This window comes from Pseudorca crassidens, chromosome 3 (assembly GCF_039906515.1).
Source record: "Pseudorca crassidens isolate mPseCra1 chromosome 3, mPseCra1.hap1, whole genome shotgun sequence".
NCBI classification, from domain to species: Eukaryota; Metazoa; Chordata; class Mammalia; order Artiodactyla; family Delphinidae; genus Pseudorca; species Pseudorca crassidens.
The window spans coordinates 33,726,182-33,798,270 of NC_090298.1; the positions used below are offsets into that span (position 1 = coordinate 33,726,182).

Below are 72,089 nucleotides of genomic sequence, written 5' to 3' on the forward strand. Positions count from 1 at the left end.
ACACAATCTGCATGTCTTGCATCTTGAAGGTTTCAAGTACTTTTGAAACAAAATAGTCTTGCTTCAAAATACAAAAGACATTAAAGCTATATGTACTTAATAAATGTGTATTAATAGAATATATATAATTATAACTGGACTTAAAGCTCATTGAAATAAAGGACTATCTCTCTTGTTCATTTCTCTGCCCCAGACACTGGTACAATTTCTGACATGTAGTATGTGCTCAATATATTTTTCAAAGTAAATAATCATTCAATAAATAAATGAACACCACACCTACTTGCCCACAACTTCCAAACAATGGAAGAACAGAGATTAGAATCTAGTGAGGACCATTTTTTGAATAGTATCAATAAGTGTCTCTAGGTCCCACAGAATCACTGAGTAGACAATTAAACTAGAAATGAAACAGGTTTAGAATCAGGTCTCCTAACTTAAAAAGAGTTTTTAGAGAAAGGCAGAAGTACAACAAAAATACTGCAGAGACTCTATCTAATAGGGAAAAAAAAGGTGCTTAATTATTCTTAGCCTAAATGGATGGATGGATGGATGGATGGATAGATAGATAGATCTATGTATATCTTTATTCCTGAAAGTAGCTTCCACTAGACAAAGTTTGATGTTTACTGTTTGGTGCTCTCAGATAAAGAGTCTCAGATAAAGAGACAGGATTCCTTGCCTCTTTCTGAGAAGGTAAGATGCTTAAACACACCCGTGAAACCCCTCATAACCCAGGGCACCACCCATCCTCCAGCAGAGGAGTTAGATTCCCTTTGCCATCTTGGAGCTGAGTTTGTATAGTCCTTGCTCTCGTCTCACCTGGCAACAGTCATTAGATTTCTAAATTCATCTTAATTCTCTAAACAGGAAGAACAAAGGGCAGAAGGCCCAAAGAATGTTATGTGTGACTCATTTTTCGACTTTGTGTGAAGAGTTTGGCAGCACTTCATCAGGACAAAGGCATGATTTTGCTATTAAGGAGGAACATGTACATTTGTTTTTCTCCCTTACAGTTATGCACCCAAATGAGAGACTTACTGCTGTGAACAATGCTGCCACCTTCCTCACAGTGCTGGTTGCCATTAATTAAAATCATAGAAAGGGGCTAATTCACTGAAGTGAATCACTCACGTAATGGCCAAATTTCTAGAAGCTTGTGCCCTGGGGGCAATGAACTGGATTCTTTCTGCTTCTGGTTTGGACAGATGTGAAGCCAGCTCAGTTGGTAAGGGTTGCAGAAATTCTTTATTGTCTTTAAATTAAAAAGCAATATACCTATTGAATACCTGAACCATGGTTCTGAAGCCAAATAAGAAACAATAATGTAATAATAGCTCAGTGTTATGGAATTAATGTTTGTATTACTCCCCTCCCCCCCCCAAAAAATTCATATGTTGAAGTCCTAACCCCTTTGGGAGGTAATTAGGTTTGGTGAGGTCATGAAAATGGGGCACTCATGATGGAACTAGTGCCCTTATCAGAAGAGGAAGAGACACTAGAGCTCTCTTTCCCTCAGTGTGAGGACACAGACTAGGGCATGTGAGCACACAGAGAAACAGTGGCCATCTGCAAGCCAGGAGGAGGACTCTCACCGAGAGCTGAATCTTCCAGCACCTTGATCTTGGACTTCCCAGCACCCGCAATTGTGAGAAATAAACATTTATTGTTTAAGCCACCCAGTCTTTCGTATTTTCTTATAGCAGACCAAGCAGACTAAGACATGCAGGTAAGACAATTACGATTTGACTAATTACAAAACTGACATAAACAGCGTTCTAAATTTCTACCTAAAAATTTACTTGAAAACTCCAGTCAAGATGCTGCATTAACCAGAGTTTGATATACCCTTCTGCTTCAAAAAAATAATTGAAAAATCTGAAAGGAGAAAATCCAAAATATATAACCGGGCTTCAAAACGAAATAAATATTGTTATGGACTAGAATAGGAACAGAAATGCAAAGCAAAGAATATGGCGAAAGCCCAGAATCCACAGGGTTTGTAGTCTAGAAACAGGCAGGGCAGTTAAGATTCCAGTGAGTGAGAGGAAGAAGAATTTAAAATCCCACAGCAGATGTGGGCTAGGATTCAGGCTCACTGCCTGAAGCCAGGTGCTGCCATGGAAGTATTGCCCTCTGCCCACCCTCCCCTCTTCAGTGCTCATAGAAGGAAGCTGAGAAAACTGCTTTCATCCAGGGCCCAAGACTTTATAAACCGTAGGCTCCACGAGGCTGCTTGACAAAGCATAACCCAAAGCTCAGGAACCGGCTCCCAGCCTGGATCTACACTGTACCAAACATCACAGCAAAGCAGGAGCCCCAACCTATCAAAACACCTGATTCTAGACTGGAGGCTCAGAGGGCCAGATGGAGAGGGCAGAGAAAACCACTGTTCAAGAAGGAGGTGAGCACAAAAGAGAAAAGAGAGAAGATAAAATCATCCCACTCAAAAAACTGTCCTGCATGCCACAGGACGTAACTTACTGCTAAGAGAGGCAGTCAACAAAATCTACAATGGGAAAAACAACCCCATTTAGGTAATGAATAATCAGAGAATGTTCCACCTAAGAATTATAAAAAGTATTTTAAATGTTCATAGCAATAAAGGAAGGGAGAACATTTGTTTAAAGAGAATTATAAATTATCATAGAAAAACAGGAAAATAAAATAAAAATTGATATACATTAAAAATAGGATATTTTTTAAATAATGAAAAATAACAAAAACCTAAATGAACTCAGGATTTGATAAAGAAGGAATTAATAAGTAAAAATGTTGTTCTAAGGAATTTCTCATACGCAGCACAGAGGGACAAGGATAAAAATTTTGAAAGAGCAGCTAGGACACAAAGAGGATAGACTAAGAGACCCCAGCATATGCCTAAAAGGGCAGTGAGAACAATAACCAAGAGATACGGCATCTAAAATCCAGATGACATGTAGGCAGTCATTAAGGTCTGATGGGATGAGGACAGGTGGATTTAAGAGGGAGGTGCCAGGCTTGACTTCACTGTTGGTTCACAGCAGAGATTGCAATGCCATCAGGCAGGCAGCAGCCCCTGGGCAGCTCAAGGGATTGGCGGTAGTTTTAACAAGCACCAGTTTCCTAAAGATTTCTAGAAACCAAGAACAGCCCAACCTCCTTAGGGAGTTGTCAAGGGTCCCCTCAGGCCGAAGCAGGCAAAGGTTACGGCCACATCCAGTTGGTAAATAAAAGGAGATTACTGAGAGATTGCCCCCTCGCTTCTCAGTAGTTTCAGGGCAGACGAAGCATGTCTAGGAATCTGCAGCAAACAGCTGGTACAGGTGCAGGAATTCTTAATACACAGCGTTGATTGGAAAGCTAGAAACAAAGCAGGGACTGACAAAAAAACTTTTATTTCTAAAAACATAAAAAATAGAAGAAATGTAAATAGAAGAAAATCAAAAGAACGGTGAAGGAAAAGTAATGAATGCCACTCCTCCACTCAGACCACTTCACAACTTTCCATGTCACTCAGAATGAAATATCAAAGTCCTTAAAATGACGTTCAAAGCTCTACAAACTCCCCACCCAATCTCACCTGCCACCTTCCCGACCTCACCTCCTCCTGATTTTCCTTTTTCTTTTATTTTCTGATTTTCATTTTGCTGTTTTCTAGCCACATTATCGTCGCTGCTCTTCTTTGGACTTCCCAGCATGTTTCCAGCATCAGAACTTCTGCACTTGCTGTCCCCTCCGTTGGGAGATCTCCTCCTCCAGAATGCCACTTGGCCTTCCCCCTCACCTCCTTCGATTCTTCGCTCACGTGTCGCCTTCCTCAGGAGGATCTTCCCTGACCACCTGTTTCAGCTTGCCTCCACCCCTGCCCTCCCTGTCCTTCTTCCCTGCCTTAGAGTGCCCCTCAGTACCCAGCACTACCTCATATCCTACATGCTTTATGCATTTACTGTGTCTGTCTTCCCCTGCTAGGCTGTAACTTTTTGAGGACAGTGGTGTTTATGTCTTGTAATTCAGTGCTGGCCTGACACACTGTAGGCACTCAGTAATGATTTGTTGATAGAATCAATAAATGATCCTGGGCATATGGGAAGCACTCAATAAAGGCCAAGTGGTGTATTTAAGCACAGCCGTTCAACTACCAATAACTCACTACTTAGTCTGCTAATCACTGCTCCAGGAGGGTCAGTCACATCATCAACATAATAATGATAACTGTTTATGATGTGCCAAGTTCCCTTTTGACATTTTATATTTCTTATATCACTTTAACATTAATTCAAAAGGGGGTAAATTATTATTCCCATCTTATTGTGAGTATGAGACTGAGGGACAACAAAGTTAACTGATTTCCACATTAAAATAACTGGAGGGTGATAGAGCTGATTTGGGAACTGAGTCTGTCTTCCTCTTAAAATCATTCTGTCCTCTCCACTGACAGATTGCTGCTCTGACCCAGGACTCTCCGTGATCACCGTCCCTCCTCCATCTTTTACAGGCATCTGTAAAAAGATGCCTCTCGTTATTATAGTCATCTCCCATAGTGACTCTAGTGGACACTGGTGTCCATTCCTCCTTGCTAAGCTTGATTTACCTGGATTCTCTCTCTTCTAAAAATAACTTCATGCATCTCCAACTCCAATGGTAAATCTTAATCAATCTAAGCCAATCAGAAATCTAAGGTGACATCACCAAAACTGGCAGAGTAGGGAAATTCAGGACTCTGTCTCTTCAAAAGCAACTAATAAACGGGCAAAAACTGGCAGAATCTAAGCCAGTCATGGCAATCCATTCTCCTTGTCAGTGATTGGCTTATGGATAGATGTTTAGTACAATTTAATACAATTCCAACCAATAAGACATGAGGAGAGTGAGCTGGGGCACTTCTGGGAATAAACTCCTTACTCTTAAGTGGAGACAAGGCCGGAGGAAATGGATTCTTCTCCCTCCATACATGTTCATATTTAAGTGGGATGCCTGAACTACTGCCACTATCTGTCACTCAACCAGAAGATAAAGCTAACATGGGAAAGAGAATGGAGCCAATAGAACCTCAGGGAAGTAAAGTTAGAGAACTTGTGTACCTAATGCTTACCTTACCCATGGAAGGGTAAGTTATGTGAAACTTTTTAAAAGGGCTTGTATGGTAGAAGCCAGGTTGAGGTAGTGTTTCATTACTTTAAGTGAAAGCATCCTGATACCACAGCACCCTCTTTCCACTTAAGAAGTAGCTCAACATCCAAAAATAACTAAAATGGACTTGCCTTCAGTTCTACTACTTGAACATGGACAATCATCTGGGTCTCGTTATTTCTAAGATTGACTTGGTTGCAGGGCTCCCACTAAAAGTAACTCAGAACTCTTTGGTTTCTTACTGAACAGTTAAAGGAGCAGCGGGAGAGCTGAGGTCAAAGATCAGGCTCTAGTTTGATAATGGAGGGCTACATAGTGAGGAACACACTGAGGTGCAAAGAACTTAAGCAATTTGGTCAAGCTCACCAGGTTAGTTGACAGGCAAGCTGAGACTACAAGCCAAGTTTCTCGACTTCTGTTAGAGGACATTATCCACACCCAGGTTAACCTAGCTATATTCATACTTGCAGGTACATTATGTAGCTGATCTAAGGCAAAAAAAAAAGGGGGGGCGCCTAAGATTTAATGTATTTCAATTATACCTAGGAAACGCATACTTGAAATTTTGCTCACTCTGATTATTCTTCATAGTGAGGAAAGAAGCTATCATTTGAAAATATGATTCCGACAGAACTGCTGAAAGTTAGCTAAGCAAACAATTGGGGATAAATGTGCTACAGGCATGCAAATAAAGCTTCCTGTTTCTCTAGCCCCATAATAACTAAAAACAGCTCCCCTGATGGCCCGCCCTCATCACTGAACACATTCGAAGTGTCTTAGATGCCTGTCATCGACCAGGTGGAGACGTGGTCCATTCCCCTTCCTCTGCCATTTGAACACATACCCTAGTAAGTTTCAATCAACTCTACTTCAGGTTCACAGTGGCAGAATTCAACTGTACTGAATTTCGGAAAGGGTTGAAATCAAGGACTTCTCACCTCTAGTCTATGTAAGTCCTCCCAAAGCACTGTACACAAGCATGGAGATCCACTACTCAGCCCTTCTAGGGATTCCCACATGGACGCTCCCTAGGTTAGTAGCGTCTATACATCCCCATCTTTCATTTTGCTACCCCCTTCCCACAATGCCTCACTCCTTTTAGCATCTTCTCCTAGCCCAAAGTCCCCCTCACTTCCCTCCCTTCAAACAGAGCTGTGTTCATCAATCTACTGGTTAGCAAGCTCCAAGTTTTCCTGTTTCTTACAAATTTTCCTAGCTTCCTGTGCTAATTATATGAAACTTCAGGTAACTATTCTTCTACAGCTATTCTTTCTCTCATTCTGGTGTGGGATAGAGGATGGGGAAGCTTCCCATTCTAAGAGTAGACAGGAGAAGACAGAGCATTGAGAGTCATTTTGTTTCTGATACTCTTGTCTTTGGTTGCCTGAAAATAATACTAATAACAGCAGCAACAACAATAGCAATCAAAGACATCTTACACTAAGAAAGTTAATTTCCTTCTGACAGTGCTTTCCGGTACATCCTTCTCACCCCACCCCAACTCTAACAGCATAGGTTTTAGGTCTTATTTTGCTAAAGAGAATGCTGTCTCCTTTCAAATCAAATTACAATATCTCCTCCTATTAATTTAACCCTAAATTGTTTTCCCCAATTCCTGGATATCTGCCACACTCCTTTTCCTCCATCCCCACAACTGAATAAGCAAGAGATAGAAAAGTCTAAATACATGAAAAAGTGTGTATACGAACAGTAGCAGTAGCAATTTTTTAATAGTAGAATTGTGGGTGACTTAGTGTTTATTCATTGGATTTTTTCTTTATTTTTTACTTAACAACATTTCTATATAATTTTGGCAATATCAGGAGAAACACTATGCTTTTAAATGAGTGGTCTTCAACCTCAAATGACACATAAGAAAAATGTAAGAACTTCTACTTATAGATCGTGGACACACACGATGTCTCATCTCCCTCAGCTCTGATCATCTTGGGTTTCTGAAAATTACAGAGAGTCATCTGTTCCTTTTCAATTCATAACTACATTCAAAATCAAGAAAAGAAACCTCAGCGGACCAGAAATCATGGAGAATCTCTGGGAGAGGGATAAGAAAAAAGAAACCATCATCAAGGCTAAGAAGTAAAGTCAGGCTAGTAGAAAAAAATAATAAATATCATGGGAAAATGGTGTTGAAATTAAAATTCAAACCTTTAAGTAAAATGAATAGTAGAAAAGACACAGCTAAAGTTAAACCAGTAAGACAGAAGACTGAGTTGTTGAATTTCCGTAACATATCATAAAGGGATAAAAATTGGAAGGTATGAAAAAACAGTCAAGAAATATGAAAGATAAATTCAGAACTTTTAACATCCACCTTCTAGGAATACCGAGGAGAAACTAAAGAGATCTGTAGACAGGGAACATTCAAAGGAAAAAAAACATGGTTCTGGTTATTCCTAAACTTTTTTTTTTTTTTTTACTAATGAGGGGACCATTTTTAGAATTCTTATTTCATTTGTAATTCACTCACCTAATATTTATTCAGATTCAACCATGTGCCAGGCACTGTGCAAAGTAATGGGAATCTAGTAATAGTAATAAATCCTCTCCCTAGAAAATGTATATATGCACAGATCACAATTTTCCACATTATTTTAGAGGTTAAGAGTTCGCTGACCCATAATCTTTCATATTTTTATTGCAGTTCACCTGTTTTGACTGGAATGACTTGGCAAAAACCACATCCCCTACTGAATTGCTGAATTGTTTAACAAAGAGTATCTTAGCAACTGATTGTTTGAAGGCATGAAATCATACAGAGACTCAGTCTATAATAAAACTGGAATTGGTAAACTCACAGTCTGAGGGTTATTTCACACTAGTTATGGAATGATCATCTTTCATGAGGTAAACTGGAGTAATTTTCAAATTTCAAATGAAGTAAACTGAAGTCTTTGAAGAATTATGAACTACATTGAGTAATAAAAATCACTAGTTTCCTACTCAGGGTTAGTAGATTGGCTCACAGATCATCTCAGCCACAGAGAAAATCAGCAACCAAAAAAAGAGGACCATCTCCTTAGACGATATTTAGTGAAGAGAAATTTGTTGTCCACTAGGGAAATTAAAAACAAGGAGTTTGTCTGAGATAATCAGATGTAAATAAAGAGTTGTCTTTTGTATTAATTTCTAGAAAATTAAATGTATTTAGAATATCACAAACTCATTTTGGGATATTTGTTGAATTTTAAGTCAGATACTGATTGACACAGAGAAGGGCTAAAGAAAAACAGGAAAGAACCATTGGAAAACAGAAGAAAATAGAAAGGACTTTGATAGGAACTGAAGATGGAAGACGAGCTTTATAAATACGTACACAAACTTGAGGACAAAAAGACAGGTCAGTCAAAAGACTGGATTTGCAACTGACAGAAGGAAATCACATGTTACACAATGGAACATAGCGTATGATATAAAAAAGAAAAGCTGACTCACTTATTAAGTAAGATATGTGAAGAATTTAAATAGCTGAGATGAAGCTGATGTCTGGCTACGTGTCTATCTTGCCCTGACTTCTATACCCAGTAGTCATGAACATTTTACCAGAGGTATTATTTTCACAATGTCCGCTGATTGAATATGACATACCAGGTGAAAGGCATGGTGTTTTATCATCAGTTCCATAGTGCGTCATGAAAGCAAAGATTACAATCTCTTAATTTTAGATATCAGGACAGGTGCTCTGAAGCAACACAAAGACAGAAGTGCCAATAGAATGCCATCAGATCTATATTTTTAGTTAACAACTCATACCTCTGCAAACTCTAGCAATTATTTTTATTCATTTAGCTTTCTCTTTTCTCAGCCCTCCCTGAGTGTTTGTGGTTCTTTCTGAGCTGTCGATAAATTTTCACAACTTGTCATATGTGGTCTGACCAAAAAACTGCAGAGAGGTGCTAAACTGAATTAAATCTGTGTGAAAAGAGCTTACAAAGTTGGCCACCAAAGGTATTTTATGTATTTAAAATAGCATGTTCAGGTCTTCAGAGTTTGTCAGAGTTTCAACTGGGCTTTTTTTTTTTTCTTTTTTTGCGGACAATGACTAACTATACCTTTGTGCTCATTCTTTGCTTGGTTTCTCTGTTATATGCAACATTTGATAGCCATCTACCCTCTCTTGCATTGCCACCAAATTGTTCCTTCAGCATAAGCAGATGACTGAGTGATTTTAATGAAACATAAGAAACGTCATCATCTAGAAATTAACTATCATGTTGTAGAAGTTGTCAATTTTTTTAATCTGATAATGTTCAACATTATATTTTGCTCTGAAATAAATGTTAATTGCTAAAAGTTGGATTTTTAAGGACAACAAAGTGAATCTGATTTATCAGGAACAAATTTAGGATGAAAAAAGTCCTTATCAGGAAAAGGATAATGATCATGAGACCCAATAACAACCTGGTAAACTCTGAATGCTATTATAGACCTCTTGTTCTTATGATCTACTAGTTTTGCAACAAAAGAATGTTGGGGGCCTTTTCTAAGTAACAATAATACTAATTACAACTAACCAATCAAGTCCCTTACAAACCATGGGAAGGCCAGAACAAGTCCAGAATAAGCAGGAAGACGATAGGGTGGCCAAGACGGCAAGGAGGAACAGTAGGAGGTAAAACAAAATGACCCCCTGCAGCTGTCTGGGCACATCTCTTGTAGGAGTGTCGCACTGGGTTCTGAGCTAATGGTTTTGGATAGGCCTGCCACGGGTGAAGGCAGGTCTTCAGAAAGAAAACCTGCAATAATAAAGCCACGCTATAGGCAGGAGACACACTGTGGTCAGTGAGCCCTGCACTTGCTATCAGAAGACCTGGGTTCAAGTCTCAGGTTTATAGGTTCTTGTTTGCCTCACCTTGGATACAGTACAACCTGGGTCACAATTTCTCATCTGTGTAGAATGTATCCTCATACGATCATCATGTGAATTAGCTGATCTATGTAGTTAAATTATCAAGTTTCTCTTATATGAAAATTTCTTATTTTTAATAATAAAACAGAAATTACTACTAACACTAGTAGTAATACCTACTAGAACGCAGCTACTGTAATAGCTGTAGTTAAAAGTTAAAAGCAAGAAACAAAGAGGTTGACATAATGTAGAAGCAGTATAATATAGAAGAGGCATATAGTAAAACTGTTAAGAGTTTAGACTTTGAACCCAGCCTACCTGGATTCAAATACTGGCTCTGGGACTGTGGGACTATGGCAAAGTAACTTACACTCTTCGTGCTTCAGTTGCCACGTCTATAAAATGTAGACAATGGTACCAACATCATGGGTTTGTTGTGAGGCTTAGGTGAGTATCTAGGTATTAGTGTTTAGCACAGTGTCAGGCACATAGGAGATATTAAACAAGTGTTTGCTAGTATTATAATGCTGAGCAAAGGCACTATGCCACTTAAATCCTTCCTCATTGGGAACTGAGCTGATCAAAAACTCTAGGATTAGGCTGTGTGACGCCAGACATAGAATTACAGGCACCTTGAGCAGGCCTCTTAAGCAGGTCACTACATAAGCTATCAAAAAGCCACCCTCGTTGACCACAGTTCAGATTTTAATTCGTAAGTGAGAAGAAGACGGGAAAAGTTCACTTTTCCACCATATCACTACTTTTTGGCTGTCCGTTTGCATGTTAAGAAAGCCAGTTAACTTGTTGAGGACACTAGTTGGGCCTTGGTCGTTATCTCTATTGACCAAGTAAGAAAAAGTATGGAGCTTCATTTAATCACCTCCACTACTCTTATTTTCCTTAACTTCATGATTGTTAAGAGGCAAGGTATGTATTTTCCTTTATACAATATATACCAGTTGCATAAGACCCTTGGCTTTTTTTTTTTAATAGATCTTTATTGGAATATAATTGCTTCAAAATACCATGTTAGTTTCTGTTGCACAACAAAGCGAATCAGCCATATGCATACACATGTCCCCATGTCCCCTCCCTCTTCAGCCTCCCTCACATCCTCCCTATCCCTCCCCTGAGGTCATCGTAAAGCACCGAGATGATCTCCTTGTGCTATGCTGTTGCTTCGCACCAGCCAGCTATTTTACGTTCGGTACTGTATATATGTCCATGCTACTCTCACTCTGCCCCAGCTTCGCGCTCCCACCCCATGTCATCAAGTCTATTCTCTATGTCTGCCTCTTTATTCCTGCCCTGCAACTAGATTCATCAGTACCATTTTTTTTTTAAGATTCCATATATATGCATTACCATACAATATTTCTTTTTCTTTTTTTTTTAAACATCTTTACTGGAGTATAATTGCTTTACAATGGTGTGTTGGTTTCTGCTTCATAGCAAAGTGAATCAGCTATACATATACATATATCCCCATATCTCCTCCCTCTTGCGTCTCCCTCCCACCCTCCCTATCCCACCCCTCTAAGTGGTCACAAAGCACCGAGCAGATCTCCCTGTGCTATGCAGCTGCTTCCCACTAGCTATCTGTTTTACATCTGGTAGTGTATGTATGTCCATACCACTCTTTCACTTCGTTCCAACTTACCCTTCCCCCTCCCCATGTCCTCAAGTCCATTCTCTAAGACTGCATCTTTATTCCTGTCCTGCCCCTAGGTTCTTCAGAATCAATTTTTTTTTTGATTCTATATATATGTGTTAGCATATGGTAGTTGTTTTTCTCTTTCTGACTTACTTCACTCTGTATGGCAGACTCTAGGTGCATCCACCTCACTACAAACAACTCAATTTCATTTCCTTTTATGGCTGAGTAATATTCCATTGTATATATGTGCCACATCTTCTTTATCCATTCCTCTGTTGATGGACACTTAGGTTGCTTCCATGTCCTGGCTATTGTAAATAGTGTTGCAATGAACACTGTGGCACATGACTCTTTTTGATAATGATTTTCTCAGGGTATATGCCCAGTAGTGGGACTGCTGGTTCGTATGGTAGTTCTATTTTTAGTTTTTTAAGGAACTTCCATACTGTTCTCCATAGTGGCTGCATCAATTTACATTCCCACAAACAGTGCAAGAGGGTTTCCTTTTCTCCACACCCTCTCCAGCATTTATTGTTTGTAGATGTTTTGATGATGGCCATTCTGACCACTGTGAGATGATATCTCATTGTAGTTTTGATTTGCATTTCTCTAATGATTAATGATGTTGAGCATTCTTTCATGTGTTCATTGGCAATCTGTATATCTTCTTTGGAGAAATGTCTATTTGGATCTTCTGCCCATTTTTGGATTGGGTTGTTTGTTTTTGTAATATTGAGCTGCATGAGTTGCTTGTATGTTTTGGAGATTAATCGTTTGTCAGTTGCTTCATTTGCAAATACTTTCTCCCATTCTGAGGGTTGTCTTTTCGTCTTGTTTATGGTTTCCTTTGCTATGCAAAAGCTTTTAAGTTCCACTAGGGCCCATTTGTTTATTCTTGTTTTTATTTCCATTTCCCTAGGAGGTGGGTCAAAAAGGATCTTGCTGTGATTTATGTCATAGAGTGTTCTGCCTATGTTTTCCTCAGAGTTTGATAGTGTATGGCCTTACATTTAGGTCTTTAATCCATTTTGAGTTTATTTTTGTGTACGGTGTTAGGGAGTGTTCTAATTTCATTCTTTTACATGTAGCTGTCCAGTTTTCCCAGCACCACTTATTGAAGAGGCTATCTTTTCCCTATTGTATATTCTTGCCTCTTTTATCAAAAATAGGGTGACCATAAGGGCATGGGTTTTTCTCTGGGCTTTCTAACCTGTCGCATTGATCTATCTCTGTTTTTGTGCCAGTACCATACTATTGTGGTTACTGTAGCTTTGTAGTATAGTCTGAAGTCAGGGAGCCTGATTCCTCCAGCTCCGTTTTTCTTTCTCAAGATTGCTTTGGCTATTTGGGGTCTTTTGTGTTTCCATACAAATTGTGAAATTTTTTGTTCTAGTTCTGTGGAAAATGCCATTGGTACTTTGATAGGGATTCCACTGAATCTGTAGATTGCTTTGGGTAGCATAGTCATTTTCAATGTTGATTCTTCCGATCCAAGAACATGGTATATCTCTCCATCTGTTTGTATCATCTTTGAATGCTTTCATCAGTGTCTTATACTTTTCTGCATACAGGTCTCTTGTCTCCTTAGGTAGGTTTACTCCTAGGCATTTTATTCCTTTTGTTGCAGTGGTAAAGGGGAGTGTTTCCTTAATTTCTCTTTCAGATTCTTCATTATTAGTATATAGGAATGCAAGAGATTTCTGTGCATTAATTTTGTGTCCTGGTACTCTACCAAATTCATTGATTAGCTCTAGCAGTTTTCTGGTAGCATCTTTAGGATTCTCTATGTATAGTATCATGTCATCTGCAAACAGTGACAGCTTTACTTTTTCTTTTCCAATTTGGATTCCTTTTATTTCTTTTTCATCTCTGATTGCTGTGGCTAAAATTTCCGAAACTGTGTTGAATAACAGTGGTTAGAGTGGGTAACCTTGTCTTGTTCCTGATCTCAGTGGAAATGGTTTCAGTTTTTCACCATTGAGAACAATGTTGGCTGTGGGTTTGTCATGTATGGCCTTTACTATGTTGAGGTAAGTTCCCTCTATGCCTACTTTCTGCAGGGTTTTTATCATAAATGGGTGTTGAATTTTGTCAAAAGCTTTTTTTGCGTCTACTGAGATGATCATATGGTTTTTATTCCCAAAATTGTTAGTGTGGTGTATCACATTGATTGATTTGCATATATTGAAGAATCCTTGCATCCCTGGGATAAATCCCATTGATCATGGTGTATGATCTTTTTAATGTGATGTTGGATTCTGTTTGCTGGTATTTTCTTCAGGATTTTTGCATGTATTTTCATCTGTGATATTGGACTATAATTTTCTTTTTTTGTGATATCTTTTGCTGGTTTTGGTATCAGGGTTATGGTGGCTTCATAGAATGAATTCGGGAATGTTTCTCCCTCTGCAATTCTTTAGAAGAGTTTGAGAAGGATCGGTGTTAGCTCTTCTCTAAATGTTTGATAGAATTCTCCTGTGAACCCATCTGGTCCTGGACTTTTGTTTGTTGGAAGATTTTTAATTAAGGTTTCAATTTCATTACTCGTGATAAGTCTGTTTATATTTTCTAATTCTTCCTGGCTCAGTCTTGGAAAATTGTACCTTTCCAAGAATTTGTCCATTTCTTCGTGATTGTCCATTTTATTGGCATATAGTTGTTTGTAGTAGTCTCTTATAATCCTTTGTATTTCTGCAGTGTCAGTTGTGATTTCTCCTTTTTCATTTCTAATTTTACTGATTTGCGTCCTTTCCCTTTTTTTCTTAATGAGCTTGGCTAAGGGTTTATCAATTTTATCTTCTCAAAGAACCAGCTTTTAGTTTTATTGATCTTTCCTATTGTTTTTTTTTTCATTTCTATTTCATTTACTTCTGCTCTGAGCTTTATGGTATCTTTCCTACTGACTTTGGGTTTCCTTTCTCTTTCTCTTTCTTTGGGTTCTTCTTTCTCTAGTTATTTTAAGTGTAGGGTTAGATTTTTTGTTTGAGACTTTTCTTGTTTCTTGATGTAACACTGAATTGTGATAAACTTCCCTCTTAGAACTGCTTTCGCTGCATCCCATAGGTTTTGGGTCATCATGTTTTCATTGTCATTTGTTTCTATGTTTTTTATATTTCTTCTTTGATTTCTTCAGTGATCTGTTGGTTATTTGATAGTGCACTCTTTAGCCTCCATGTATTTGTGGTTTTTACAGTTTTTTTTCCTATAATTGATTTCCAATCTCATAGCATTGTGGTCAGAAAAGACGCTTGATACGATTTACAATTTCTTAAAATTTTCCAAGGCGTGATTTGTGACCCAAGATGTGATCTATCCTGGAGAATGTTCCATATGCACTTGAGAAGAAAGTGTATTCTGCCGCTTTGAGGTGGAATGTTCTATAAATATCAATTAGATTTATCTGGTCTACTGTGTCATTTAAAGCTTGTGTTTCCTTATTTATTTTCTGTTTGGATGATCTGTCCGTTGGTATAAGTGGGGTGTTAAGAGACTCCTACTATGATTGTGTTATTGTCAATTTCTCCTTTCATGGTTGTTAGCATTTGCCTTATGTATTTGGGTACTCTTATGTTGGGTACATAAACTTTTATAATTGTTATATCTTCACTTTGGATTGATCCTTTGACCATTATGTAGTGTCCCTCCTTATCTCTTGCAACAGTCTTGAAAGCTTATTTTATCTGATATGAGTATTGCTACTCAGGCTTCTTTTGATTTCCATTTGCACGGAATATCTTTTTCCATCCTTTCACTTTCAGTCTGTATGTGTCCCTAGGTCTGAAGTGGGTCTTTTGTAGACAGAACATATATGGATCTTGTTTTTGTATCCATTCAACCAGGCTGTGTCTTTTGGTTGGGGCATTTAATCCATTTACATTCAAGGTTATTATGAATATGTATGCTCCTATTACTATTTTCTTAATTGTTTTGGATTTGTTTTTGTGGATCTTTTTCTTCTCTGATGTTTTCCACTTAGAGAAGTTTCTTTCGCATTTGTTGTAAAGCTGGTTTGGTGGTGCTAAATTCTCTTAGCTTTTACTTGTCTGAAAAGCTTTTGACTTCTCCATCGAATCTGAATGAGATCCTTGCTGGGTAGAGTAATCTTGGTTGTAGGTTTTTCTCTTTCATCACTTTAAGTATATACTGCCACTCCCTTCAGCTTGCAGAGTCTCTGCTGAAAGATCAGCTGTTAACTTTATGGGGATTCCCTTGTATGTTATCCGTTGCTTTTCCCTTGCTGCTTTTAATATTTTTTCTTTGAATTTAATTTTTGTTAGTTTGTTATGTGTCTTGGTGTGTTTTTCCTAGGGTTTATCCTGTACGGGACTCTCTGTGCTTCCTGGACTTGGGTGACCATTTCCTTTCCCATGTTAGGGAAGTTTTCCACTATAATCTCTTCAAATATTTTCTCAGACCCTTTCTTTTTCTCTTCTTCTTCTGGGACCCCTGTAACTCGAATGTTGGTGCATTTAGTGTTGTCCTAGTGGTCTCTGAGATTGTCTTCAATTATTTTCATTCTTTTTTCTTTATTCTGCTCCTCAGCAGTTATTTCCACCATTTCCTCTTCCAGCTCACGCATTGGTTCTTCTGCCTCAGTTTTTCTGTTATTGATTCCTTCTAGTGTATTTTTCATTTCAGTTATTGTGTTGTTCACCTCTGTGTGTTTGTTCTTTAGCTCTTCTAGATCTTTGTTAAACATTTCTTGTATTTTCTCAATTCATGCTTCCATTATATTTCTGAGATTCTGGATCATCTCTACTATCATTACTCTGAATTCTTTTTCAGGGAGATTGCCTATTTCCTCTTCATTTATTTGGTCTTGTAGGTTTTTACCTTGCTTCTTTATCTATGACATATTTTTTTGCCATCTCATTTTCTTTTTTTTTTTTATGAGTAGAATTGTGTTCCTGTTTTCCTGGTGGTTTGGCCTGAGGCTTCCAACACTGGAGTTTGTAAGCTATTGGGTAGAGCTGGGTCATGGTGCTGAGATAAGGAGAACTCTGTGAGACCTCACTCCAATGAATATTCCCTGGGGTCTGAGGTTCTCTGTTAGTCTAGTGGTTCAGACTCAGAGCTCCCACCATGGGAGTTTCCGCCCAACCCCAGACTCACGAACCAAGACCCACAAGCTGTGTGGGGTGGCAAAAAAATAAAGAGAATAACAAAGTAAAAGATAAAATTAGACTAGGAAACTAACAGATACGTTTGAAAGAATGTAAAAATAAAAATACAGATGAATCAACAACTGGAAGGTACATCAGAACCACAATAGTAAAAAAAGAGGAGGAGGAAAAGAAAAATAAAAGGGGGTGGGGTGGGGGAAGGCCTTGGCTGTGGAGAGTGGGTCCTAAGCAAGGGCAAGGTTTGGGTGGTGGGTGGGGCCAATGCTCATGACCCACAGGGCTTGAAAAGGACCTGAGGGCTGTGGCGGGTGGGGCTCGGGCTCAAGGAACACAAGGGGCCCAGGCATGCCTCCCACTCCTGGTCTCAGAGGGCAGGGGACCTCACCTGGGAACCCAGCAGGCTTCCTGGGCTCGAGTGGATGGGGAAAACACCCTCCTCTCCTCTCCTCTCTCCCTCCTCCTGGATGGCCCCTCCCACCTGCCACGCAAGATCTCCTGGCCTCCCACCTACGCCCCTAGGACCCACGTGGCCTGGATGGGGCTTTGGAGGGCGGGAACCGACTTGGGAGCTCAGCAGGCTCCCTGGTCCAGTGGGCCAGGTGATCACCCTCCGCTCCTCTCCTGCTCTTCCCAGAGAGTCCCTCCCACCTGCCTCTCCTGATCTTCCCAGCCTCAGGGGCGCCAATCTTGTATGGCCTCCACTTTTCCTCCCCCCTCAGTCCCCCGACGTCCTACCAGTTCATTCTGGGGTCCCTCCCGTCTCTTTGGGCATCAGAGTCCCCCAACAGAGGCCAGCAGATGCCCTCGTTGTGAGGAGATGTTAACTCCGCATGTTCCCACACCGCCATCTTGACTCCTCCCTCCAGCTTTCTTTTTTTTAAGATCTACTCTCTTAACAACTTTTGAATATGCAGTGCAGTATTATTAAAAATAGACCTTGGTTTTCTTGTTTTGTTTTTACTGATTTCCATTTAGATAATAGATTTCTATAGTCTATTTTATAGTCATTTGTCCTTTATAACATCTAGAATCATGCAAATCACCACAAAATAAACAAGAAAAATTGGACCAATGGATAAATAAGATGGATGGATGAATGGCTTGAAAGATATAAACAGAGATATTTTCTTTCTGCCTTTCTTTTTTTTGGTGATTTTTAGCAAGAAAAGAAAGGCTTAGAAATTGCCTAACTAGAGTTATATCAACCCCCTCAGTTTTTAAAAAAATTATTAATAGTGGAAAATTTAGAAAGAATCAGAAGTAGGATAGCTGATATGCAGATTAATTCATTTGTTAAATATCTGCTTAGAAAAAGTTAGAATTTATCAAAATATAAAATAAACTCATCCTTATTTTGTCCCTTTTAGAACAGGTAAATAATAGTACATAGTGAGTAACAGTAGTAAAAAAAATAGAGAGAGAGATGGAGTCAATAAAATATAAAAGCTTTGTCACATATAACAATTGAAATTACATATGCAGCAGCAGCTTTGCCTTTAAATGTGAGTGTAACTCTAAAATAATAAAAATTTTTTTGTGTGGTTTATAAAGTAGACTTATGGTTGAATGAGAGAAATATAATGTTCAATCCATTTTGAGGAAAATAAAATGTAAGGTACCTTATATAAAAATCTTTCCAAGGAAGCTGTTCAACATCTAATGATAACAGCCACTAGTGATAGAATATGACATTTTTCATATAATTCACAGGAAAGTAACAAGATCTTCAGTCAGAATTTTCTCATTTCTAACACAACCCAGAAACAATGTATATCAAAAATCACAAGTGAAGACAAAATGGGTTCAGTTTTGGAATATGAATGGTATTGGTCATATGAAATAAATTTCACAAAATAAAATATCCAATAGAACTATTCTTTTTGGTTGGCATTCTTAACAATAAATCTCTAGGTCTCAGTTTCTTTTTAAAAAATAAGCTGGTTACTCATACAAAATAAGACAACATAAAGGAAGGCACACTGTAAAAGAGCTATAAAGCAAAGCACAATGAAAGTTCTAAATGTAAAACACTACACAGCCATTGCACATATTAAATGTTCAATAAATACCTGAGTTAACGATGGAGGCATTGCAGGTAGTGAAGGGTGAGGCACTTGGCCTGAACTGCCACACAAGGACTGTTTTTTTCACTATGACAATGGTTTGGCTGACAATATATTTTTTGTGTGAATGTTTTCAATGTAAACAGTATTATCTATTATGACAATCTATCTTATTCACCATTATTTAGTATTATTTCCAGTATTCAAATTCATTTTCAATAGATATTCATCATAATCAAACCTATTCAATGAAAAAAAGCACAAGCTCCAGTACAGATCCAAGATAAGAGTCTACACCAGTATTGAGAAAGAGACATCATAAAAAACAGTACATAATATGTGAAAGTGATTACACTGAAGATATCAGTAGTCATAGAATGAAGAATTCTGGGCATCTACTTCATTCATCTTTCTACCACCTACAGCAGATACTGTGAGAGATAGGTATTGCAGAATAACTGTCTCAAAAACCTTTTAACCCTTTTAGATGTACCTTCCTATCATGCAAAAATGGGAAACTAAAATGACACTTCTCAGACTCCCCTGCAGCTAAATTTCCAAATGCAATTTAGACCCACATGTAATTTAGACTTGGATAGCAGAATGAGATAGAGACCACTCTTCCACTGCTTCAAGTATTTTGGCTGGCAAGCCTGGTGGTAGAGGTATTTGGATTTCTACTACAACAGTAACAGAAGTTGTAGTGATTGATTGGTCCCTCGTTTCATAGCTGTTAAGAAAGTGAATCCACTCTGTTGGCATGGATGACAGAGGGTGTGATTTTAGAACCAACAATTGTGGTGGTGGCTTTCTGATCCTTGGACTGCTTCTGAGGCTGTGTGTACTGGCGACAACAGTTAGGCTGATTCCCAACCTGAAGGAGAAGTCCCCCACGTGCCGGTCATGGCACGGGATGCAACCCCCTTGACAAGCCAGCTCTATGCTCTTTGTCACAGACTCATTCCTGGAAGCTTGGCCCAAAGCCTGTATTCCAGCTCTTCTAATAAAATGGAAAGCATCCAGTTTCCTGTGTTAAATCTTGTTCTGTTTAAACTAACTCAGATGGTTTCTGGTTTTTGCAACTGAAACTTGACTAATACATCAGTCATGGTCCATGTATATGCAGACAGAATTGCTGTGACTTTATGAAGAATTACAGGCACATTGCCTGAACATACCAAACTTATATTTGTGGTTTGGTGGAAATGCGTTCTCTGCCAAGCCTGATCTACCTTCCTCAAGCCGATTTTGCACTTCCTGGTCTTTCCTCCCACAACACACACGTTCCTACCTTCACTATCATAATTATTATAATGTATTCTGTTTCCGTCTGCATGTCTGCTTCCCAAATAGACTTTTAAAAGGCATGGCGTCTTTAAATCTCTATATTCCCTATGGCTGGCTTATTTAGAGTACGTCCTCAATAGCACTGGTGGAAAAAAGAGAGGAAAAGAAGGATCGTAAATCAAAAAACTGGATTGAATTCATTATTTTAAAAATCCTCTCAGGATGAAAGCAACCTAAGTGATCATTAACTGATGAATGGATAAAGATGTGTGTGTGTGTGTATATATGTGTGTGTGTATATATATATATATAAATACATATATACAGACACACATTCACATATATATATATATAAAATGGCCTATTAGCCATAAAAAGAATGAAATCTTGCCATTTGTGACAACATGGATGGATATAGAGGGTATTAAGCTAACTGAAATAAGTCAGACTGAGAAAGACAAATGCATATGATTTTACTTACATGTGAAATCTAAAAAGGAAAACGAACAAGCAAAACAAAACAGAAACAGACTCATAGTTACAGAGAACAAACCAGTGGTCATCCATGGGGAGGGAAGTGGGGGGATAAGTGAAATAGGTGAGGGACATTAAGAGGTATAAACTTCCAGCTATAAAATAAATAAGTCACAAAGATGTAACGTACAGCATAGGGAATATAGTCAACGATACTGCAATAACTCTGTATGGTGACAGATGGCAACTAGACTTATGGTGATCATTTTGTAATGTATAAAAATATAGAATCACTATGTTGTACACCTGAAACTAATAGAATACTGTATGTCAATTATAATTTAATAAAAAAGTAAAAATAAATAAAAAATTATCTCAGGGACAACCAGAAACTAACAAATCATAACCATCACATTTTAGTCTATCCACTGTCCAAAAAACTGTGGCAAAGTTTCACCTTTTATTTTTTCTTCAATTTGTTTTCATAGACAAGGGAGCCCAAAGAGACATCTCTCTGGACTACTGGAAAACAGAATTCCAGTATTTCTTTTTTTAAAAAAAAAAATTTATTCATTTATTTTTGGCTGCATTGGGTCTTCGTTGCTGTGCATGGGCTTTCTCTAGTTGAGGCAAGCGGGGGTTACTCTTCGTTGTGGTGCTCAGGCTTCTCATTGCAGTGGCTTCTCTTGTTGTGGAGCATGGGCTCTAGGCATGCAGGCTTCAGTAGTTGTGGCACGTGGGCTCAGTAGTTGTGGCTTACAGACTCTAGAGCGCAGGCTCAGTAGTTGTGGTGCACGGACTTAGTTACTCCGCAGCATGCGGAATCTTCCCAGACCAGGGCTCGAAGCCGGGCCCCCTGCATTGGCAGGTGGATCCTTAACCACTGTGCCACCAGGGAAGACCTAGAATTGCAGTATTTCTTCTGATCATTTCTCAATGTTACCTCTTAGGAATCTTACTTCTATTTCCAATATATCACACCGCAAAAATGTCTTCTGTATTGGATGTAAAATTGACTTCTACATCTAATAATGACTTACTAAAGCTTACATTTTATTTAAGTCCATAAATTTTATAGATACAAACAGAGCAGAATTTGAGTAAGTTTGGGTGGATAATTTATTACACAATAGGCTTGAAAAAATCGTAAATATAAGCTATTTTTTAAACCTAATGGAAATTTTAGGAAAAAATATACTACCAAAATAAAAACTCACTGGATGATCTTAATAGAGAATGACAATGATAGAGGAACAAAATTAGTAAACTGAAAGATGGATCCACTAAAATTATCTTATGTGAAGAACAGAGAATTAAAAAGATTTTTCTTTTAGGGAACAGACTCTCAAGGACCTATGGCACAATATAAACAGAAAAAGCTAACAGTCATGTCATCAGAGTCCCAGAAAGAAAAGGAGAGTTTGGTGCAGAAAAATATTTGAAGAGATTAATGAATGAAACTTTCCCAAATTGGGCAAAAGACATAAACATACAAATTCAAGGTAATCTGTAAGTTAAATAAATGGGAATAATTAATTAAATTATTGCACATTGATTTGATGAAATGGAATATAACCATCATAAAATAGTGTGCAATTATGCATGTAAATATGGAATAGATTTTTTAATGTAAACATGAAATTTGTTTTATTAGAATAGTGAGATTATAGGTATTATTTGGGAGGCAATCTTTCTTCAATTTTGTGACATTATTTTTACAATAAAAAAAAAGAAGGAATATGCCAGTACATTGGCATTTATTTATTGAGGTATCACATCAAAGTATTCTGTTTCCCACACTACAGAGAAAAAATAAAACATCAGTTAATTACTGGAGGAACATAGCTTCTACACTCAACTGTACACCCGTATGGATGATATCATTGGCCCAATGACGCCCAAATTGCAGTGAAGACAGAAGTTTATAACACCCAGACATTATAGGGTTATGACAAAATACCCTTTAGAGTTCCCAAAATAGTTTCAGGAGTATTGACAGCTTTACTGGAAAATATGTTTCCTTATGATGGGTAGTCATGAAGCTAACCAACTCCAGATTACTACTGTTTGTTATTAAACACCTGCTTTCTCTTAATCTATGGCTTTCTCTCTACTTTCACGGAAAAGGGAAAATAATATGCTTAGACTTTGCCTAAAAGTGTTGATTATCGTATTAACAACTAGGAACATTTCAATACATAAAATTATTCAAGTTTCATATCACATCCTTTTTCATTAACCATATTCCCAATAGGCTTATGTAATTAAAAGCAGTGTCAAGCCAAGCCCTAATGTCTACAAACTCATGGAACAACTGTCCAAATTTCTTCCTCTTAAAGTTTTATTTTCTGATTTGGAAAATAGGACTTACCGAGCCAAACTTTCATTAAATACTAAATTCTTCTCAGCCAACTCCCAGGGTGGGAGGTAATTTTATTGCAGTATATCAATAGCAATACACATGGAATTTGCAGAAATTTGTGGGCAAGCCGCAAAACTACCTCATAGTTCACTGTACCAATTTTTTATCTCACCAGCTAAATTTACATATCCCTCCCCATCCAGGCTAGAGTTCCCCTCCAGAGGCTGACAGGAAAAAAAGGAAGAAATATTGTATAGCACACCTAAACCTAAAAACTCGCAGCATGTTAAAACATCTTATATTTCACAGCAATTTACTTTGTGTTCCCTCAAAATCCTAATTATCAAGAGTGCAGTATCAATTTGTAAAAGATTCAGAACTAACTTCTTTTGAGAATTAATGAGTTCATGTTGCAAAGACTGCTGTCCTTGCAAGTAACGTAAATCCTTAAGCCTTAGATTTATCATCAGTAAGTGTAGCTGTGAGTAAGAATTAAGAAAAATGGAAACAATGAATACAGTGACTTCTGGAAATGTGACTATGAGGTGAGGCAATGGCTAAGAGAAATATGATGTGAAAGAGTTCTTTTTTTAGGGTGTTTGTGTTTGTAAACTGGGAAAGTCTTGGGAATGTTTAAAAAGCTGATAAGGAAAGATCCAAAAGAAAGTGAGTGGAGGACACAAGTAGAAGAAGGAATAACAAAAATGACAAGAATTTTTCCTCTCTAAAATCCAAATTCTTCTTGACACCTGCATTCAGATGTCTCAAAAACATTTCAAATGTAATATATTAAAAACTGAGTTTTTCTCTCTCCCCTGCAGTGGTTTCCTTCTCAAAAGACAGCACCATCCAGCCATTCAGACAATCCAGTAACAGAGGAGTCAGGCTTGACACCTCTCTCTCAGCCACCCCTACACTCAATCCATCATAAGAATCTCTCGAATTATTTCATTTCTGTCCACAACCCCATGAGACTCTAGTCAAGACAATCACTCGTTCATCTAGACTACACAGCAGCTTCCTGTTATCTAGCCCTTTATGAGCTGTTCTCCCACTCTGTAGCCACAAAATCCAATTTTGTCACCTCACAGCTTAAAACCCTTCAGTGACTTTTCATTGTTTGCAGATTAAAAGCCAAATCATTAGTACTGCCTACAAAGCCCTTTTTCTGTTTCAAGCCTCAGTTGACAGCAAGCTGCTCCTCACTCTTTCTGCTGTAGCCTCATATTATCCGACTGGCCTTTGTACCCGCTGTTCCTTCTACTGGGACCTCTCTTCATTCCTTACTCCCTATTCATCCTTTAAACTGAAGCTCATAACCATTTCCTCAAGGAAGCCTTAGCAAACCTGACAAGTCAATCCAGCTCCAGAACCATATTTTTCTCCCTTGTGGAAACTCCTTTAGAAGTGATTCTACGTGTATTCTTGTGTGTATCTCAGTGTGTGCCTATCTGTCTCTCAAGCTCTAGGAGAGCACAGATCCAGCCTGATTTTGTTCACTGCCATGTGGAAAATGTCCAGTGACACTTAGGAAGTACTCAATAACCACCTGCTAAATAAATAAATATATTTTTATAATAACCCTATGAAATGTGTTCAGTTGGTATTTTGCTGTTACTGCTGTGTTTTTGTTTCTTCCTGATGATAAATCTAAGGCTTAAGGATTTAAGTTACTTGCACAAGGACAGCAGGCCTCACTGGTGGACCAGTATTTGGATCCATCTCTCCTTAGTTCTTGAACTAATGCCTTTTCCACTCTGCCACAATGCCTCGTAAATTCAGTAAACTTCCAACCGAATGTACAGCTCAGTGACTATTTAGACTAATTCAAAGTTTGGGTGTCCCTCCCTCATGGTTCCACCTGCATTTTGTTTTATATCCCCACCTTCAACTCATGATCTACCCCTGAGAACTGTGGTTTTTCTGTCAGAGCTTTCCAATAGCACTTACAGTGAAACATTTCACTAGAGCTTGATAATTTGTGTTCCCTCAAAATCCTAATTATCAAGAGTGAAGTATCAATTTGTAAAAGATTCAGAACTAACTTCTTTTGAGAATTAATGAGGCTAAATTAGAGATTATCTTTAATAAAACTGCTAATTCACATTAACTGTGTCACACTCAGTCCGTTAAATTCTACATGTACCATAGATAAATTAGTCTTAGCCAGAAATTTCTGAGAAAGCAATTTAGAATATGCTTAAATTGAAATAAATAAACTCTGTCATTTGTCCACTTTAACACAAAGCACTCAGAGTACACTGAAATGCCAAGTATTCCGGGGCCATAAGATTTGGCATATTCATTACTACCATTTTCCAAAGATGTGAAGTGCTATAAAATACATTGAATATTGAAGCTATAATAAACACCCTTCCTCCCAACATCAGCTCCACCAAACTGCCACATCATGTCTCATTATAAACTGACTATGGCATCCAAGGACCTCTACTTCATTAGGGTCTCCTCTGCTTTTATTTTCTGCACCAGACATTAGACACTTAAGCAATTTCTACCGTGTCTTATTCATGACTGTATGTCATTCTGTTGAAATTTCCAACATTGTCTTGGACTCAGAATCAAGGAAAAATGGAAACCTCATTACTGAGTTCAATTGTGAGCACTGAGTTCAATTGTGAGCACTGAGTTCAATTGTGAGCACCGTGTAGGAACTCTAAATATATCATTTCATTTAATCCTCACAAAAGCCCAAGAGATCAATATCTCCATATTATGGAAGAGAGAGGGTCAGGAATGATCCCTGATCAACAAGAGTCCAAATGTACTTATTTCTAGTAAATTGAGAGTTTGGGAACTTTTCCAGCAAGAGGGGAGAAGTGTTCGAACTCTGCATATAGGACTGGTTTGGCTTCTTCCAGACCAAATAAGTCCAGTTCTTAATCAGTGCCATCTGATGAAAAGAGCAGTTTGACCTTCTTTATCAGTTTTATATTGCTTCTTACAAAGTCTCACTTGCTGGGGGATATAAGAAAGACACAGAAATATTAATACTATGATTTCTTTAGGAAAATGGTATCACAAGACAAATTTTAGTTTGGCAATAAGTGTCTAGCATCTATTTTTCATAGTAAAATCATCAACAAATGTCTATTTGTTGTAGCCCACCAGACCAAACAAATGAAGAGGAAATAGGCAGTCTACCTGAAAATGAATTCAGAGTAATGACAGTAAAGATGATACAAAATCTTGGAAATAGAATGGAGAAAATACAAGAAACATTTAACAAGTAGCTAGAAGACCTAAGAGCAAACAAACAATGATGAACAGCACAATAAATCAAAATAAAAATTCTCTAGAAGGAATCAATAGCAGAATAACTGAGGCAGAAAAGCAGATAAGTGATCTGGAAGATAAACTGGTGGAAATAACTACTGCAGAGCAGAATAAAGAAAAAACAATGAAAAGAATTGAGGACAGTGTTAGAGACATCTGGGACAACATTAAACGACCCAATATTCGAATTATACGGGCCCCAGAAAAAGAAGAGAAAAAGAAAGGGACTGAGAAAATATTTGAAGAGATTATAGTTGAAAACTTCACTAATATGGGAAAGGAAATAGTTAATCAAGTCCAGGAAGCACAGAGAATCCCAAACAGGATAAATCCAAGTTGAAACACACCAAGACACATATTAATGAAACTATCAAAAATAAAATACAAGGAAAAAATATTAAAAGCAGCAAGGGAAAGCAAAAATAACATACAAGGGAATCCCGACACGGTTAACAGCTGATCTTTCAGTAGAAACTCTGCAAGCCAGAAAGGAGTGGCAAGACATATTTAAAGTGATGAAAGGGAAAAACCTACAACCAACATTACTCTATCCAGCAAGGATCCCATTCAGAGTTGACAGAGAAATTAAAACCTTTACAGATAAGCAATAGTTAAGAGAATTCAGCACCATCAAACCAGCTCCACAACAAATGCTAAAGAAACTTCTCTAGGCAGGAAACACAAGAGAAGGAAAAGATGTACAATAACAAACCCAAAACAATTAAGAAAACGGGAAAAGGAACATACATATAGATAACTACCTTAAACGTAAATGGATTAAATGCTCCAACCAAAAGACATAGACTGGCTGAATGGATACAAATGGATACAAAAACAAGACCCTTATATATGCTGTCTACAAGAGACCCACTTCAGACCTACGGACACATACAGACTGAAAGTAAGGGTAAGGAAAAATATATTCCATGCATATGGAAATCAACAGAAAGCTGGAGTAGCAATTCTTATATCAAACAAAATAGTCTTTAAAATTAACACTATTACAAAAGACAAAGAAGGACACTACATAATGATAAAGGGATCAATCCAAGAAGAAGATATAACAATTGTAAATATTTATGCACCCAACATAGGAGTACCTCAATACATACGGCAAATGCTAACAGCCATGAAAGGGGAAATCCACAGTAACACAATCGTAGCAGGGGACTTTAACACACCACTTTCCCCAATGGACAGATCATCCAAAATGAAAATAAATAAGAAAACACAAGCTTTAAATGACACATTAAACAAGATGGACTTCACTGATATTTATAGGACATTCCGTCCAAAAACAACAGAATACACTTTCAAGTGCTCAAGGAACATTCTCCAGGATAGATCACGTCTTGAGTCACAAATCAAGCCTTGGTAAATTTAAGAAAATTGAAATCATATAAAGATCTTTTCTGACCACAATGCTTTGAGACTAGATATCAATTACAGGAAAAAGTCTGTAAAAAATACAAACACAGGGAGGCTAAACAATACACTAGTTAATAACCAAGAGATCACTGAATAAATCAAAGAGGAAATCAAAAAATACCTAGAAACAAATGACAATGAAAACACGATGACCCAAAACCTATGGGATGCAGCAAAAGCAGTTTCAAGAGGGAAGTTTATGGCAATACAATCCTACCTCAAGAAACAAGAAACATCTCAAACAACATAAACTTACACCTAAAGTAATAAGACAAAGAAGAACAAAAAAACCCCAAAGTTATCCAGAGGAATGAAATCATAAAGATCAGATCAGAAATAAATGAAAAAGAAATGAAGGAAACAATAGCAAAGATCAATAAAACTAAAAGCTGGTTCTTTGGGATTATAAACAAAATTGATAAACGATTAGCCAGACTCATCAAGAAAATCAGGGATTAGACTCAAATCAACAGAATTCAAAATGAAAAAGGAGAAGTAACAACTGACACTGCAGAAATACAATGATTCATGAGACGTTACGACAAACAATTGTATGACAGTTGGACGTAAAATGGAAAACCTGGAAGAAATGGACAAATTCTTAGAAAAGCAAAACCTTATGAGACTGTACCAAGAAGAAATTGAAAATATAAACAGACCAATCACAAACACTGAAATTGAAACTGTGATTAAAAATCTTCCAAGAAACAAAAGCCCAAGACCAGATGGCATCACAGGCAAATTCTATCAAACATTTAGAGAAGAGCTAACACCTATCCTTCTCAAATTCTTCCAAAACATAGCAGAGGGAGGGATACTCCCAAACTCATTCTACGAGGCCACCATCACCCTGAAACCAAAACCAGACAAAGATGTCACAAAAAAAGAAAACTACAGGCCAATATCACTGATGAACATAGATGCCAAAATCCTCAACAAAATACTAGCAAATAGAATCCAACAGCACATTAAAAGGATCATACACCATGATCAAGTGGGGTTTATCCTAGGAATGCAAGGATTCTTCAATACATGCAAATCAATCAATGTGATAAATCATATTACCAAATTGAAAGAGTAAACCATAGGATCATCTCAATAGATGTAGAAAAAGTTTCGACAAAATTCTACACCCATTTATGATAAAAACCCTCCAGAACATAGGCATAGAGGGAACTTTCCTCAACATAATAAAGGCCATATATGACAAACCCACAGCCAACATCGTCCTCAATGAAAACTACTAGAACTAATCAATGAATTTGGTAAAGTAGTAGGATACGAAATTAATGCACAGAAATCTCTTGCATTCCTATACACTAATGATGAAAAATCTGAAAGAGAAATTAAGGAAACACTCCCATTTACCATTGCAACAAAAAGAATAGAATTCCTAGGAATAAACCTACCTAAGGAGAAAAAAGACCTGTATGCAAAAAACTATGAGATACTGATGAAAGAAATTAAAGATGATGCAAATAGATGGAGAGATATACCATGTTCTTGGATTGGAAGAATCAACGTTGTGAAAATGACTATACTACCCAAAGCAATCTGCAGATTCAATGCAATCCCTATCAAACTACCAATGGCATTTTTCACAGAACTACAACAAAAACTTTCACAATCTGTATGGAAACACAAACGACCGCAAATAGCCAAAGAAATCTTGAGTAAGAAAAATGGAGCCAGAGGAATCAGGCTCCCGGACTTCAGACTATACTACAAAGCTACAGTAATCAAGACAGTATTGTAATGGCACAAAAACAGCAATATAGATCAATGGAACAGGATAAAAAGCCCAGAGATAAACCCACGCACATATGGTCACCTTATTTTTGATAAAAGAGGCAAGAATATACAGTGGAGAAAAGACAGCCTCTTCAATAATTGGTACTGGGAAAACTGGACAGCTACATGTAAAAGAATGAAATTAGAACCCTCCCTAACACCATACACAAAAATAAACTCAAAATGAATTAAAGACCTAAATGTAAAGCCAGACACTACAAAACTCTTAGAGGAAAACATAGGCAGAACACTGTGACATAAATCACAGCAAGATCCTTTTTGACCCACCTCCTAGAGAAATGGAAATAAAAACAAAAATAAACAAATGGGACCTAATGAAACTTCAAAGCTTTTGCACAGCAAAGGAAACCATAAACAAGACCAAAAGACAACCGTCAGAATGGGAGAAAATATTTGCAAATGAAGCCACTGACAAAGGATTAACCTCCAAAATTTACAAGCAGCTCATGCAACTTAATATCAAAAAAACAAACAACCCAATCCAAAAATGGGCAGAAGACTTAAATAGACATTTCTCCCAAGAAGATATACCGATTGCCAACAAACACATGAAAGGATGCTCAACATCACTAATCATTAGAGAAATGAAAATCAAAACTACGAGTTATCACCTCACACCAGTCAGAATGGCCATCATCAATAAATCTACAAACAATAAATGCTGAAGAGGGTGTGGAGAAAAGGGAACCCTCTTGCACTGTTGGTGGGAATGTAAATTGATACAGCCACTATGGAGAACAGTATGGAAGCTCCTTAAAAAACTAAAAATAGAACTACCATACGACTCAGCAATCCCACTACTGAGCATATAACGTGAGAAAACCATAATTCAAAGAGTTATGTACCACACTGTTTATTGCAGTACTGTTTACAATAGCAAGGACATGGAAGCAACCTAAGTGTCCATCGACAGAGGAATGGATAAAGAAGATGTGGCACATATATACAATGGAATATTACTCAGCCATAAAAAGGAATGAAATTGAGTTATTTGTAGTGAGGTGGATGGACCTAGAGTCTGTCATACAGAGTGAAGTAAGTCAGAAAGAGAAAAACAAATACCATATGCTAACACATATATATGGAATCTAAAAAAAAAAAAAAAATAGGAAGAACCTAGGGGCAGGACAGGAATAAAGATGCAGACGTAGAGAAAGGACCTGAGAACATGGGGAAGGGGAAGCTGGAAGAAAGTGAGAGAGTGGCATGGACTTACAAATAATATCAAATGTAAAATAGATAGCTAGTGGGAAGCAGCCACATAGCAGAGGGAGACCAGCTAGGTGCTTTGTGATCACCTAGAGGGGTGGGATAGGGAGGGTGGGAGGGAGACACAAGAGGGAGGAGATATGGAGATACATGTATATGCATAGCTGATTCACTTTGTTATAAAGCTGAAACTAACACACCATTGTAAAGCAATTATACTCCAATAAAGATGTTAAAAAAAAAATAAGCTAAGCTGACAGAACAGCACTTGCCTGTTACTGTTAACCTTTACATATTAAAATCAACTAGTATTATTAACCCAGCCCTTGCATGATGTGTCAAGATTTAAGATATGAACATGTCCTTAGACCAGTTTATCTTGTAAAATCAATTCTATTTGTAATGCAAATCCTCTGGCCATATTTGTGTGTTTGTTGGCTTGTTTGCTTTAAACCTATGATTCATTTTCTAATGACAACCTAAGAATGTGCTTTAGCTTAGGTTTATAGTGAATTAATAGATTAAATTCACATAGTGCCATGGTGTCTGGAATTAGGAAACGATTTGCCTTTGCTCTTTTTGAAAGGGAGGAAGTAGTTTTGTTTTCACATGCAAGTGCCATGTTTTCTCACATACAACAAGCTGAAACTGATGTTTAACCTGGAGAGGCTTCTGTGAATTTATATGAATTTTCATTGGGATTTAAGAAAGATTGTATTTCCTGATTTAATCATACATATGATTGAGATGGGAAGGGCAATATTTTAATATTACTCTGAACCAGAATCTAACACAAAATTGCGAAGAATGAAGGAAGGAAGGCACGCTACGTGATTCACACTTATTATAATACTGTGTGGATTTAAAGTTACTGATTTTGAAGTACGTAACAGAAAGATGCACACTACCTAGGCCCTTAGTTTTTAGTCTGACACCAATGATGCAGTAATAATCATAGTCACTATCATTTGTTGAGCTCTAGCCAGGGGCTGGGCATTGTGGTAGGTACAATTCATCATTATGTCATCTGGTCCTCATCACACTCCAAGAAGTGGGTATGATTGTCACACACATTTTATAGATGAGGCACCTGAAGCTTAACAAGTGTTACGGAACTTGACGAAGGTGGCAAAACTAGAACTATAAAGCAAGAAGCCTGCCACATCTGACTCCAGAGTTCATGTCCATTACATGCCTGTCCATTCATTTTACTTTTTTCATTCTTCATTTTGTTTTTCTGTCATAAAGTACTTCTAAGAAGAAAATCATCCTCTGTTTTAAGCCCTAAGCATCCAGAGATGACATAATCAGTGAGCACAAGATCCATTCAGATCTATTTAAAACACACACACACACAGCATTTCTTCCTGCACATCCTCACAAATCAGATCAAACACTGTAAGAGAAGAGCCACGCTACAATTATAAGACTCTAGATTTCATTTGTGCATTATTTGCCCAGGTCTCTCAGAATGCTGTGACATCTTAGGAAGTAAAGGAATAGATCATAGGAGGGAACGTAAATTGACCATCATCTAAGATATAGTCTTTTTACTCTTAAGTTTTACTATACTCTTTACATTAAATTATATTTGGTAAAACATCTTTTTATTGTCCTAAAAATGTCACTAATAAAATGAAATGTAAAGTTCAAGGAGATAATTTTTGCAAAAAAATAAAAAATCCCAGGGGCTTCCCTGGTGGCGCAGTGGTTGTGAGTCCGCCTGCCGATGCAGGGGACACGGGTTCGTGCACCTGTCTGGGAGGATCCCACATGCCGCTGAGCGGCTGGGCCCGTGAGCCATGGCCGCTGAGCCTGCGCGTCCGGAGCCTGTGCTCCGCAACGGGAGAGACCACAACAGTGAGAGGCCTGCGTACCGCGCAAAAAAAAAAAAAAAAAAAAATCCCAGTTTGCAATTTCATAAGACTAGCACCTAATTTCAAATCAATCAGTCTTTACGCTAAACTGTAGAGAATAAACATATTACCTAAAAGCCAAATCACTATACTCCACAATTCTTTCTAACTATCTAGCATGTAATTTCTGAAAGGATCCAAATTATTTCTTTTCTGCATCCATGTCATCGCTTTACACACAGTGAAATTGATCATGTTTTGCTTGTTTAGGTGATCCACACTTGACTTAGGTCTACACCATGACAGAATATACTGAAGGGGACACACTGTAGTGCTTCAGGCGCATAAAAGTGAGGAAACCACCACCCTGTTCTAATTTTTTTTAATAAAAAAGAAAGGAAATGCCCAAGTCCCAGCAAAGAGGGAAATAAAGCTCTCCCCCATGCCAGGGCAGCGCTGTGAGGGAGGAGCGCAGGGTAGGTATGGGCTAAGGCTGCGGTTTAGCCCTGAGCAGGGGCTGAGAAAAGATGCAACAAGCACTGGCAATGCTCCCCACCCACATTTCTTTGGATTCTTTACTACGTTGTGCCCCAGCTGCCCTGCACACTTTCACTCCAACAGTCAGTACTTGTAATTTTTGGCAGGGGGTTGCTTCACGCTGCTAGAACCCCTTTGAGAGCTCAAGTAAAGCAGAAACCTCCCAGGAATTTACATCCCTCTGGGGGAAGCCTTTAACAATGACTGGCATATAAATCATCCCATCTGATGAGGAGGGCTCTAAGATGTAAACTTCAAATCTGCCCTTCAAACCTGAGAGCACGTTTCCTGGGTGGGACTTTGCTTGATACCATGCCCTTGCTAGACAAAATTCCCTTTCCAGTCCTATTTCTCCAAACCCCTATCTTTTCTGGGAACACTTACTAATAAATTACTGTAACTTGGATCCTCACCTTAGAGCCTGATTCTGGGAAAGTCTATCTAAAACACAAGGTGCTGAGTCCTTACAAAGTAGGGACTGGAACTGGCTACCCCGCATAAAGCCAGGAGCCTGGAAGAACAGCCCTCTCAGCACAAGAAGCACCATCAGCCTCGTCAAGCCGTAAGGAAGCTCTCTGGATGCACATAACCTACCATGAGAAAGTAAGAGCTTCCAAAACACACACATGAGGAATCCGAATTTACATGATTTATGAAATGCAAGAAGTCTCAAACTAAGAAATTAACATAAACTAGTCTGGAGCAGGTGAGATGCAGATGGAAATGCAAAATTATTCTACAGCAACATTTCTGCCATGAATAAGACAGGCAACTCCCACAGGAATGCGGGTGGGGAGGAGGTGTGTTGGATGATGAGAAAGGCTCACAGTCTAAAATATTACAAACCGTGCTTCCCTGGTGGTGCAGTGGTTAAGAATCCACCTGCCAATGCAGGGTACATGGGTTGGAGCCCTGGTCCAGGAAGATCCCACGTGCCGCAGGGTAACTAAGCCTGTGTGCCACAACTACTGAGCCTGCGTTCTAGAGCCCGTGCTCTGCAACAAGAGAAGCCACCGCAATGAGAAGCCCGCAGCATGGCAACAAAGAGTAGCCCCCGCTCACCGCAACTAGAGAAACCCCACGTGCAGCAACGAAGACCCAATGCAGCCAAAAACAAAATAAAAATTAATTAATTTTTTTAAAAATTATAAACCACATTGGAAAATAGTTTCGCCTTGATAAGGTCTCGCTTCAGCAACTGGAGGATTTCTACAATGTGAAAAAATTAGAAAATCAGCATGTTTGAAATGATTAAAGAAAATAATAAGGAATGGAAACCATGATGAAATCATTACAAAAAATAGACTTGAAGAAGGACATAAAGCATCTATATAAAGGTTATGCTGGGAGATCGAACACATGCGTATAATTTTACTCACTCCTGCCAAATATAGGGAAAAAAATGTTTAATCCATAAAGATGAAAAGAGCAGCAGGGGAGACAACAGTGACAGAATTTTGAAAGCTGGAAAGCAGGACCAGTGTAAATGACTTAGGAGATCCAGGAAAGATGAATACAAAACTGGCAGTCAGAAAAGCTGATAATCAAATCCATTCCATCACAGAATCCTAAGAGATTCTGAAACCAGCAATACTTAGTAACTCTGGAACTATGAGTGAAGGAGAAGTGATTCAATCAAGAAATTGCAAAAAGCTATTTCAGAAACAGTTCGACTTCTATTAAGACTAGATTCCCTCTCCTTTACCTTTCTAGTCCACTCTTTGGAACAATGATCTCTGCCCCAGAAGTTTGGAGGTTTCTTCTCTGACAGGGTAAAGAAAGACTGTGTGGACAAGTATATGCCAGTTAGAGTTGAGGGTCTGTATTCGATGTGTACCAAGAAGACCACAGTAAAGTGACCATGTGAATACTTCAAGCTGAATAGCTTGGCTCCCAAAACACAGTCAGACCTTTACCACCCAGTAGGATAACAGAACAGACTTCTCCTGAGTAGCTAACCCACCCTTGAGGTAAAACCTAGAGAGCCTGATTGCCCTTCAGTGATGTTCAAAGCCTCCCTCACACACTCAGATCTTCCAATAAGCTTTTAAATCCCAGGCTCTTAACCATGAATTGTCAATCAACAGAGACTAAAAGAGCCACACACAAAACAATCATTTTGGAAGAGACCAACACTATAAAGGGAGAAGAAAACTTTAGAAATGAATGAATAAATAAAACCGTCATTACATTAATATCCCCAGAGAGAGAATAATATTTGGGAATCCATGTAAAAGAATAGATGCTATAAAAATAAAATAGACATTTAAATAACAAAAAAGAGAGTTTTTGTCTTTTTTTCTATTTTTTTATTGAAGTACAGTTGATTTACAATATTAGTTTCAGGTATACAACATAGTAATTCAATATTTTTATAGATTATACTTCATTTAAAGTTATTACAAAATAATGGCTATATTTCTCTGTGCTCTATAATACATCCTTGTAGTTTATTTAAGTTATACATGGTAGTGTGTACCTCTTAATCTCTTAGCCCTATCTTGCCCCTCCCCTCTTCCCTCTGCCCACGGGTAACCACTGGTTTATTCTCCATATCTGAGTCTGTTTTTGTTTTGTTATATACACTCATTTATTTTTTTAGATCCCATATATAAGTGATAACATACAGTATTTGTTTTTGTCTGACTTATTTCACTAAGCATAATATCCTCCAGGTCCATTCATGCTGTTGTAAATGGCAGAACATTCGTTCTTTTTTATGACTTAGTAATATTCCTTTGTACATATACACCAAATCTTTTTTATTGAAGTATAGTTGATTTACAATATCATGTTAACTTCAGGTATGCAGCACAGCGATTCAGTTACACATATATTCTTCTTCAGATTCCCTTATAGGTTATTACAAAATATTGAGTATAGTTCCCTGTGCTACACAGTAGGTCCTTGTTGGTTATCTATATAGGAGTGTGTATATCTTAATCCCAAACTCCCAATTTATCCCTCCCCTCCACCTCTCTTTCCCCTTTGATAACCATAAATTTTTTTTCTAGGTCTGTGAGTCTCTTTCTATTTTAGAAATAAGTTCATTTGTATCTATTTTTTTTAGATTCCACATATAAGTGATATCATATGCTATTTGTCTTTCTCTTTCTGACTTACTTCACTTAGTATGATAATCTCTAGTTTCATCCATGTTGCTGTAAATGGCATTATTTCGTTATTTTTTATGGCTGAGTAATATTCCATTGTATATCTACACACCACATTTTCTTTATCCATTTGTCTATTGATGGACACTTAGATTACTTCCATATTTTGGCTATTGTAAATAATGATGAACTATGAACACTGATGTGCATGTACCTTTTCAAATTAGTGTTTTCATTTTCTTCAGATATATACCCAGTAGTGGAATTGCTGGATCATATGGTAGTTCCATTTTTAGTTTTTTGAGGGACCCCCATACTGTTTTCCATAATGGCTGCACCAATTTACATTTCCACCAACAGTGTACACAGGTTCCCTTTTCTCCACATCCTTGCCAACATTTGTTATTTGTAGTCTTTTTGATGATAGCCATTCTGACAGGTATGAAGTGATTATCTCATTGTGGTTTTGACTTGCATTTCTTTTATGATTATCATTGTCGAGCACCTTTTCATGTGCCAAGAAGAGAGCTTTTGGAAATTTTTTTCAATTACAGTGAAAATGAAACATTCAATGATATAGTTGGAAGATAAAGTTAAGGAAATCTTCCAGAAGTAGAATGAAAAGAGAAGAAAACAGAGAAAATATAAGAAAATTAGAAAATCATCCCATACGTCTAAGATCAAGGAATACAAAATACAGAAAGAGAGAAAACATGAAAACTGAAGAAATGAAATCTTTAATGAACTACTGCAAAAAGTACTGCTCCAAAATGAATAAGTTTCCAGATTGAAAGGGGCCCAAGAGTCTCAGCAACATACATCACTGCAACAATTTTGAACACAGGAGACAAACAAAGAAATAAAAAGGTTCTACAAACGTCTAAATATAAAAAAATAGGTCACATATAATGTGAGTAAAGTGACCATATAATCAATCTATCATACTATCAAGGACACTTTAAAATTAGGTAATTTTTATAAATTTCTTTACTGACAAATTGGTTTATTTCATTGACAGTTCATTCAAAAACTAGCTTCAAAAATAAAATTGCTTCTAAGAAAAGTAACGTGTTTATTAAATTGAAAGCAAATTAACTTCTTCATATCAATTTTCTGAAAATAAAATAATAAGCAGAATGATTATTTTTGGTACATATTCATTTACATTAGCCATTTTCTTAGCCATCTCTGTCTCTAATAGTGTGTCATTTGTATTTCTATAAAGAATGTGGGGTTTTTTGTTATGGTCATGTAGTTTTGTTTTCATAAAATTGACCTCATTACTCTATATTTAAGGGTTAATAAATTGGAAAATGGTGACACCTTTTGTTGATTTTTCTCTGTAGGACTTTTTTTTTTTTTTTTTTTTTTTTTGCGGTACACGGGCCTCTCACTGTTGTGGCCTCTCCCGCTGCGGAGCACAGGCTCCAGACGCACAGGCCCAGCGGCCGTGGCCCACAGGCCCAGACGCTCCGTGGCATGCGGGATCCTCCTGGACCGGGGCACGAACCCGCATCCCCTGCATTGGCAGGCGGACCCCCAACCACTTCGCCACCAGGGAAGCCCTGTAGGCCATATTTTTAATTGAAAAACTACTTTCCCTACAGATGCTGAAGTACCTGGTAACTTCAGAGTAATATTAATTTTTCCCTATTGCATCATATGATTATTTCAGACCAAATATTTTCATTCAAAGCACCTTACTTGGCAAATATTTTTACATAATAAAATTCATCATCTAAATTCTCTCCATAACTGACTGAAATTTAAATGCTAGAAAATTGAAATCCTTCTCAATATATCCCATTCTGGTAAAAAAATAAATAAATTATCAAATTAACTAGGAACTCCATCAAAAGAGTCTTCCTATAAATCAAGACAATCCAAATCAAAATTATAGTTTTAAAAAATTAAAACAGCATTTGAGCTCTCATCATTTACTTTGTTCAATAGCTCACTTGGTTTTACAGAATAAAGGCCACTGCCTTGCAATCGACTAAACAATTTCAAACCAAGTTTTTGTGCTTCATTCATTGAATACTTTGATTAAAAATTTCCAACAGGCTTTAAATGAATGCAAGCACAAGTTAAAGGACTTGTTTCCCCAAAAAAAAGCATACTATTGCAGGAAACTCAGGATGATTTATAAATTAATACCTTAAATGCTCAACCTCTTCTGAAATGGAATTGAAGAGCGATAAGAAAAGAGACTGCTGGCATACCAATGTATTTCCTGAGCTATGTTTTCTAACATTCTACATACAAAGGCACAATCAAATATGAGGGTAGAATAAAAATTGTAGGGTCTCAAATAATTTTTCCCATACATTCACTCTCTGAAGCTATTAGAAGATGTATCCAACAAAAAGAGAAACAGACAGAGACAGGGAGAGAGAGAATGAAGAAAGAAGAAGACATCCTGTGGTAGGATGAAAAAATGCCCCTCCTCACAAAAGAATATTCACTTCCTAACCCCTGGAACCTAAAAATATTACCTATTTGGGAAAAAACATTTTTGCAGATGTGATTAACAATCTTGATATGCTTTATCCTGGATTGCCCAGGTGAACCCCAAATACAATCATATGTATCCTTATAAGAGGGAGGGAGATGGTAATTTGACATAGAGGAAAAGGAAATGCAGAGACACATGGAGGAGAAGACCACTGAGCTGGGAGATTTGAAGATTTGAATATTGGACTGATGTGTCCACAAGCCAAGGAACGCTGGCAGCCACCAGAAGCTGGAAAAGTAAGGAACAGATTCTCCCCTGGAGCCTCTACAGAGAACATGGTCCTGTCAACATCTTGACTTCAGTTCAGTGAAACTAACTCAGGGCTCTGGCCTCCAGAACTGTAAGAGAATACATTTCTTTTGTTTTAAGCTACCAAGGCTATGGTGATTTGTTGCAGCTGCCACAGGAAACTAATACTAATGGCACACAAGGAGTAGGAACAGGAAATCCAAAAAAGGAGGAGTGATGAGGATCCAAAGAAGAACAGAACATGATGACCTGAGAATGACAGCTGAACAAAAAATAGGTAAATGCACCAGTTTGTACTGGAACAGAAGGATTCAAGAGGCAGATACCTATTGCCATCATACTATCTTTTTAACCTGAAGGAGGATGCTTGGGTGAGCTTGGCTTCATTTCTTAATTCTATTTGACTTGTCTTAACCATATTCTAATAAAATGCCTTCTCTCCTCTCCATGCCCAGGTGTTGGGTCAGCTGGGGATAGCCATTTCATCTCTCGAAATTACTCTTTTTATTTACTGTTGAGCAGTCAAGGTAAGCAATGGTGGATTTAGAAGCAGAAATTCAAAACATCCTACTCCCTCTGATAATATCCCTATTAAAAGTTTAGTACCTGGGCCACAGAATAGCCCTGCCAGGTGCTCTATGCTTCCTAAGATCCAAACAGGACTTGAGCCAGTTTACAGCCTCAGACCCCTTCAGTGAAGCAGGGGCTGGTTCCCTTTGAGGAAGGATCCTGGTATACTTCCAAAAATGTATACTGTTAATCTTTCTCCCAACTTTTCCTAAAGGGACCTATGGCCTTTTACCAGAGTGACTGTGCACTGGGGAAAAGCAAATAATAAGACCTTTTGGGAACTACTAGACACTGTCTCTGAACTACACTAATTCCCGGAGACCCAAAACATCACTGTGGTCCACTTGTCAGAGTAGGGGCTTATGAAGGGCAGGTGATCAATGGAGTTTTAGCTTAAGTCCATCTCACAGTGGACTCAGTGGGTCCCCAAACCCATCCTCTGGTTATTTGCCCAGTTCTGGAATGCATAATCAGAATAAACATACCTAGCAACTGGAAAAATTCCTACATCCTGTAGAGTGAGAGCTATCCTGGTGGGAAAGGCCAAGTGCAAGCTACTAGAACTGCCTCTACCTGGAAAGAAAGTAAACTAAAAGCAATACCATGCTCCTGAAGGGGTGTAAAGATTAGCGCCACCATCAGAAAGTTGAAAGATCCAGGGGTGGTGATTCTCACCACATCTCCATTTCACTCACCTTTGTGCCCTGTGCAGATGAGAGCTGGATCTTGGAGAATGACAGTAGACAACTGCAAGCCTAACAAGATGGTAACTCCAGTTTCAGTCATTGTACCAGGAGTGGTTTCATCGCTTGGGGAAATTAGCACATCCCTTGGTGCCTCTTAGGCAGCTAATAAAACGGCAAATGCTTTTTTCTCAATTTCTGCTAATAAAGACCACCAGGAGCAGTTTGCTTTCAGCTGGAAAGGCCAGCGATTTACCTTCACTGCCCTACCTCAGGGGTATATCAACTTTTCAGCCCTATGTCATAACTTTGTTCAAAGAGATCTTGATTGTCTTTCCTTTCCACGAGTCTCACACTGATCATTACATTGATGACATTATGCTGATTGGACCTAGTGAGCAAGAAGTAGCAACTACTCTAGACTTATTGGTAAGAAATTTGCATGTCAGAGGGTGAGAAATAAATGTGATAAAAATTCAAGGTCCTTCTAGCTCAGTGAAATTTCTAGGGGCCAATGGTATAGTGCATGTTGAGATAACCCTTCTAAGGTGAAGGGTAAGTTGTTTCATCTGACCCTTCTTATAACAAGAGAGAGATACAATGCCTAGTACGTCTCTGGATTTTGGAGGCAATACGTTCCTCATCTGGGTGTGCTACTCTGGCCCACTTACTAAGTGACTCATAAGTTGCTAGTTTTGAACAGGGTCCAGAACAACAGAAGGCTCTACAACAGACCCATATTGCTATGCAAGCTGCTCTGCCACTTGGACCATATGATCCAGCAAATCCAATGGTGACTGAAGTGTCACTGGCAGATAAGGATATTGGTTGGAGCCTGTGGCAGGCCTCTAACAGGTGAATCTCATAACAGATCCTTAGGATTTTGGAGCAAAGCCCTGCCATCCTCTGGGATAACCACTCTCCTTTTAAGAAACAGCTCTTGGCCTGCTACTAGGGTTCAGTTGAGCCTGAACACTTAACCATGGGCCAAGAAGTTACCATGGACCTGAGCTGTCTGTCTATCACGTACTAGGTATTATCTGACTCGCCAAGCCATGAAGTTGGGCGTGCACAGCAGCACTCCATCATCAAATGGAAGTGGCACATATGAGGTCAAGCCCAAGCAGGCCCTGGAGGCACAAGTAAATTACATGAAGTGGCCCAAATGCCATGGTCCCTACTCCTGCTGCACTACCTTGTGTCACCAGGCTGCACATACTTCCTCACTGGGAGTTCGCTACAATCAACTGACAGAGAAAAAGAAAATTGGGACCTGGTTTACAGATTACTCTCTCCAATATACAGGCACCACTGAAAAATGGACAGCCGCAGCACTACATCCTTTCTCTAGGACATCCCTGAGGGACAGTGGTGAAGGGAAATCCTCCCAGCAGGCAGTGTTCCTGGTCATTCATTTGGCTTGGAAGGAGAAATGGCAAGATGTGTGCTTATATACCAGTTCATGAGCTGTGGCCAATGATTTGGCTGGATAGTCAGGCACTTGGATGGAACCTGACTGGAAAACTGATGACAAGGAAATCTGAGAAAGAGGTCTGAAGATAAACCACTATGAATGGGCAAAAAGAACCTAAACATATTTGTGTCCCATGTTAATACTCACCAAAAGGTGACCTTAGCAGAAGAGTATTTTAATAGTCAAAGTGGATAGGATGGTCTGTTCTGTAGATATCAATTAGTCTCTTTAGCCACCACTATCATCACCAGTGGGCTCATGGATGTGCTGTCCATGGTGGCAGAAATAGACGTTATGCATGGACTCAGCAACGTGGGTTTATGCTTTCCAAAGGAGGCCTGACCACAGCTACTACTGAGTACTCAATCAGCCAGCAGCAGAAATCAACACTAAGTCCCTGGTATGGCGCCATTCCCTGGTGTTATCAGCAAGCTACCTGGTGGCAGATTAATTACATTAAGCCACTTCCATTATGGAAGAGACAGCTTTTTGTTCTTACTAAAACAGACACTCTGGATGTGGACTTAACTTCCCTGCATGTAATGTTTTTGCCAAAACTACCATCCATGGACTTAAAGAATGCCTTATCCACTGCCATGGTATTCCACACAGCAATTCTTCTAAGAACTCACTTCATAGCAAATGAAATGCAGCAATGGGCCTAGCCTCATGGAATTCACTAGACTTACCATTTTCCCCACCATCCTTCATCAGCTGGTTTGACAGAATAGAGGAATGACCTTTATTTTTAATTGAATGAAAGATTCTTTATATTCTATAGTGCTTTACAATTTTCAATAGTTTCACACACATGATCTCATATAATCCCGTAACAACCCTTTTTTTCCCCAACCTCTATATTTCCCCCTCTCTACTACCCTCTCCCCACAGGTAACAACTAGCTTGTTCCCTATATCTGTGAGTCACTACTTTGTTCTATTTTTTAGATTCCACATATAAGTGATACCATACAGTATTTGTCCTTCTCTGTCTGATTAGTTTCACTAAGCATAATGCCCTCCAAGTCCATCCATGTTGCTGTAAACGGCAAAATTTCATTCTTTTTTAAGGCTGAGTAGTATCCCATTGTTATGTATATATGTATATACATACCACATCTTCCTTACCCATTCATCTGTTGATGGACACTTAGGTTGCTTCCATGTCTTGGCAATTGTAAATAATGCTGTTTTGAACATTGGTGTGCATGTGTCTTTTCGAATTAGTGTTTTTGGTGTTTCTGGATATATGCCCAGGAATGGAACTGCTGGGTCATATGGTAGTTCGATTTTTAGTTTTTTGAGAAACCTCCATACTGTTTTCCACAGTGGCTGCACCAATTTACGTTCCCACCATCAGTATTCCCTTTTCTCCTCATCCTCAACAACTTTTGTTATTTGTATTCTCTTTGATGATAGCCATTCTGACAGATGTGAGGTGATATCTCATTGTGGTTTTGACTTGCATTTCCCTGATGTTTAGCGATGTTGAGCATCTTTTCATGTGCCTGTTGGCCATGTGCAGTTCATCTTTGGAAAAATGTCTATTCAGTTCTTCTGCCCATTTTTTAATCAGGTTGTTTATTATTTTGATGTTGAGTTACATGAGCTGTTTATATATGTTGGGTATTAACCCCTTATCAGTCATACCACTTGCAAATATCTTCTCTCATTCATTAGGTTGCCTTTTCATTTTGTCAATGGTTTCCTTTGCTGTACAAAAGCTTTCAAGTTTAATTAGGTCCCATTTATTTACTTTTGCTTTTATTTTCTTTGCTTTAGGAAGCAGATCCAAAACAACATTGCTGCAATTTATGTCCAAGTGTGTTCTGCCTATGTTTTCCTCTAGGAGTTTTATAGTATGCAGTCTTACATTTAGGTCTTTAATCCATTTTGAGTTTATTTTTGTATATGGTGCTAGAGAATGTTGTAATTTCATTTTTTTTACATGTAGCTGTCCAGTTTTCCTAGCACTACTTATTGAAGAAACTGTCTTTCCTCCATTGTATATTTTTACCTCCTTTGTCATAGATTAATTGACCAGACATGTGTGGATTCATTTCTGGGCTCTCTATTCCATTCCACTGACCTATGTGTCTGTTTTTGTACCAGTAATATACTGTTTTAATTACTGTAGTTTTGTAGTATAGTCTGAAGTCATGGAGACTCCAGCTCTGTTCTTTCTCAAGATTGTTTTGGCTATTCAGGGTCTTTTGTCAAGCAAATTTTAAAATTATTTGTACTGTGAAAAATGCCATTGGTATTTTGATAAGGATTACATTGAATCTGTAGATTGCCTTGGGTGGTATGATAATTTTAACAATATTAATTCTTCCAATGCAAACACACCATATATTTTTCCATCTGTTTGTGTCAATTTCTTTCATCAGTGTCTTATAGTTTTCCAAGTGTAGGTCGTTTACCACCTTAGGTAGGTTTATTCTTAGGAATTTTATTCTTTTTTATGTGATGATAAATGGGACTGTTTCCTTAATTTTTCTTTCTGATAGTTCATTGTTAGTGTATAGAAATGCAACAGATTTCTGTATATTAATTTTGTATCCTACAACTTTACCAAATTCATTGATGAGCTCTAGTAGTTTTCTGTTGGTGTCTTTAGGATTTTCTGTGTATAGTATCATGTCATCTGCAAACAGCAACAATTTTACTTCTTCCTTTCCAATTTGGATTCCTTTTATTTCTTTTTCTTCTCTGATTGCTATGCAGTACTGCAACAGCCTTTTGAAGACTTAGTCACAGTGACAGCTAGGTGAGAGTTCCTTTCAGAGCTGTGGCAAGGTCCTCCAGGAAATCATATATGTTCTGCATCAGCATCCAATATATGGCTCTGTTTCTCCCACAGCAAGAATTCATGGGTCCAGGAATCAAGGGGTGGAAATGGGAGGGGTATCACTCACTAATACCTCTAGTGACCCAATGACAAAGTTTTTGCTACCTGTCCCCCACAACTTTATGTTCTGCTGGCCTAGAGATCTTAGTTCCAAAGGAAGAATGCTCCCACCAGGAAAACACAATGATTCCATTAAACTGGAAGTTAAGACTCCCAAGCAGCCACTTTGGATTCCTCATTCCTAAATCAACAGGCAAAGAGGAGAATTACTGTGCTGGCTGAAATGGTTAATCCTGATTACCAAGGAAAACTTGGATTGATACTGTACAGTGCAGATAAGGAAGAGTATGTCTGGAATACAGGAGATACTGTGATTAAAGTCAATGGAAAAATACAACATCCTAATCCAGACAGATCCTTTAGGAATGAAGGTTGAGGTCATCCCACCATGTTAAGATCCATGACCAACTGAGGTGTTTACTGAGGGGAATGGGAATATGGATTGGGTAGTGAAAGAAGGTAGTTCTAAATACCAGCTACTTCCTTATTTTGTTATAAATATGTTTGTATCTGTGTGTATATGTCTCAAATATCTTTGTTTTCCTCTATCTTTTATTCCTTTATCATGTAACAAAATATATTGACTTTATATCATGTCATTTAGTATTGTAAACTTTACATCATAGTATTTAAGTTACAGGGTGTGAAGGGAAAGGGTAAATATCACACAGGAATTTTGTATCCTCTTATGGGGAAAGTGTTAGTGCATTTTCAGTTGTATACAAAATGGTTGTATCATGTTAGGTGTAATTATAAACTTGTTATTGTCTTTATTTGGAGATTAAGTATAGTTTAAGGAGATGTGTATGGATGCCAAGTTGACAAGGGGTAGATGTGTGATGCATAGTTTTATGTGTCAACGTCATTGGGCCACAGTGCCCAGATATTTAATCAAACATTATTCTGAATGTTTCCATGAGAATATTTTTGGATGAGTAACTTTTAAATCAGAACTTTAAAGAGACTTTGAATGAAGGAGAATACCCTCAATAACGTGGTTAAGCCTCATTTAATCTGTTGAAAGCCTAAATAAAACAAAAGACTGACCTCTGCTGAGCAAGAAGGAATTCTGCTAGCAGACTCACTTTGGATTTAAACAGCAACTCTTCCTTGGGTTTCCATCCTGACAGCATTCAGACTTGAACTGCAACACAGGTTATTCTTTCGGTCTCTGGCCTGCTGGTCTATGCTACAGATTTTGGACTTGTCGGCCTCCATAATCACATAAGCCAATTCTTCTATCTATATTTACACATATACATTCTATTAATTCTGCTTCTCTGGAACTAATACAAATACTTAACAAAAAGTCAGAATAACAGTTACCTGATGGTTGGTAGATGATTGGCGAGGGACACACATGAATCTAAGGTATTAGTAATATTCTGTTACCTAAGTAGAGAGTACATGCATTTTATATTATTGCTATATATGGTTGACACACTATGCTCTGTGAATAATGTGTATCACACACACACAAAAGTTTAACTTAGGACAGGTAAAATAGCAGACTTTCAGCTGAAGATAGAAATAGCAAACTAGAAGATTCGTGTAAGAAAATCATCAAAAATACAGCAGCAGAAGATAACAAGATGTAAAACATGAGAGATTAAGAAACAGGAACAAGGGCTTCCCTGGGGGCGCCGTGGTTGAAAGTTCGCCTGGGACTCAGGGGACACGGGTTCGTGACCCAGTCCGGGAAGATCCCACATGCCGCGGAGCGGCTGGGCCCGTGAGCCACGGCCACTGAGCCTGCACGTCCGGAGCCTGTGCTCCGCAACGGGAGAGGCCACAACAGTGAGAGGCCCGTGTACCGCAAAAAAAATAAAAATAAAAAAGAAACAGGAACAAGAGAAAGAGAAACTCAAGTTCAAGTTTCATAAGGAAGCATATAGATAATGGTGAAGGAAAAATATTCAAAGAGATCATGGCTGATAAATTTTCATATAAAAGAAACAGGATTAATAAAATAAGTATAAATAAATATGTGTAAAATATCAAATACTAAAAGAAACTGTAGTAAAGGAAATCTTAAAGGAAACAAAAAGAAAAGAGAAACAACATTTAGATGTACAAGAGATTTCACATCAACAAGAGGTCAAAGAGATAACAACTAAAGTGTGCTAAGAGAAAAATAACTGCCAATCTCAAACTCTATTCCCAGCTAAACAATCAGTCAAAAGTTGAAAAACAGAAACATCTGATACAAGGGGGAAAAACTAGCTTACTCTTTCAGACTCTGGCTAAAAGAATTAGTGGAAGAACACTTCTGCAAAAAAGGAAATAGAACCTCTATTAAAGAAATAATCTACAAGAAGCAACAGTGAGGAAATAAAATTAGAATTTGAAAAACAAAATAAGTAGGTCTTAATTAAAACTGATGGTAAAAATTATTAATTTGTAAGAAGAGGGTTTAAAAAAACAAGTTGGAAATAAAGTACTAGATAAGTATGACATAAGACTATAGGAGAGTAGATGGGGTTTATCATTCTAACATCTTTGTATTATTTTGGAAAAGGGTAAAGATACTAATTAACTTTGGTTAACTATATATACTAAAAATTTAAGAGAATCATGAAGTAGTAGACTGTGCAAGTTCCCAAAATGTGAAGGATAAAACAGAAACAAAAAAGTAAAAAGGGATAAAGCAACAAAAAAAAAGATGATCATAATGGGAAAAAATGATGGTAGGAATATATCCAAGTATATCAGTAACACAGTACATAGTAAATGCAGACAGTCTTAACTGAGAAACCACAAACCTACTGGTATATTTTAGCATTAGCAGCACTAACTCTTAGAAACTGAATAGATCAAACACTCAAAAAGTTAACATTGCATGAGATTGAACACGACAATTTAGAACTTTGATAGAATGGACATATATGGTTCATTCTATGAGTGCATAGAATATCTGCAACCAACAATTAGAGATTAAGCATCTTTTTCAAGCACACAAAGAACACAAAAAACTTGTTCATCTACACAGATAATTTCTGAAAAGTAGAGGAGACACTGTCTCTTGTCTGCCCAATACAATGACTAGTCCACTTCCCTATTAACAGAACCTGCTTTTGCGTTCAGGTAGTAAAAAGGATTCCCTTGATCTGCAGTAAGGGTTGCTTCGCTACAGCTCCATGAAGTGAAAATGATCAACTCAAACCAGTTATTTTATAAGTGCACATTGTTGGTATATAGTCATGGAAATGATTTTCTCGTATCAATCCAGCAATTATATTTTTAAAGATACTCTTGAGTTTTTTATCTGGACAATCATATGTTATGCAAATTAGTTTTGTTTCTTTTCAGTCCTTATGCATCTTATTTCTTTTCCTTCCTTGGGCACAAGCTAAAACCTATGGTACATAGATGAAATCATATATTATTGTCAAACACTGTTACCTTATTCCTAATTTTCAGGGGAATGCTTCTGATGTGTCACCAGGGATAATAATGTTTGTAGTAGATTTTTAATAGGTTCCCTTTAATGGATAAGTCTTATCCCTTTCATGGATAAGACTTCTCCTTTTAGTCTGCCATGAGTTTTCTTTTCTCAGAAATGGTTATTGAAGGATAACACTTTTTTCTCCTGCATGTACTGAAATGATCATAAGCTTCTTTTTCCCTTTGATCTACTATTGTGTTAATTATATTAAATCATTTTAGTACTTGCGGATAAATCTAACTTGGTCAAGATGCATTTGTTTAAGTATATATTTATTATTTTATATTTATATATAATATATGTATCTGTTAACATATATATACATGTACACAATATATAACATACACATTCCTATATTTGATTTACTAATATTTTGTTCAGGATTTTTAAATCTATGTTCATGAATGAGACTGATCTATAAATTTTCCTCTCTCATACTTTGTCTGTTTTTTTGTATCTAAGGCTTAGTATATTATATTATTTATAAAAATCAGATGTTCCAAATCTTCAAATGTTCTCTAAATTTTGTTACATGGTGTTATCAGATCTGTGAGACATTTCTGAAAATCTTGTCTTTTTTTCCTTGCAATTTTGTTGATTTTTGTTTTATATATTTTAATTCTATGTTATTGGATGCCTATAAGTTTAGAATTGTTTTATTTTTCTGTTGAAATATATATTTCATCATTATGAAGTAACCACTTTAATCCCTAACAATACTTTTGCCTTAGAGTTATTTTGTCTGAAAATATTATAGATTTATAACTGACTCTTGTTTTATTTAATACTTGCCTGACACACACATATATATATATTTTGCATTCTTTAATTCTCAATATTTCTTTGTCCTTGTGTCATAGGTATGTTTCTTTTTTTTTTTTTTTTTTTTTTTTTTTTTGTGGTACGCGGGCCTCTCACTGTTGTGGCCTCTCCTGTTGCAGAGCACAGGCTCCGGACGCGCAGGCTCAGCAGCCATGGCTCACGGGCCTAGCCGCTCCGCGGCATGTGGGATCTTCCTGGACGAGAGCTTGAACCCATGTCCCCTGCATTGGCAGGCAGATTCTTAACCACTGAGCCATCAGGGAAGTCCCAGCCATGCATTTTAATGAATGATTGTTGTATTATATGAAGTATTTCTGGGTGTTTCAAGTGAAGATGATCGTATGACTTTGATTCATTTTCAACTGATAGATTACTCTGTCATACTGAATGTCCTTTTTTCTGTTTAGGTTCTACTAAATGCTAAAAATATTTACCCACTCTCTTTTAGGGTCTAGAGTTGAGTACGTATGTGGGGAGTCAGGAAACAGGCTGTTCCTAAAGCTGTGCCAAATTATGTGAATTTCACCTAGTCGCTTAAAGCTTGTTTACCTGTACTTCCTTCCCACGGTTCTGGAAGTTATTGCTTTAAAAAATAAAGCATATAAATAGCACTAGACTAAAACACAGGGACCTAGTCTGCCTGTGAATAGGAAGTGAGGACCTTAAAAGAAAGAATAGGAAGAAAACAGGTGTCCCTTGTCTTCCTACTGCTGTTGGTGACCCCTTCTTTCAATTCTTCTTACCGAATTTTAGATAAAAGTGAAAGGAAGAGAAAAAACAGTATTTTAGCTCTATCACTGACCTTGAGTACAGGAAAAATAATCAGAAGTTTAACGGTGCAAGGAGCAATTTCAGCAATTCTGTGGACAGTGCCCCATATCACTGATTCTGCAGGCTCTGCTAGAATCAATTTGAAAACTGGCTCACTGCAACAGAATCAGGAAGGTTGAGATAGAAGAAGAATGGGCAAGGAGCAATCCTTTCACTTTTTCTCAGCAGATCTTTGCCACATTGGTTTCAGAACCATCCCATTTTAAGTGAGGTCTCTAACATCTGTTCACTCCCCCCCCAACCCCTGCTCTCCAGTAGCTCCTCTCCACATTTAAACAGTGATGAGGTCTCAGCTGGAGTCTAGTTTCAGCCTGATCCCACAACAAGTGCAGAAGGCTAAGTGGTTCACAGAGTTATTCCACCTTTGGGCAAGGAAACTGGCTTAAAGAATCCCTGTGTCGGGCTTCCCTGGTGGCGCAGTGGTTGAGAGTCCGCCTGCCGATGCAGGGGACACGGGTTCGTGCCCCGGTCCGGGAGGATCCCACATGCCGCGGAGCGGCTGGGCCCGTGAGCCATGGCCGCTGAGCCTGCGCGTCCGGAGTCTGTGCTCCGCAACGGGAGAGGCCACGACAGTGAGAGGCCCGCGTACCACAAAAAAAAAAAAAAAAAAAAAAAAGAATCCCTGTGTCAGTCCATCATTGGCTAAGGACTGCTCCTTAGTACTGGGCCTATAACCTCCCACGACATGGCTCCTATTTGACTGAGGGCATTTCTCCAGAAAACCAGGTAACAGCAAGCCTTAGCTGAAGCACTTAAAGTACCCAGGGTGGGAGTGGGGAGTGCGTCAGCTGGCAATGGGGTCTAGATGGGGCACCTACAGAATTCACTACAGTTTCAAAGACTTCATATTCCTATAGCATAATCTGCTTGAAGCGATTGTGGCCCTGTGAGTAGTGTATTAAAAGGAACAATTAGGCTTTCCCACTCTCCTATGCGTCAGCTGGCAATGGGGTCTAGATGGGGCACCTATAGAATTCACTACAGTTTCCAAGACTTCATATTCCTATAGCATAGTCTGCTTGAAGGGTGATTGTGGCCCTGTGAGTAGTGTATTAAAAGGAACAATTAGGCTTTCCCACTCTCCTAAGACTTTTTTTTGTAAGTCCTGGGTAGAGTTTGCCATTCACTTCTCAGTAGTCAATACCTCTTTATAGTTTGGAAATATTATATTTGGTCTGGAAAGAGTGAATAAAGAAGAAGGATGTCCTAAAAACATTTTTTTCAGAACTACAATTCCACCATGGTATTTTGCTGCCTTATTTCAGGGACCACATTTTGAAACTCATTAAAAAAACAGAGCTAATTTCAGACTTCCTACATCTTGCAAAGGGCAGAACATTTCTTTATAAGGAAAATATATTTGCGTCAGGGTGCACATGTACCAGTCAATTTAATTAAGCACAGAAAGTTCTTTGTCATCTGGGCCTAACCATATTGAACTGCCATAGAAATTCAATATACAACAAGGTAATGTTTGGCACAAATACTAGAGCCATAACATATGTCTCACAGTGCTGCAGCCTAGATGTAAGATAAATTTTAGATATGATCTTAGAAAAATTACAATAAACATACATGTATCAAAGTGACAGGACCTCAGGTCCTTATAGAAAACAATAATAATTCTTTTTATCAGTATAGATGGGAAATTTAGATTTAAAACGCTTTTTAAAGCAATTGGGGAAAAAATGCCTTTTTGCTTTTGCTTGCAGATGCCTCAATTTTCTATAGTAGAGTATTCAAGAAACTGGTAACATTGGTTACCTGTGGGAGGGAAATTTTCTGGCTGAAAAAGGTGAGTGATACAAAGGCTTTCAGCCACTTTATATAAAAAAATGAGCACCTGAAAATTTTGGTTCTTGGTATTGGAAACCAATCCCCTGTGCACATCAAGGAATGCCTGTATGTTTAAAATGATTTTATGTCAATACAGGTAGAGGTGGGGATAAACTTTCATTGAGGAATAAGTATAATGATGTTATAATTCATCAATTGCCTATTACATGCTAGCTATTTTGCTAAGGTATTTATGTATGTTCTTATTATTTTTTTACCACAAAATTTGGGGTAGGTGACGTTACTTTCCCCATTGTACAAATGAGGGGAGTAAGAGTTATGATGAATAAGTAGCTTCTCTGAGATCTCATAGCTAGTAAGTTAGCAGTGTAACTATAGGGCTTTCTGGTTAAAAACAAGTTAGTAGACATTTCCCAATCAGAGTTCTTTTTTTTTTTTTTAATTCTTTGATAGACTCTAGTTAATAGTTTTGTAATCATTCATTCCCCTTCAAGTTAGCATTAGGAAAATTAGTGTCCGTGACTGTGGTCCTGCTGGGATTTCTCTAAATCAGACCTGGAAGATGTAGGCCTCCAAAAGGTACTTCCCAAGTTAACCTTCCAAGCCAGAGGATGGCTTAACCTTGAGAAGATCACTTTCTCTCCAGTCTCATGTTTTACCTAAAGTTAGTTATGGACCTCACAGCCACCTAACGAATGGGCATTTAACTTTCTAATAGGGCGCTGGGGCTGGTGAGACAAAGGGTGCAAAACAATCATCACCTGATCCATTTCATCTCATTATTGTACATTTTTCAGAAACTTGCCTAATTTGTGACCTTACTTTCATAACTGTATGGATATATTGTCAGCGTTAACCCATGGCAATCAGAAGGGGAAGAAGAGAGTTCCTAGATTGCACTGACCTGTGTCGTTCTTTGTTCTAATTCTGGAATTGGAAATTACTCCAGCAGACCTGCCCACTGCTGGAAACATTCTGGTCTCTTGCCTTGTCCACCCCAGGTGAGGATCTGCTCACCCCTACCTGTGGATTCAGACACAGGCCCTAGCCACAGACCTAATTCTGGAAGAAAATGTGTAGAGTCTGTTTGTGTTGTTTCCTCATGAAATCAGTTAGAAATACTAAAAAGGAAACCTTTGGAATAATCCAGGCAAAATACAAGAGAACCTAATATAAGACAGTGGCCATAAAGATGGAGAAAGATGTGGGTGTTCATGGGGGTGAAATCTATTGGCCCTGAATAGTCATAAAATGTAAAGGCTGAGGGAGAAAAAGAGTCAAAAAAGACTGCCAGATTTCTTAGCTGAATAACTTAGTAGGTGATCGATGACATCCATGGAGACTCTGAGAGAGAAGCTGAAGTTTGGGCAGTCATTTCTTTCATTTAGTTTCATTTATGCTTGTTTGCTTTTGATTTCAGTGAGTTAAATGACTGATTTCATTTCAACTATGACAAGCCCTGAATAACTCCCTTCTTGTTTCCCTTTCTTTGGTTTCTATCCAAGTCTTCGTGATTTTTAAAGGAACACAAAAGGACCCAAAATACCCAGAAGACAGATGCCAGATTCCCACATGAAACCACCAATTGGAGCTGACCCTTCAAACGAGGCATTTGCTCTTCAGGACATCACTGCCTACTCTACCCCAGTTTCAGTGTGTACCTCACCTGCTAGCTTCCCTAGGCAATTTACTGTCAATCTCCTGCCTTAGGCCAAAAGCCTTGACTAGCTTTGATACTCCTTCCCCACTCTAAATGTTGCCCCCCACCCCACCCCAAATTTGTGATAACCGCCCCTCAGGACCAACCAAAGTACAGGGAGAAAAATATTTTCTTCTTATTTACAGATTGGACATTATTCTACCTCTATCCACTGGACTCTGGGTAGCTACCGAAACTGTTTTGCACTATTATGGTAACCCTAATCCCAAACTCTCTCTCCACCATTAGCCACTACTAGGTCTATAGTTAACCCCAAAAGAGACGTGGTTGAGAAAGAAAGATGTAGAATAAGTATTGCCCAGGTGTTAAGTGCCTGGAGTCCTGGACTTGGACCAGTCCTCATTTCGATAAGATCTTTTGTTACCACTCTTTCTACCCTATGCTGATTTCCTAATCTAACCTTCCAGGTTAGATATCTGAATCTATCCACCCATTTAAAACACTTGATTTTAAATTCAGGATGTATTCTTGGTACCTACTATCTCTCAATGCCCTCCTGTCCCACTCAGAACACCAGACATTGATCCTACCATTTGTCTCAGCGAGTCTAAAAAGAAAAATGGGGTGTGGGCTATAGCAGAATTATATAGTTGAGGGAGAAGTCCCAATGAAAATCTGGTATAGTTAGCCATTCTTACAGCTGGAAATATGTCTAATCTCTTGGGTGTGTTGGGACAGAAAAAAGTATTCAGAATCCCTGGCACACATGGTCCCCTGAGGTGACTCTGCCCTCTCTCTTTGACCATTCACATATTAGAGACTAAATCCTTCCCTCATGAATTTTCCATCATGCCACTACTGTCTGGCTCCTATGTCCAACACCCACTTCTTCCTCAACTATAGCCCTGGAAAGCTGGTTAATACCCTGTCTTCTATTCATTCTGACTTTGGATGTGTGAGAACACATAAGTCAGATGAAATCTAAGAAATCTACAGGTAGATCTGAAAAACTAATTTTGCCACGGGCAAGTTTGTTTATTCACTCACTCAACGTGAATTAAACATTCAATAAGTGCCAAGTGATAGGAGTGAAGAAATGAGTAAGATCTGATGACTAACCTGGAAGAATAGGCAAAAATTAATTATGCAATTCAATGTGGTAAGTGCTTTAATAGAGCCATCATCATCGTTTTATGCTATATTAGGAGGCACAGCTGAGGAGCACCTAACTTCTAGAATAGTGTTTCTGAAACTTTATTGTGCTTCCAATGCACCAGGAATCTTGTTAAAATGAAGACTCTGGGTCAGTAAGTCTTGAGTGGGACTTGGAATCTGCACTTCTAACAAGCTCCCAAGGGATGCTGATGACGCTGGTCCATGGACCAGACTCTGAGTAGCAAGGTCCTACAGGACCAGAAAATACTTCAAAACAGAGATGGTGCTTGAACTGACGTTTTAAGGAAACAACAGGACTTACCCAGTAGCACAGGATAAAAGTAGTCCAGGCAAAAAACAGCATATTTTGAAAATTATAAAAGGCTTTTCTAGTGACTTGAAAATTTGCAAGAAGAATATTAGAACTGGACACCATCATTGGTAAAATTAATAGCATTCAAGACCTATGCAGATTGGCTAAAATATTTTAGAGATACTTTCCACCTCTGCCTTAATAGGGTGCAAGAATCCATTGGGGCCTTTACCCTAAGTTCCTTAGGGACAGCAGCAATAGTTTCAGAGGGCACAAAATCTAACCTCTGAATCTTGCTGTATGTGCCTCAAGTATCTCTTTCTCATGAAGTGTGGTTACAGAGCCTCAAAAGACAGTGCCAGATAGTGGTACTGGAGCTTCATCAGACTTTCAGACCCACTTTGTGCCTAATTCTCTAACAAATGTCTAGCAAGTGCCCATGTATGTTGAAAACAGTCATGACTTTCATTACATTTTGGCCTTGCGGTTATGGGGAAGCAGTCAACCAGCCCTCATCACCCCAAAATCTTTTTTTTTTTTTTTTTTTTTTTTTGCGGTACGCGGGCCTCTCACTGTTGTGGCCTCTCCCGTTGCGGAGCACAGGCTCCGGACGCGCAGGCTCAGTGGCCATGGCTCACGGGCCCAGCCGCTCCGCGGCATGTGGGATCTTCCCGGACTGGGGCACGAACCCGTGTCCCCTGCATCGGCAGGCGGACTCTCAACCACTGCGCCACCAGGGAAGCCCCCCAAAATCTTTTTGTTGTTGTTGTTCTCCATCTTTTTTGGGGGGCATACCATGGCTTGAGGGATCTTAGTTCCCTGACCAGAAGTCAAACCCGTGTCCCCTGAAGTGGAAGCGCAGAGTCCTAACCACTGGACTGCCAGGGAATTCCTACGCCAAAATCTTTAATTGCTGCTGTTGTCAACGAACACTTTAAAAATTGTTGGCTTTGTTAAGTTGACAGCATCATATCTGTAAAATGAAGGTAGCAATTCTTTTTTTCTTTTTTTTTTTTTTCTTTGCAGTACGTGGGCCTCTCGCTGTTGTGGCCTCTCCCTTTGCAGAGCACAGGCTCCGGACGCACAGGCTCAGCAGCCATGGCTCACGGGCCCAGCCGCTCTGCGGCACGTGGGATCTTCCCGGACCGGGTCACGAACCCATGTCCCCTGCATCGGCAGGTGGACTCTCAACCACTGCGCCACCAGGGAAGCCCTGAAGGTAGCAATTCTTGCCCTACCAACCTTACAGACCAAACTAAGATAGATGTACTTGAAAAAAATTACAGTGATGTATGTCAATTATTTCTCAATGAAACTAAAAAAAAGGGAGGAAAAAATAAAGTAAAAAAAATTAAAATATGACGAAAATGTTGGCTGTAATTAAAGAGAGCCTATGAGCTTCTTACAGTATCCATCAAGGTAGAAGTTCCCAAACTTACACAATCAGAAGAATAATCTAAGGTTCTTATTTAAAAAACACATATCCCCAGGTCCTACCTTTGGAAATTCCAATTCTATTGTCTGTGGGGAAGCTCACATATGTAATAAGTACCCCAAAGATACTTACAATCATGTCAGTTTAGGATACTCCATACTATGCAATGGAATTTGGGACACGTAAGAGAGAATATGCAAACTCTACCCCCATCACCAATATTATCATACAGAAGAGCACATCTATATCATTACTGTAATTACAAATGACTCATGGTGAGTATTTCCCAGTCATGTAACTCCCTTCCCTTCCTCCTAACAGTCTGTGTAAAACATAAGACTGAGTTGATGCTATGTGCAGTACAATCTACAAAAATGTTTGAGATGCAAACGCTTGAGATGTCTAATACAGTGAAGTATTTTTCCTAATAACCTTACAATCAGCAAATTGCTCCTACTTGAAGAAACTTCCTTAAACTTTATCCTCAAAAGTGAGCAAATTAATGAGTCACTTAAAGACATAATCTGGTGACTATTTCTTTCTGAAGCTGTGCTATATTAGGCTCCTAGAAGGTGTGGGAAGGTGTGTAAATGTTCAAGGGAAGAATATTTACTTAATGACAACTAGGTATTTGGTATTATGCTTTTTATGATTATGTAACGTGTCCATGACTAAAACAACATCTATGTACCTATTTATAACTGCCACATAAAGACTCACAGGTGGAGAGCACAAGTACACATACACACATTGCATTACCTCAGAACATTTCTTACCTGGGAGTCACAACCAGCTGGATGGGTCCTCTTATATCTTCCTCACAGAACCAGACCCATAAGCTCTGTAACCAGGTTAGATTCAGACTGAATTGCTTAGAGAATCCAATCAAATAAAACTGTCAATTCAATTGTAAAATACTGCTTTAGTCAGAAGGAGGTAAACGTCCAGATCTTATTATCCCTAGAGGTGCTGAAAACATCAGGCTGAAAACATCAGTTGATTTAAGATAAATCTTTTGATAGGTTGTGAATGGAGAAATTAAGGACCTTTGGGAACCAGCCTTTACCTTGAAGGCTGACTGAAGGAGGATGACCAGATGCCTGCAGGATGAGCTGGGGTGAATGTTACAGGCAGACTGGGCAGACTGTATATCTGAGCCAATCAGCAGGTGCTAAAGGTTTGTTGCTCTTTGTTCTTATTCTCATTTTTCCAACATGGTTAAAACTCTATAGGTTTAGCCCTATAAGCATCTGCCCAATTACTAATAACCAGAGCAAAAACTACGTGTGTAACACAACACGCTATCCAGAGAGCAAACCGTTCTAGAGAAGCTTCAAAAACATTAATTTCTTTTAGCAAACAAAGACACATCCTTCAAACACATGAATGTAATATTGTCTACTTTGCTCTCAGCCTGATTACAGATTAATTTCATCTCTAACAGATTTGATCTTTTCCCCAAATTATCACTTATAGAATATTTTGAAAATTGAATAAAAAGTAATGGTAACTAATTTATTAATAAAAGAAATATATTTTTAAGTCACTATGGTTGCCGGACACCAGAGAATTAAAAAGATGTCAACAGGTACAGAAGACAAATTCACAAAGCAGTTAAATTTCAGAGTACTTGCATGAAGCAATCAGGCCTGTTTCACTTCACAATGAAAACTGCGTACTGATGATTTTAGATAAAAGGCAGCGAAGACCTAAACCAGGAAGTCAGTCTATTGTCCTGTTTTGAAAGGGCAGGGAGAGATGGACAAATGTTACACATCACAACTGTCCTCCTAAACCAAGAGTCTTCTTGGGAATGTTTGTGAGATGCTCATAATTGCTGACAACTACTCATAACCAGCACACACTAGAAGAGATCCCTGAGAAGCTTTCAAAGAAAATTCAGAAGCAAAGTTCTAGTTCTTGCTTATACCCAGCCCTAAGTGAGCCTGAGCTTCCTCACTTACTTAATGGGAAGAATGTCTGTGCTCTGTGTCTTGGAGAATTACCATGGTGATGAATGAGTTCATGTATAAAGGTAGCACAATCTCAAATAATGTTGACTTTACCATCATTTTTCTGCTAAACACTATCAGCATCTGAGTTTTTAGCCCTTGTTTCAATTCCTCTCCTAATGCCCCTTGTAACTAGTGTGCTGATCTTCCTGGTTTGTAATTCCATAAGGTTCCCTTTATTTTCATTTTCTATTTCCCCTGCATAACCTCCAGCCCTTGCTCCAGTACAGTACTCCATTCTTGAAGCTACACCATCACTGGCCAACAAGACTTTTATGCTCACTGATTAGCCAGCAGAACATAGCCTGGTCAGGAGGTTTTCACACTTACGCAAAAAACCAGAGCAAAGGTGTTTCCCCAGATGAGTGGCTAAACTATGGGTGCCAGAGCAAAAAGCACTGGTGCAGAATTATTTATCTTCTAATAGTTAGAGCTGCATCAAGCAATTTTTATCAGAAGCTTCACAGCAAAGGTATTCCCATTAAACCATGAAGGAGTCTGGAGTAATGGCCTATTTCCAAAGCTGCCAAGTTCACTGAGTGAATCGGAGCAAATCTCACCTACACTTTCTCACTTCCTGATACATTTTTCAGAGATTAGGTAGTTACTTTCATCATAATCCTAGACAAGCCTTGACTATGAAGCATTCACTCACTATGTGTTTGTGATTACATGGTACAAATCTCCCCCCAGCAACCCCTTTTAGACTTAACAGAAGAGTAGCTTGAAATCGAAAACAAACAACCAACAAATTACACGCTCTTAAAAGTATGCACCCTTCAACTACAAAACATTGCAGTACATCTTTAGGACAGTGAGGTTAACAAAGAAAGGATGTCATTTCAGTCAGCTGTCACTCCACACTGCTTCCACCCCTAGGCAACAATTGACTTACTATAATCAAGCTCATTAATTTGGTCAATACCATTTAAATCCTTCCAATAAAACACAGAATATACACTTCAGTCTCCCACAGTCTCAATTTTTTTGAAAGTTTGGCATGAGGAAAAGGGAACTGAGTGAGAAAATGGGCAATGAAGTAGCCGGCAAAGAATATTATGAAATTGTTCATTTCTGCTTTTTTATTATTTTTGCCCTCCTCTGAAAGTAACCACTGAATTACTTCATCTTTCTGTCTGTCTACATACAAGTTGTTTGTGCACATGGAGATACACAGTTAAAGCCAACGGTTAATTCACACAACACTAAATCTCAACAGAGGAGGGAAAACAAGTTTACTGTCTTTACCCAAAACAAATATGGAGAAACTATTTTCCATTATTAGAAACACAGTAAAAAATGAAACCGATCCAAGAGTGAAGAGAGGATTTTTTTATGTAAAATATATATGTATTTTAGCCAGGCATTGTAACATCAGTAAATCTCTTTGGAAACCAAATTTCCATTGCATAACTGGGCCTCTGGTGATTTAGAACTGAGTCAATTCAAATGTGATGCCTTTGGAATGCCAACTGGCAGCAGAGTGCACGGAAGCCTGCAGTCACTGACACTTCAGAGGCACTTGTAGTCCTGAAGGAAGGACATCCCAGGAACACCTCCTAGGTGCTGTGTGACGTCACAAACAGGTAGAGCATTTCCACTCCTCTGAAACAAAGAGAATGTAGCCCCACCTTGCCAGGAAGAAGAATCTGACAAGCTTCCCAATAAGGCAATTCTCTCAACTGTGAGTCGCCCACACCCCTTGGGCACAGATGACGTTACAGGAAGGACCATTCCACCTTCGAGGCAGCAGGAACCATGTAATCAGGTTCTGAATCCCAGTATTCAACTCATCTCCAAACATATTTTTATTCAAATTTCTAAAGCCAAAGAATAATATACCTAATCACTGTCCCCAGCCTTCTCTCCTTTTATAGGATTGTTAATTCCATAAATATTTAAGTGCCTATTGTGTGCAAGACATTGTATTTGCTCCTAGATGGAGAATGATTAACAGAAAGAAAAAAAAAATGCCCTGCATTCTTGAGTCAAGAGGGAAAAAAAAAAAAAAGAACCAAGACAAGTTCTAAGAAGGAAACAAACAGGCCAGTTTAATAGATTCACAGGGAGACGTTACTCGGGGCAGTCTCCTGTTCTACCTTTAATGTACATTCCTGTTAAAATTGGTCAAGCCTGGGACGAGGGATTATGCATCTCTTACAGGCTCCAAGGTCTACTGCTGCTCCACAAACCACATTTTTGAATAACAAAGGCATTATGGTTTCTCTGTACTGGTGGTTCTCAAAGTGTGGTCACCAGACCAGCAGCACCAGCATCACCTAGGAACTTGTGGGAAATGCAAATTCTCAGGCCCCACGCCAAACTTACTGAGTCAGAAGCTCTGGGGGCAGGCTAGCAGTTGACATTTTAACCAACCCTCAAGTTGATTCTGATGCCCACTAAACCCCAAGACAGTAGTCACTGGCCACATTTTGAGGCTACTGAGTACTCTAAATGTGGCTAGTCTGAATTGAAATATGCTTAAGTGTAAATCACACACCAGATTTCAAGGACTTGAAAAGAATGTAAAAACATCTTATTAATAATTTTTATATTGAATGCATGTTGAAATACTATTTTGAATATACTGGGTTAAATTAACTAAATTATTAACATTAACTTCACTTGTTTTATTTAGTTTATTTTCATGTGGCTACTAAATTTTTTAATTGAGCTATAGTTGATTATTTACAATATTGCATTAATTTAAGATGTACAGCATTGTGATTCAAATATTTTATAGATTATACTCCATTTAAAGTTATCATAGAGGGAGACCTTCAAGACGGCAGAGGAGTAAGACATGGAGATCACCTTCCTCCCCACAAATACATCAGAAATACACCTACATGTGGAACAACTCCTACAGAACACCTACTGAACGCAGGCAGAAGATCTCAAACCTCCCAAAAGGCAAGAAACTCTCCACATACCTGGGTAGGGAAAAAAAAAAAGAAAAAACATAGACAAAAGAATAGGGACAGGACCTGCACCAGTGGGAGGGAGCTGTGAAGGAGGAAAGGTTTCCACACACTAGGAAGCCCCTTCGCGGGCGGAGACTGTGGGTGGCGGAGTGGGGAAGCTTCGGAGCCGTGGAGGAGAGCGCAGCAACGGGGTGCGGAGGGCAAACCGGAGAGATTCCCGCACAGAGGATCGGTGCCGACCAGCACTCACCAGCCCGAGAGGCTTGTCTGCTCACCCGCCGGGGCGGGCGGGGCTGCGAGCTCAGGCTCGGGCTTCAGAGGTCAGACCCCAGGGAGAGGACTGGGGTTGGCGGTGTGAACACTAGCCTGAAGGGGGCTAGTGCGCCACAGCTAGCCGCGAGTGAATCCGGGAGAAAGTCTGGACCTGCATAAGAGGCAAAAGACCATTGTTTCGGGGTGCACGAGGAGAGGTGATTAAGAGCGCCACCTAAACAAGCTCCAGAGACGGGCGCGAGCCACGGCTATCAGCACGGACCCCAGAGACGGGCATGAGACGCTAAGGCTGCTGCTGCCGCCACCAAGAAGCCTGCGTGCGAGCACAGGTCACTATCCACACCCCCCTTCCGGGGAGCCTGTCCAGCCCGCCACGGCCAGGGTCCCGGGATCCAGGAACAACTTCCCAGGGAGAACGCACGGCGCGCCTCAGGATGGTGCGACGTCACGCCGGCCTCTGCCGCTGCAGGCTCGCCCGGCATCCATATCCCTCCCTCCCCCCCGGCCTGAGTGAGCCAGAGCCCGCTAATCAGCTGCTCCTTTAACCCCGTCCTGTCTGAGTGGGTAACAGACGCCCTCAGGCGACCTACAGGCAGAGGCGGGGCCAAATCCAAAGCTGAGCCCCGGGAGCTGTGTGAACAAAGAGGAGAAAGAGAAATCTCTCCCAGCAGCCTCAGGAGCAGCGGATTAAATCTCCACAGTCAACCTGATGTACCTGCATCAGTGGAATACATGAATAGACAACGAATCATCCCAAAATTGAGGCAGTGGACTTTGGGAGCAACTGTAGACTTGGGGTTTGCTGTCTGCATCTAATTTGTTTCTGGTTTTATATTTACCTTAGTTTAGTATTTACAGTTTATTACCATTGGTATATTTATTGATTCGGTTGCTCTCTTCCTTTTTTTTAAATATATATATATTTTTTCCCATTTTCTCTTTTTGTGAGTATGTATGTGTATGCTCCTTTGTGTGATTCTGTCTGTACAGCTTTGCTTTTACCATTTGTCCCAGGGTTCCATCAGTCCTTTTTTTTTGCATAATTTTTAGCACTTGTTATCATTGGTGGATTTTTTTTTTGTCATTAACCTTATTTATTTCAGGGACCAGCTGAAGTTCACCAAAATACCCAAGATATTTTCCTACTTGATGGTGAAGTCTAGAGGTGCCAGTTAAAATGTTAAAATACACGGTGCCTAGTTAAATTTTAATTTTTCAGATAAACAATGAATACTGGCAACCATTGGTAGATTTTCTTTTTGGTTTGGTTGCTCTCTTCTTTCTTTCTTTTTTATTATTCATTTTTAATAATTTTTTTTAATTTTAATAACTTTATTTTCCTTCTTTTTATTTCTTTCTTTCTCCCTTTTCTTCTGAGCCTTGCGGCTGACAGGGTCCTGGTGCTCTGGCCAGGTGTCAGGCCTGTGCCTCTGAGGTGGGAGAGCCAAGTTCAGGACATTGGTCCACCAGAGACGTCCCAGCTCCACGTAATATCAAACGAAGAAAGCTCTCCCAGACATCTCCATATCAACGCTAAGACCCAGCTCCATGCAAAGACCAGCAAGCTACAGTGCTGGACACCCTATGCCAAACAACTAGCAAGACAGGAACACAACCCCATCCATTAGCACAGAGGCTGCCTAAAATCATAATAAGATCACAGACACTCTAAAACACACCACCGGACGTGGTCCTGCCCACCAGAAAGACAAGATGCAGCCTCATCCGCCAGAACACAGGTAACAGTCCCCTCCACCAGGAAGCCTACACAAGCCACTGAACCAACCGTAGCCACTGCGAGCAGACACCAAAAACAACAGGAACTATGAACCTGCAGCCTGCGAAAAGGAGACCCCAAACACAGTAAGATAAGCAAACTGAGAAGACAGAGAAACACACAGCAGATGAAAGAGCAAGGCAAAAACCCACCAGCACAAATGAAAAGGAAATAGGCAGTCTACCTGAAAAAGAATTCAGAGTAATGATAGTAAAGATGATCCAAAATCTTGGAAATAGAATGGAGAAAATACAAGAAACATTTAACAAGGACCTAGAAGAACTAAAGAGCCAACAAACAATTATGAACAACACAATAAATGAAATTAAAAATTCTCTAGAAGGGATCAACAGCAGAATAACTGAGGCAGAAGAACGGATAAGTGACCTGGAAGATAAAATAGTGGAAATAACTACCGCAGAGTAGAATAAAGAAAAAAGAATGAAAAGACTTGAGGACAGTCTCAGAGACCTCTGGGACAACATTAAATGCACCAACATTCGAATTACAGGGGTCCCAGAAGAAGGAGAGAGAAAGAAAGGGTCTGAGAAAATATTTCAAGAGATTATAGTTGAAAACTTCCCTAATATGGGAAAGGAAATAGTTAATCAAGTCTAGGAAGCACAGAGAGTCCCATGCAGGATAAATCCAAGCAGAAACACTCCAAGACACATATTAATCAAACTACCAAAAATTAAATACAAAGAAAAAGTATTAAAAGCAGCAAGGAACAAACAACAAATACATACAAGGGAATCACCATAAGGTTAACAGCTGATCTTTCAGCAGAAACTCTGCAAGCCAGAAGGGAGTGGCAGGATGTATTTAAAGTGATGAAAGGGAAAAACCCTCAACCAAGATTACTCTACCCAGCAAGGATCTCATTTAAATTCGACAGAGAACTTAAAACCTTTACAAACAAGCAAAAGCTAAGAGAATTGAGCACCACCAAACCAGCTTTACAACAAGTGCTAAAGGAACTTCTCTAGGCAGGAAACACAAGAGAAGGAAAAGACCTACAAAGACAAACCCAAAACAATTAAGAAAATGGTAATAGGAACATACATATCAGTAACTACCTTAAATGTAAACAGATTAAACACTCCAAACAAAAGACACAGACTGGCTGAATGGATACAAAACAAGACCCGTATATATGCTGTCCACAAGAGACCCACTTCAGACCTAGGGACACATACAGACTGAAAGTGAGGGCATGGAAAAAGATATTCCATGCAAATGGAAATCAAAAGAAAGCTGGAGTAGCAATTCTCATATCAGACAAAATAGACTTTAAAACAAAGACTATTACAAGAGACAAAGAAGGACACTCATAATGATCAAGGGATCAATCCAAGAAGAAGATATAACAATTGTAAATATTTATGCACCCAACACAGGAGCACCTCAATACATAAGGCAAATATTAACAGCCATAAAAGCAGAAATTGACAGTAACACAATCGTAGTAGTGGACTTTAACACCCCACTTTCACCAATGGACAGATCATCCAAAATGAAAATAAATAAGGAAACACAGCTTTAAATGATACATTAAACAAGATGGACTTAATTTATATTTATAGGACATTCCATCCAAAAACAAAAGAATACACTTTCTTCTCAAGTGCTCATGGAACATTCTCCAGGACAGATCATATGTTGGGTCACAAATCAAGCCTTGGTAAATTTAAGAAAATTGAAATCATATCAAGTATCTTTTTCAACCACAACGCTATGAGACTAGGTATCAATTACAGGAAGAAAACTGTAAAAAATGTTAACACATGGAGACTAAACAATACGCTACTAAATAACCAAGATATCACTGAAGAAATCAAAGAGGAAATGAAAAAATCTAGAAATAAATGACAATGAAAACGTGATGACCCAAAACAGTGCAAGAGGGAAAGGGAACCCTCTTGCACTGTTGGTGGGAATGTAAATTGATACAGCCACTATGGAGAACAGTATGGAGGTTCCTTAAAAAACTAAAAGTAGAACTACCATACGACCCAGCAATCCCACTACTGGGCATATACACTGAGAAAGCCATAATTTCAAAAAGAGTCACGTACCACAATGTTCACTGCAGCTCTGTTTACAGTAGCCAGGACATGCACGTGTCCCTCGACAGATGAATGGATAAAGAAGATGTAGCACATATATACAATGGAATATTACTCAGCCATAAAAAGAAACGAAATTGAGTTATTTGTAGTGACTTGGATGGACCTAGAGTCTGTCATACAGAGTGAAGTAAGTCAGAAAGAGTAAAACAAATATCGTATGCTAACACATATACATGGAATCTAAAAAAAGAAAAAAAATTGGTTCTGAAGAACCTAGAGGCAGGACAGGAATAAAGACGTAGAGAATGGACTTTAGGACACAGGGATGGAGAAGGGTAAGCTGGGACGAAGTAAGAGAGTGGCATGGACATATATACACTAGGGAGGGTGGGAGGGCAACACAAGACTGAGGAGATATGGGGACATATGTATATGTATAGCTGATTCATTTTGTTATAAAGCAGAAACTAACACACCATTGTAAAGCAGTTATACTCCAATGAAGATGTTAAAAAAAAAAACACCATCGTAGAGCAAAGTATTGTGAAGCCTGGAGCAGCAATGTTAGGCGTCACTACGACTAGAGATGACTCCTTCAGGAGTTCCCTCACATGGAGATAATCAGATAAGGGTTAGCTCCCAAGTAATGTATTGCTTTATTCCGCCAAGTAGAATGGCAAGAGACTACCCTCTTCTATGTATCTCTGAGGTGGTCAAATAACAGTATTAAGTCATTGTTACAAATGTTAAAAAAAAATTAAAAAATAAAGTTATCATAAAACATTGGCTATATTCCCTGTGCTGTACAATATATTCTTGTAGCTTATTTATTTTATACATAGTAGTTTGTACCTCTTAATCTCCTACCCCTATCTTGCCCCTTCCCTCATCTCTCTCTCCACTGGTAACCACTAGTTTGTTCTCTATATCTGTGAGTCTCTTTCTGTTTTATTATATTCATTCGTTTTATTTTTTAGATTCTACATATAAGTGATAACATACACTATTTGTCTTTCTCTGTCTGACTTATTTCACTAAGCATAACACCCTCCAGATCCATCCATGTTGTTGCAAATGTCAAAATGCCATTCTTTTCTGTGGCTGAATAGTATTCCATTGTATACATATACCACATCTTCTTTATCCATTTATCTGCTGAAGGACACTTAGGTTGCTTTCATATCTTGGCTATTGTAAATAATACTGCTATGAACATTGGGGTGAATGTATCTTTTCAAATTAGTATTTTCATTTTCTTTGGTATATACCGAAGTGTGGAATTGCTGGTCATATGGTAATTCTATTTTTAGTTTTTTGAGAAACCTTCATATTGTTTTCCATAGTGGCTGTACCAATTTACATTCCCACCAATAGTATACAAGGGTTCCCTTTCTCCACATCCATGCCAACATTTATTTGCAATCTCTTTGATGACAGGCATTCTGACAGGTGCGAGGTTTTATTTTGCTTATTTTCATGTGGCTACTAAAAATTTTTAAATTTCACGAGACTAGTATTATAATTCTACTGGGCAGTTCTGCACCAAACTTTGAGAATTATTCCTTTGGAGCAATAGTCCACAACTAGGACAATTTTGCTCCGCTGGGAATATCTGGAGATATCTGGAGACGTTTTTGGTTGTCACAGATTGGAGCAGGGGTTTGATGGACGTCTCACAGATAAAGGCCAGTGATGCAGCTAAACATCCTGTAATTCACACAACAGTACCCCACAACAAAGGATTACCCAGTTCAAAATGTCAGTAGTGCTGAGGTTGAGAAATATGTTCTACCACAGTGATTCTGCACATTAGCATCACTCAGGGAGACTTAAAATATACAGTGGCCCTTGCCCTTGGCCTATCCCTAGACTAATTAAATTGGAATCTCTGGTACAGAGGCCATGGCATGGTTGTTCATTTTGCTTTGCTTTTTTAAATTCCTCAGGGATTCTAATGTATAGCCAGGGTTGAGAACCTCTGTTCCAGAGGGAAGGATAGAGGCCTCACTCATTTATAAATACTGTGTACTGCCAGCACCCACCACCCCTTATCTCCAGACCTGAGAATTTACACTTCTTGCAAGCTTCCAGGTGATGCTTAAGCTGCTGGTTCAGTGTCCTATGGAGCATCTATGTACCATTCAACACAGCACCAGGCATCTCTACTCTCCGGATGGCCCATCACCCAGAGAAAGCAGAGATCCTCATCAGACTAGGGCAGTCATTTCCTGCATAGGAGAGGACAACCCCACTACCAAACGTCTCCCTTGACTGGAATCTGAGGCTCTATCAAAGTGACTTCTCCATTTTGCTGAGACAGATGCAGCTCTTTTAGAGAGGGGAAGTGGGTAGAGATGTTAAATATTTACTTAAATCTTGTCTGCCCTGCATTGCAAGCAGGAAACAAAAGTATCAGTGACTGGGTCATCTTAGTGAAACCCCTTTCGCTTTGCTCTTCAATTCCTGCCAGTACACAACTGAAATCACTTTAAGTTTTTACAGATTATGAAATTTTAAAGATTAAAACACCTTCTTCCTAACATTCCTAAGAAAGCAGGAGCCAGGGAAAACAAGCTTTAAACAGTTAATGGTTCTGTACTCAATAATTCACTTTTGAAAAATAGATATATAAATCTAAAATAGATGGCCACACACACACACACACACACACACACACACACACACACACCCCTCTTTACCTGCTGAACACTTTGCCCACTTGCTCTACTCCAGTCACCCTGGGCTGGCATCCTGCCTGTGCCTCCCACATGCCAGGCACAAAGACCCTTCCCCCAACATCGTCTGAATGGGGATAACTTCCCATGTCCTCCTGGTCTTTGCTCAAATGTCACCTTCTCTCTTCCATCTGGACCTCTCTTTCCCAACCCCTTTTTCTCTGTTCTACTGTTTTTTCTATAGCACATGTTACATATAACCAGTACTACGTGATTTACTTACTCTGTTTATTGTCTGTCTTTCATGAAGGAATCTAAGCTCTGTGAGGGTAGAAATCTTTGTTTTGTTCATTGACAGGACTCAAATGCCTAAAATAATGCCTGGCACATGGTAGGTCTGCAATAAATATTTGTTGCCCGAATGAATAGCTGTCTTTTAAAATCCAAAAATATTTCATTTTTCCCACAACTTTATTGCTTTTACTAAATTATTTTCAAAATTCTTTTTAGAGTGTGTATCTTTACTGCATCCCAAGCAAATGATGAGAAAGCCTACTTGACAGGCATTACCAATTAAACTAAGAATTCAAGGACCTTCTGGAACTGAAATGCTGTCACTGTGACCGTACCACAGTGGATGAGGGGAAATGATTAAAGTCAAGGTCAAAGAAGCCAGAATATTAAGGGTCTCATGAAGCAGGGTAAAGAGGCTGAGTTACGTTTTCAGGTCATTAGGAAGCCACCAAAGGTTTTAGGCAGTGGGTTAAGCAAAGATACTGAGCATCGTAACAGGTGATTGATAAGGCCCCCCGGACTGCTCTACAAGTGGCATTGACCATGTTTTTATTCAATGATCTATCTGTCCTGATCATCTGATGATGTATAATTTAGCAGGCATAGCTGTTCTTAGTAGGACTGTATTAGCTAGAAGTGCAGAGTCAACCCATCTTTAGAGTAACTGATTTAACCCCTAGGTCCTTGCGACTCAATGTGTGGTCTATGGACAACAGCAGCAGCATCACCTGAGAGTTGGGAAGAAATACAGAATCCTAGGTCCCACTCTGGACCGAAGAGACTGAAATCTGCATTTTAACATGATCTCCAGGTGCCTCGGATGCACGTTAGAGTTGAAGAAATACTGCCCTAGGGTATAGGCTAGATTGATCCCTTCACTTCTAGCTCTGTGGGGACCGTAGTGGAAAGGGGTGGATAAGAGAACTTTCTCCCCATTCTCTAGGTTACAGGCTCATCAGCTGTCTGTGGCAGTGACTTACATCCTTAACTAAAGAGCCCAAAGAGACAACAAAACCTCCCTACCTGTTGGTCCTTTCTGACTGCCACTGAAACAGAAGCATTAGAAAATTCTCTAAGTTCAAGGTTTCCTCATGCATCATCATTATTTCCAAACTGTTTTTACAGACATTTTCTCTTCATCTTATTAACGCTTCAGAGTGTGGTCAGGGGACTCCGGAGGTCCCCAAGACCCCTTCAAGGGTCTCAAAGAAAGTCAAAACTATTTTCACAGTAATACTATGACATCAAGCGATGAGTGCACAAAGTATAAAAAGCTCATTGAAGGGGTTTCATATTCCACACTGCAACTAAACCTTCAGAAATAGTACCACTTGTCCATTTTGCAGTGTCAAGGAAGGCTATGCTCAGTTATCTGAAAGGTTAATACAATACTTCTCACTCTTCCAACCATATATCTGGGTGAGGCCGGATTTTCTTCTTATGCTGCAACCCAAACAACATACTGCAACAGATTAAACACAGAAGCAGGTGTGAGAATCCAGCTGTCATCTATCAAGCCAACCATTAAGGAGATCTGCAAAAATGTAAAATAATGCCACTATTCTCACTATTTTGGGGGGTTTTGGAAACAGTAACTTTTCATGAAAATATGTTATTTATATTACATGCAACAGGTTTATCATTTTCTGTTTTAATTTCTAATACATTATATGTCAATAAACTTAGTCCATGTAAACAACAGCTCTGAGTCCTCAACAATTTTTAAGAGTGTAAAAGTGTCTGGAGATCAGAAAGTTCTGAGAACTGCTACATTAGAGCAAAGTAAAATAAAGACTGAAAAGCCTCTTGTGGGAAAGAAACTTTTCAAGTAGACTTCTGGGTAAGCAGGATGGAACATCCTGATAAGAAAGAAAAAAGTCAACCTGCTTATAATATAAATAAATAACCATGAGCAGGAATGGAAGTGTCTAAATTAGGTTCTCAATGTTCTCTTTATTGTGGTTATTTCCTCTGTCATAAATAACCGAACTACTAAAACCAAGCATGTTCCCCACTGAGGATCCTGCTGTTCTCTCTACCCATAATGCTCTTCTAACAGCTATTTATATAACTCATTTCCTCACCCCCGCCTCAGGTCCTTGATCAAAAATTATCATTCCAATGATGCCCACCCTGAACTCCCAACCCAAAATTGCAACCCACCCATTCCATTCACACACATTTCCAACTCCCTTCACCCAGCTTTGTTTTTTCTTTTTCACAGACTTACCACCTGCTAAAATACCAAATAACATGTTTGTTTATTACATCTGCTGATACTATCCTCTCTTGCTAGAATGTAAGCTGCATAAAGGAAACTTTTTTTCTGTTTTGTAATCCATCCCCATCATCTCTTCTAGAGCAGTGCCTGGTACCTGGTAACTTACAATACATATTTGTTAAGTATAAGGAGAGTGAGTTTTGCAGATAGAGGTGGTAGAGCTTAGAAGATCAAGATTGACTGTTAGACCCAAGCAAAACTTGGATTTGAATCTTGATTCAGACAATTACTAGGCTCAAGCTCTTCAGCAAGTTATTAAACACTCTAGCCCTCAATTTTCTCACACGTAAAATCTACGTCACAGGATTGTGGTGAGAATAAATAAGATAATATCTGAAAACAACATATTGCCTGGAACTTAGTAATTGATCATTAATCACACTGTTATGGTTACTGCACCATTATTAGCTACTTTATCTTTTATGCTCCCAGTAACCAGTGTTGATTGGATTAAAGGCAATGGACAGCCCCAGGTTCACTTTTGCCACATAAAGAGTAGCTCAATTTTCCACCGCTCAAGAAGATACCTTTCCAGACTCAGGGATATAAGTAAAATAGATTTAACTCATTGCATGTTCATGCTAGAAGCATCATGAGAGGTCATTTAGTTCAACCTTTATTTTATCTTAACAGGTAAGTAAATGGAGGTCGGAGGTGAAAAGGTGTTCTAAGATCACATAGCTTGTTAGTACAGAAAAGAACCTAAAAATCCAGATTTCTGGATTCCCAGGACAATATTCTTTCTACTCCAACTGTCATGGAAGCTGTTTATTGGAATACTTTAAAAAAATCTCACCTTTTCATCCTGTGCAAGATTAACATAGAGAACTAGAAGATAATTGAGATTATGTCTGCATGGACCGAGGATGCCTCTCTAGCACTCAGTAGCCACTGATAAGACATGCCCATTTTCTTCATAACTCATAATTAATGGTTTGCACAGGAATAAACATTGAACAAATAAATCCTACTATACACTGAAAGTACACTAACTTCATTTATATAACCATCCAGAAGATTCTAATCAAGGAAAGATAGATAAGTGAAGTTATTCCTGCAGAGTTTTTTTCAACCTTAGTATGTTAATTTTAGCTCTTTCAGGCTGTATCTATAAACTGCACATTTGGACTAAAATTCATTAGTCAATTTAGTCAACTATTTTGGCTAACATTTTTCCCTGAATATTTCTAAAAAGTGCCAGAAATATTAAAATCCATGGAATTTAGTTCTACTCTTATTAGTAGCACCTCCAAAATATATGTTCAAAATTGGCCCACATACTTATACACAGGTAATTATAAAGTTGGCTCTTCCACTTGCACAGGCAAATGACCAAATAAATGATATGCACAAAAAGAGAAGTTATATAAAAATTCAAATATCCAAGATGTGACAGTCTAGTCTCTGATCAAGCCTCAGAAAAAAAAAAGATATTAAAAATAAACCAAGGCAGCGATCAAAAGAGTTGTTATGACAACATACTTGAATCACCAAAAGCAAATTAAAGACCCCTCCTATTTGCCAAATATAACCACTTAGACTCTACTGCACAATACAGGCCTGTGCAAAGCAACATCATAAAACAATACATGGAATGCAGCACCATGGTAGAACCTCCAAGGCAGCGCAAAACACTGAACAATAGGAAAAGTCCCCTCTGGTAGTTGATTATGAAGTGCTTTACCTGAAGAATCTTATCTTTAATCCAGCTTGAATTCATTCATTTAA

The 72,089-nt window shown here is 38.6% G+C and overlaps 1 pseudogene; it reads left to right on the forward strand.

The window, feature by feature from the left end:
• Positions 1 to 1,137: 1,137 nt before the first annotated feature.
• On the forward strand, positions 1,138 to 57,379 carry LOC137220964 (uncharacterized; annotated as a pseudogene).
• The last annotated feature ends 14,710 nt before the right edge of the window (positions 57,380 to 72,089 follow it).